General features: G+C 35.5%; 5 protein-coding genes across 6 annotated transcripts in view; 1 reads left to right on the top strand and 4 right to left on the bottom strand.

Annotated features, from left to right (window-relative positions):
- Positions 1–2,709, bottom strand: part of LOC21391076 (zinc finger CCCH domain-containing protein 29) — a 2,868-nt gene extending 159 nt beyond the window's left edge. Inside the window, exons 1-2 of the mRNA XM_010103125.2 lie at positions 2,571–2,709; positions 1–2,216 (exon numbers count right to left, since the gene is read on the bottom strand). The exon at positions 1–2,216 is cut by the window's left edge and continues 159 nt beyond it. Coding sequence (XP_010101427.2) covers positions 198–2,204 — 2,007 coding nt within the window. The 5' untranslated portion in view covers positions 2,205–2,216; positions 2,571–2,709 and the 3' untranslated portion in view covers positions 1–197. The remainder of the gene's footprint in view (positions 2,217–2,570) is intronic.
- Positions 2,710–27,231: 24,522 nt separating this feature from the next.
- Positions 27,232–31,453, top strand: LOC21391075 (probable 2-oxoglutarate-dependent dioxygenase At5g05600). The gene is made up of 3 exons (XM_010103124.2): positions 27,232–28,229; positions 28,682–29,012; positions 30,842–31,453. The coding sequence occupies exons 1-3, from the start codon at positions 27,727–27,729 to the stop codon at positions 31,088–31,090; spliced, it is 1,083 nt and encodes a 360-aa protein (XP_010101426.1). The 5' UTR covers positions 27,232–27,726; the 3' UTR covers positions 31,091–31,453.
- A 7,458-nt stretch (positions 31,454–38,911) lies between these two features.
- On the bottom strand, positions 38,912–39,433 carry LOC112092511. The gene has a single exon (XM_024168909.1). The coding sequence runs from the start codon at positions 39,431–39,433 to the stop codon at positions 38,912–38,914; it is 522 nt and encodes a 173-aa protein (XP_024024677.1).
- Positions 39,434–49,282: 9,849 nt separating this feature from the next.
- On the bottom strand, positions 49,283–62,233 carry LOC21391073 (PHD finger protein ALFIN-LIKE 2). The gene is made up of 5 exons (XM_010103122.2): positions 61,943–62,233; positions 61,830–61,862; positions 61,150–61,372; positions 50,045–50,165; positions 49,283–49,951 (listed from the first exon to the last, which is right to left on the bottom strand). Exons 1-5 carry the CDS (start codon positions 62,037–62,039, stop codon positions 49,700–49,702), a joined length of 726 nt encoding a protein of 241 aa, XP_010101424.2. The 5' UTR covers positions 62,040–62,233; the 3' UTR covers positions 49,283–49,699.
- Positions 62,234–63,436: 1,203 nt separating this feature from the next.
- Positions 63,437–68,430, bottom strand: LOC21391072 (protein SMAX1-LIKE 7). Of its 2 annotated transcripts, none has more exons than XM_010103121.2 (3): positions 67,167–68,430; positions 65,798–66,047; positions 63,437–65,599 (listed from the first exon to the last, which is right to left on the bottom strand). In XM_010103121.2, the coding sequence occupies exons 1-3, from the start codon at positions 68,324–68,326 to the stop codon at positions 63,716–63,718; spliced, it is 3,294 nt and encodes a 1,097-aa protein (XP_010101423.1). In that variant the 5' UTR covers positions 68,327–68,430; the 3' UTR covers positions 63,437–63,715. The 2 variants fall into 2 exon arrangements, with proteins under 2 accessions (XP_010101423.1, XP_024024683.1); XM_024168915.1 differs by having other exon boundaries at positions 67,173–68,430.
- Between the last annotated feature and the right edge of the window lie 3,659 nt (positions 68,431–72,089).

The following is a 72,089-nucleotide window of genomic DNA, read 5'->3' as shown; positions in this document are numbered from 1 at the left end:
AAACAAATATAATAATATAATAAAAAAATACACGATCTGAATCTTTCTTCTGATTTTAACCTAGCAGTAACTTCAATTTGATTCCTGTTCATTTCCCCTTCTCTTGGACCTAAAATTGAACTTTCTCAAATATCAAATACGAGTGAGTTTGTAAAAATATTCAACTTTTTGTCAGGAGAAATGAGAAGCAGCACTTCTTATGCCACCATCTGCTCCTGCTCTATGTACAGTTGCTCCACCCATGGTGGAAGCACTTCATGAACTCCCTTGTTGAGTTGATAATGCTGCTTCTCTGAAGGGACATCCTTAACCAAGGAATGAACCCAAGAGACATCAGGCTCATCAATTGCCGATGGCCTCACGGCTTGTGGTGTAGCCCCAGCATTGCTGTTGTTTCTGAACCCAAAAGAGGCAGACTTCCTCAATTTGTTCAACTCATCTCCTTGAACTGCCCAGTCCAATTTCCCATCTGGCGAGCTCCAATCGGAAAAACCAGACGACACCATCATCGGCGCAGAATTAGCAGCTGCAGTTAGCCCCAGGTGGGTGGTTGCTGCTCCGCGGTCTATGAAGCTCTGGCTCCGCTTTGCAAAGGTGGAGGACCTCAAGTTCATAACTGCCGCTGCCACAGAACCGGCTGAGGACTCGAGCCCATAAGCAGAGGGCTTCCTCACCGGAGATGATGATGACAAGCTAGCTGGGTAGCTAGCGCGAAGTTGGTTCATGTTTTGGCGAAACTGAAGCCCGGATGGAGACTGCAACTGCGTTGGTGTTGAGGCCTTTAGTGAGAGCCCCTGCAATTGCGAAAACATAGAAGGATCGAGTGATCCAAACACATCGTCAAGGTTAGTCGGCTTTAAGTCTCCAATCCTACCAAAGAAGGATGGAGATGAGAGACGAGATATCTCATCCAACAATTGCTGTTGCTGTTGTTGTTGCTGTTGACTAGACTGACTTTGAAGTCCAAGCAATTCCATCTCCAAATTCAAATCTCTGGCGCAAGAGGCAGTCTTTAGCCTGCTGCCAGGAAGCTGCAAAGCAGGTGGTGTGAGGCTAACTTTGCTCTGCCACAACCCTGCATTCTTCGGCGAAGAAGCAGCTGCCAATGGCGACATTGGTGGTGTCGAAGTTGCGGGCAACGATGGACCAAGAGCCAAGGGGCTCAAAGCAGCCATATCTGCCGGATTGGCAACAAGAGACCTCGGAGATGGCATGGCCGAGCCTGTGGAGGCATAGACCGGGCGCAATTCTTCTGGTTTGTGCGCAAAGAAGCAGACTTTCCTCCCGCAGCCAGTCTCATCCTTGCAAAGCCGGGTTCGGTACTGAGCAGGGTGAAGCCACGACTCGAAAACCCCATGAGCATATTCACAAGCATCACCCTTTTGGCAGGTCCCTTTGCGGAATTCCGGGCAAGGAACACAGGTGTAAGGGTACTTCCTCGGGTCTCTTCTTCTGGCGTTCTCACCAGGATGAACAAACGGGCATTCAGTCCAGTCATGCGAGTAAGCCCTTGAGCAAGGCTTGATCTTGAAACTATACATTCTGAAATCGTCAGTGCCGTATATCCCATTGTTGATATCCGGCAAAGACACATCAATAGGATATTCCTTCTTCTCAGGTGTCGCAGCCCTTTGTTGTTCCACTTCCTCATTGCCTCCTACCACCAAGCTCTCCCCTTTCAGCAGCATTTCCACCACCTTCCTCCTCGAATTCAAAGGCGAATTCGAAACCGCGGCGAGAAAATCAACGGGCTTATTTCCGTAAGAATTGACACAATCAGCGTCAGCTGAGGCCTCAAGCAAAAGCTTAACAGCCTCAAGTGAAGAACTCGACCCTCCGGCGGCAGCGCAGTGAAGGGCAGTGACCTTATCCGAACCGCAAGATCTGTTGACATCGACTTTGCCAGACTCAAATATGTATTTCAAGACCTTGGTGCTTCCGAACATCGCGGCCATCATGAGAGGCGTTCTCTCTTCAAAACCCATCTTACTGGACCCAAGTCTTCTTCCGTACCAGAAGCTAGCTTCGTCGACGCCGAAACCCTTCTCTTCCAATGCGCTCTTGAAGGCGTCAAGATCGTCGGAGGCGGCGAACTCGAGCAATTCGGAGGATTCACTGAGGAAGCCATCGTTCCGCTTCTGGAATTCGCTTTCCATGGCGAACTTGGAGGGACTATTAAGTTTTTTCTTTGAACCACTGCACATGCCCTAATTTCCCTGCAAAATTGTAACAACAAAAGTTCAAAACCCTAATTCATCACACACAAAAGAAAAAACCCAAAAAAATCGCAACTTTAATAAAATTCATAGCCTGATTAACGAAAAAAATAAGAATTACACCCTGAAAAAGTTCTACAAACGTAAAAAATCCAAAAAAAAAAAAAAAAAACACCAAGTACCCAATTTTATACAAGTTTGACCTATATTACTTAAAACCAACGAAGAATTCTTCATAAATCATACAGAAATGAACGAAATAGAATCAGAAATCCGTTGCAGAAAGGGAAAGTGTCGAGATTTAAGGCTAAAAAGCAAAATTAAACCAAGTAACAGATGAAATTTCTTCGGTACCTTTGAGTGAATCGTTGTTGAGAAGAAGAAAGATGTGGAATTTGTTCGCAGAGCAGAATCAAGAAGACGCCAATTGAAGAAGAAGAAGAGGAATGATAATATGAGATGAGGATTGAGCAAGATATGGAGGAGGCTTTATATGGGGTGGTCTTGAGGTTGAAAGAAGAAGAAGAGAGGAAAGTGTGACTTTTCTTCTCACCCCCTTCTTTTTATTTATTTATTTTTGTTTTTTTGGGTTCAGTCAAAGTCAAATGTGGGGTCCACTTGCAAGGATTTTGAAATCGCTATGAGCTGAGAAAGAGCTGCTTCAAATTTCTTTTTTTTATTATTATTGTTTTTTTTTTTTTAATTTTCTTCTCTGCTTGTTGAAATTACTTGAAATGAAACCCAAATGTGTCTGAAATCCAAATTCACCCACAGCTCACTCACTCTCCCTCTGTGGCGTCATCGTCAACCGCCTCAACGGGTTGCAACTTCACGTGTGGATTGGGACTTGACTCACTTTTCTAACTCGCTGACTAGCGCGTGTCGTCAAACCGCTACTATTCTTTTTTCTCTTCTTTTTATTTTCAGAATATAGATATATAACAGCATGATCTTTACTAATCATGTTGAAATATAGTAAGAATTTAGAATATTTTACAACGTAATTATGTAACAATGTAAGATGACAATCATTATAATAATTAATATCTAATTGTGTTATTTTTAAAATATTTTTAAAAAAATATTGCATTTCAATTATCTCTTATAAATATGCCATTTAATCTAATTTTTACTTTTTTTTTTATGAAACTCTTTTCTTGTCCTTTGAAGTTGTATAGTATTAGCAAATATTATTCTCGAAGAAAATGTTATTTTTAATTTTACTTTATGAGGAGCATTGATAAGGTAACAAATTATCAATAATCATGCATAATAATTAAACACTATCGAAATCAAATCAAACAACATTTTAATTTAATAAGATTTTACGAAAATTATCAGTAACTTTTGACGTTCACTTTTGGTTAATAATTTCTTTTTTTGCTTACTTCATAATTCTCCAAAGAAAGAAAGCTGAAAGTAGCTAAAAAATGATTGAGCCAAATAAAAATGTTTCAAGTATCTCATTCGGAGTACAAGTGTTGAATGTGATTTTTTTTTTTTTTTTTTTTGAAAAAAAACACATGGCTCTTATTTTTCTAACCGTTGCTTACAAAAGCAAGTAACCCAATCACTAAGGAGACGTTTGGTTCATGGATTAGAATCATGTGATTAGAATTATTTTTGATTTACGTGTATTTTTTGTGAGAGAAAATATTATAGCGAACTATGAACCATGATTCAAATCATGGTTTGAATCATCCAATCAAACATCTCCTAATTCTCACGATCCTACACATGGTCATGCATAAAAATGTCCAGATAGACCCACACTTCTTATATATATATATATATATATATATATATAAAGAACTAGATTGGAAAAGAAAAAAAAAGTATATATATTTATATATAAACAACTAGATTGAAAAAGAAAAAAAGTATGGATAGAACGGGCCAAAGTGCGCGCGTAGGAGAGAAGTGGAAAATCAAAGGAAATTGGACCAAATTGTGACTGGCTAAATGAAATTCCAACCTGTCACGTTTAACGCGTTCTTGGTCTCTTTAGGTGGGTGACAGGATATGCCTGACTCACCCTTCCACTATCAACCTTGTTTATTCTTTTCCTCCCTCTCTCTCCTTTTTTTTTTAACCGACTTATGCTTTTTCAATAATTTTCCTTCTCTTATTTTAAAAAAATAAAATAAATATCTTTTCTCCTCTTAAAAAAAAGTCTTTCCTGGTGAAGGCTCCGTCATATTAAAAATAAAATGCAAGATAGATTATATTAAACAAATTTAACTATTAAAAATATTTTTTTATAATTTATTTTTTTAGAATTTACTAAAAATATCTCCCGTAAAAAAATTCTGTGTAATCTTTTATTTCTTTTTTGTTTCCCGACAATAAAAAGCTCATCATGAGCTAAAACATTATGTGGACGTTTAGTGCATGAATTTAGAATTATGGTTCAGAATTATTTTTAATTTATGTGTATTTTTTATGAAAAAAAATATTATAGTGAATCACGAACCATGATTCAAATCATGGTACGAATACATCAACCAAATGCATAATAAAAAGGAGTTCTAGTTCCCAACTTTTCCTCGTTCATTGACTTTAATAATAATAAACTTATGTGCATTAAAACTCAAAAGCTTGGAATATGCATGTATTGTTGGCCCTAATTCTTAAACCTGCGTACCGAATCATCACACTAAATTATTAAAAAAATAGGTTATAATAAATACTTGTCTTTTATGGTGCAGTCTTCATCTACAGCAGAAAATCTCTTTAATAACATGTTCTTAGGGTTATCACATTCCTCAATCAAATTACCAGATTCTTGAATGAGTTAAGAGTGAAAACATACCGTATGATTTGACGTATTAAGAACTATAACCATAAGCTCATTGATATATTGTCTCATTAGGCACCCATTAAATCAAATTAGGTCAATATTTGGTATCCACTCATTTGGTCCATATCTAGTTAAAAAACTTATTGGACTTTCCTAAATTGTCCACTTAATTTAAACAATCAATTTAAATAGCGGTAATATAATTGTCAATTAATATGTTGCCCACAATAGATAATAGGAAATAAAATTTCCTAATAATCTCTCACTTGGGCTACATATAATTCCTGAAAATATTATATCATATATTTCTTAAGTGCACAACTGTATGCTATTTATCATTTGTCTCCACTCTAGGTATAATCTAGTTCATCTCCTACATTAACATGAGATCATGATGGCTTTCATCACTTTCAAAACATAAAACTAAACCTTCTATGGTCATCACACCAACATATTCAATAACATATAAATGGTCATGCTTTAGTCCTTATGAGAAATTGATGGTCTAATTATGGTACTTGGAATGGTAAATGTAGAAGGAAAATTGTAAAAATCCCACATTGGCTAGGAGTGAAGCCAATGTGGTGTTTATAAGTGATTGCACTTTGAAGCCTAGGTAAGTATGTATACCAGAGACGCCCTCTCACGCGCAGGGGGGTGCGAATCACGATCCCGACGGGTTGGGGGCCAATGTGTGCTCCCGCAACCTGCGGACACGAATGCCAGACCGGAAAACCCGCTCGTGCGAGCTTACTTTTGCAATTTTTATTTTTGTTTCAGCCAAGTATTTCCAGCTTCCAGCCGTTTGGCTGAGCATAAAGTTGTGCTTAATGGCTGGTAAATGAGCATAATAGGGGCTTAATGGTGATCAATGGAGGTAAACCGTTTTTGCCATGGTTAATAAGCTTAATACCATCAGTTTCCTTCATAAAGGTCCGAACCTTGGTGTACAAAGGTGGCCGGATTCATCTTGAGGGAAATGAATGGTTTTTTGGCTGTAATAATGTGAGATTAAGCCTAATAATTGCTTAATTCTGAAACCCTTTTTCTCAAGAGCCTATATAAAGGGTTCTCCCCATGAAGGAAAGACACATTTTTTCATAAATCTCTCCCTCTCTCTCGGATTCTCTCTTACTTCTGAAGTTGTGTGTCTTTCTTTGTCTTGTTAGTTCGGTTTTGGTGATAGAGGAAAGATCCAGTTCTAGTTCGCCGGACGGTTCTGAAAGTGCATCGAGCTACCATCGTTGTCGTTGTATCCTAGGAGACGGACGTCCAACGTAACCTCAAGCATACGCCAGAGGGGACGAATCTGTTTTAAGAAAAACGTGGTTCACGTGCCTCGACTTTCTTCTAATTCCGTTTTTCTGAGTTTGGTAGGAAAGTTGAATTACTTTGTAACAATTTCATTATTCTATTTTTCCATTAATTATTCTTGTTCTTCTTTGTATTGTCCATATTTTCTAACACCTAACATTTGTCAATTTCTTCACAACTCTATCAAACATCTTCACCTTCACAATACCTATTCCAACAGCTTTAACACTAAAATCATTAGCCATCAACAGAGTACCAGCATCACATGACTTTTAAGAATTAAACCACTCCTTATGTGGTCACCTATGAAACGGATATCTAGAATCTAAAATCTAAGAGTCGGACATATTTTCATCAGTAATAATAGAATAAACATCATCTTCACTGTCATACCTGTCACCAACAACATTTACAGAATCTAAAGTCTCTTGGGTTTCTTGTTTTCTCTTTTCTTCAAGGTGATTCGTCAGTTCTTCATAGTTTTTCTTAATATACCCATTCTTATGACAATAGTAGCACACAATATCCTTCTTTGGACGAAATTGAGAATGATCATCTCTCTTATCATAACATCTACATCGTGACTTTCTCCTACCCTTATTCGAATCTGACTGTGCCACTAAAACTTGTTCAGTATGAGACGTAACACTAGGCTTTTTTATATTTACAATCTCTAACAAAGTAGTCGACACATCATCTACAGCCAACGTTGTCTTTCCAACAAAGAGTGTAGTCACCAAAGTCTCATTTAATTTGGGTAAGGAGGCCAACAAAATTACCGGTTTATCTTCCTCATCAATTTTAACCTCTACACTTAACAATTGAGTTATGCACTTATTAAAATTATTTATATGATCCCTAACATCAATTTCATCATCCATCTTCAACTCATACAATTGCTTCTTCAAATATAATCTATTTGTTAAGGATTTTGACATATAAACTTTTTTTAATTTTTTGCATAACTCAGAAGGAGATGTTTCATTCATAACACTATATTTCAGTTCATGAGCTAAACTTAAACGAATAACGCTTACCGCTTTCGCTTCTAATTCTTCCCAATCTTCATCTTTCATATTTTCTAGTTTCTTTCATTGCAACGCATTCAGTAATCCTTGTTGAATCAAAACATCTTTCATTGTACTCATCAAATGCTGAAATTACTTTTTCCGTCAAACCGCTCAATTGCTCAAACTTTATCCCAGATATCATCTTGACTTTTTTTTTAATCTTCACCACAGCACTGATACCAGTTATTGGGAAAAACACACCCATATACCCACATAGCAGAAAAATAAACTAAAACAAAATAACAGAAAAATAGAGAAGACAAAGATTTTAAGTGGTTCAGAAAAATTTCCTATGTCCACGGAAGAGAGATAAAAAATTCACTAATAGTTTTAGAATTATACATTAATACAACTTTCTCACCTCCTCTCTACCTAAAACCCCTTACACTATTGTCTTTCTTTCTCCTCACTTTTCTCTTTCTTTTAAAAAAGAGACACTATTTCTCTGAACACATAAAGTCTTACACAAAGTACTTATTTATCGACTCCCAATAAGCTATAAAATAACTCTTGCCCAAAAACTAAAAATAGTAACTTACTTAAAAACACAAAATAGTAATTTTCTCAAAACTAATTGAATCACTTACCTAACACTTAGATGACTTTAGGTAGACACATCCTCGTATGATTTATATATAAAAGAGAGAATTACTAAATCTATCAGGATAAAAGTTAATGGATCTTAATTTTTATCCTTACTATTGATAAATATCATTTTAACTAATATAGTTATTTGACTAAAAATATATTAATTAAAAGTAACGGATACAAATTTAGACTTATACACTCTAAAACAGTATTTGTCTCTTTTGTCCTTTATAAAATTCTCACGAGGTGGAATTTCGCACACTATACCACATTATTTTGAATTCTCAATAGAGATCACTGATCATCTCGGACACCGGTCGCCAGTAAGTAATCTATTAGATTATCAACATTAGCCTACCGTATTATTTTGCTTTCTCAACATAGATCACAAATCATCTTCAACACGAGTCCATAGATAGTAATTTACAGAGATTATCATCAGTAATCTACTGGATTATTTTTCCTTCTCAACACAGATGACCGGTCATGTTTACCTCTCGGGCATCAGTCACTGACGTCGGTCGAAGGAGAGTAATCTACAATATTATGACCAGGAATCTACTAAGATTAATACTTAAAAACAACACATATCATCGGTCTTCACAATCGCCATTTGCTGGAATAATTTGGTAGATAACCACTAGTAATATACTGAACTAATTCCTAAAAGCAATACATAGAACTATTATAGTATTCTTCTACGATAACTTACTTCTTACCATATTAATTTCCAGAATCCACGTAAAAAAAAAAAAAAGAAAATCAAATCGACTTACCATAAAATTACACCAACAAAAGGATAAAAAAATATATACACAGAAAAAATTGCAAAATTTAGGAAAAAAAACACATGAAAAAATATCATAATACAACACATCACCGTATTATGTATAGCAAAAAAACTTGAAACAACCGTAACAATTGTGACTCATTTACGCCACGCACCGCCGCTATCTCCACCATACGCCACAACCACAGAGATTTGCACAAAATCACCATATCAACGAGATGAGATTCAAGATCACCATGTTCGTCACAACTCACAATAGGTGGCTACATTAGTCTGTTTTACGTGAGCCTGAGCATCAAATATTACTTTTAACGTTTCATGTTCAAGCTTTGTTTTCGGCTACTGTTTATGAGTGAGATAGAGAGATAACACAACCTATTAGTTTATGGGCCTTTTCATGATTGTTATAGCAATTTTTCTCTCTGTTTGTCCTTTTTTTTTTTGTGGTTAGGAGAAAATAAAAGGGGAGGTCGTTAAATATTGAAGCATAACTCAAAATGTGGATTAAAGTAATAGGCTACAATCATCGTATTGTCTTTGGTCATTAACATATGGTAGTGAAATAGCTTAATTTGGTTTGCTTATTATGTAGCTTTGATACGTTAATAGGACTAATTAGAAGGCGAACACTTTTGCGTTGGATCTAATATTGGGAAGGAAATACCACTCGCGCGCTGAGCTATTTTCAAACTAAAATTTACTCATTTTCTAACCTTTATTCAATTATAGACTTGTATAGTTTCTGTTAGTGTTTTTTTTTTTTTTTTTTTTGTGTTGGTTTATTTTTAGCAAATTAGTTGTAATGCATTCTAAAATAGGCATCTGCTGGTTGACTTTCAATGGAGCATTATAGCTGGTTTACCTAAGGAAAGAATCGTGAGAAATATTGGGATAAATTTATCCAATCATAGGCTTTAGATCTTATTCAATAAGATAGATTTAGTTGAATGAAAACATTGTTGTATAGAAATAGGAGGTCGTTCAGCAAGCAAAGACAAACAAAGCTTTAGAGGAGGAGGAGGAGGAGGAGGTTCAATAAGATAGATTTAGTTGAATGAAAACATTGTTGTACAGAAATAGGAGGTCGTTCAGCAAGCAAAGACAAACAAAGCTTTAGAGGAGGAGGAGGAGGAGACAAACAAAGCTTTAGAGGAGGAGGAGGAGAGTTTGGAGGCTCATAATATTTCGTATCGCAATCCTACTGGCTTTTTTAAAAGCTCGCAATCACTTCTAAAATTGACCCATATTATCTTACAAAGTGGCATATCTCATAATATTTCGTATCGCAATTCTACTGGCTTTTTTAAAAGCTCACAATCACTTCTAAAACTGACTCATATTATCTTACAAAGTGGTATATTTCATATTTACCTAGTAAAAAAGGAGGGAAATAGAAGAAAAAAATAGGAAATATGCCTCTAAGTCTTAACTCACCTCTTTAGTTTTGTGTGTGTATTAGAGTTTTTTCCCATTGAGGAGGAGGAGGAGGAGGAGAGTTTGGAGGCTCATAATATTTCATATCGCAATCCTACTGGTTTTCTTAAAAGCTCGCAATCACTTCTAAAAGTGACCCATATTATCTTATAAAGTGGCATATTTCATATTTACCTAGTAAAAAAGGAGGGAAATAGAAGAAAAAATAGGAAATATGCCTCTAAGTCTTAACTCACCTCTTTAGTTTTGTGTGTGTGTATTAGAGTTTTTTCCCATTGAATTTAATATATAAAGAGAGAGAATTAAGGGCAAAAATCTTATAATGTTAAGAAATGGCAAAAATCTATATGCTCCCTCACTAGAGGGCATAATTCTAGATTTTTCAAAAGATTTATTGATCAGTCATTTGATTGTAAGCAAGTAACTATAATGATTTATAGAAAGTTGGCTTCAAAAGAAGTATCACATGGGATTTAGGTTTGATTAAATGGGTGTTTGGAACGCGATAATCTGAGTATGAAAATCAGAATCTTTTAGGACCTGTTCTTTTAGAGTGTGACTTGAGTGTAGTTTTTGAGTTGAATTTGAGTTATAACTTGAGTTGAAGTTGTAACTTGAGTTTGTGTTTAGTTGTGTACATTTGAGTTATGGTTTGAGATAAGAATCTTTTTTTGAGTTTGTGTTTGAGTGAGTCAAAACTTAAATTTATATTTATATAGTATTTAAAAAAAAAAAACTCAATGGTGATGAAAAATTTTAATAGGGTATATGAGTGGGGTTTTATTATTCTTTTCATTGTCAGCGCATAGAAAAGAAAATTATCTCAATCAGGATTAAAACGAAAAAGTTATAGCATTTTTAAGAATAGAAAAAATATTGTTCATTAATTTGAGTTCGAGTTTCTGAACTCGAGTTGAAGGGGACACTTGAACTCGAGTTTTAGTCTCAAACTCAAGTTCAAACTCGAGTTCAAACTTAAAAGAACATGAATTTGAATAAAGTTGGAACTCGAGTTGCATTTTTTAAAATTTTTTGGGCAGCCGAACACACCCTTAATTTCTCACAATTTTTTACAATTATTGCAAAGCTAGAAAAGTGAAATACATCATAATCACATTCCTTCATTATGAGGCAATTTCAAACTAACCAAGAGGGTAAGTCTCAAAAAAATGGGAATGTAAAACACGTAAGAATCACCTTGTCTTACCCTACTAAAACAAAAGCAAGTTACTTTTTGTTGTTGGACAAATCTACTATGAGGGCACACCATTATACCCACTAATAGATTATTTTACCACAATTATTTGATTATAATCAATCAATTGTAGTTAATTGGTAATTGTTGTTAGTGTCCCGTTGAATCGATAGGTATGCCGTGGTTGGGGTTACGGACGTAGCAACCTCTAGTTGGCTAGTCGCATGAACGAAGGGCGGTGACTAGGGCTCGTGGCAGAGAATCGCGCAGGACGGTGGTGTTGGGAAAATTCGGATTTGGGAGGATGAAAAGAATAGAGAATTCAGAAAGAAGGGTTTGAGGCGTATAGGAATACTTTCTTTTAAGGTTTTATTTGCCATCACTTCTCAAAGTTTGCTAACGAGTTCTAAATGGCAAATTACCCCCAAGATACAACAAACCCTTGAACACAATATCCAGCAAAAATATTGAGTTCCAGAACAATGTATGTAATCTGTATTTTCTGTAGTCCATCATATAAAGACAGGGATGCATGCATCCTCTTTAAGTGTTACAACCTTTCACATAAAGATACCTTTTCAATTTGATGGTTATCTTTTATATGCTGATGCACTTATAACAATAGTTATTTCTATTGTTAATAAGTGCTCAGATATGTGAGAAAACATATCACAAATAGATACAATGGTTCGAGACCTTTTCAGATCACTAAAACACACGAATACATTTTCTGACGAAGATTTGCGCTGCAGCGCTCAAACGCGCGTTGCAGCGCTCCCGTATGCTGTAGCGCACGCTGCAGCGCGCGTGCCTAGCAAAACAGACCCGAGGGTCTGTTTTGCGCAGGCTGCAGCGCCCAAACGCGCGCTGCAGCGCGCACTCTTTCGCGCTGCAGCGCTCAAACGCGCGTTGCAGCGCTCCCGTATGCTGTAGCGCACGCTGCTGTGCGCTGCAGCGCGCGTGCCTAGCAAAACAGAGCCGAGGGTCTGTTTTGCGCAGGCTGCAGCGCCCAAACGCGCGCTGCAGCGCGCGTGCCTAGCAAAACAGAACCGAGGGTCTGTTTTGCGCAGGCTGCAGCGCCCAAACGCGCGCTGCAGCGCGCACTCTTTCGCGCTGCAGCGCGTGCTTGCGTCAGCCTATTCTTTCTGAATGTGTTTTAATCCAATTTTGTAATATCAAGATTGAGAGATATATTTCAATCTCTCTAACAGGTGGTTCGGTTCCTAGTGAGGAGACACGATAAGCCATATCTATTGCCCTCAGATGTGCTAGACCAGATGCTTGGAAGGCGCGGCAATCTTTCCGCCGCCGAAAGTGCCAGCCGCCAACGAGGACCTGGTTACTAAACTTTCTCTCCCAAAAGCTTGTACATCTTGGCCTTCAATATATAACAAGGAATGCGAAGTCCAAACTTTTGATTTTGAGAATGACGATGATGAGAAATGTGGTCATGGGTCTTCTTCTTGTTTTGATTCAATTGGGTTTTTAGTTTTTGCATATTGATTATTTGTCGTTTTGAACAAAACCCTGTTTTTAGATTTGGTTTGTTTATTGATTTAGTTTTTTATATTGATTCTTGTTTTGGTTATTCGATTGGGTACACAATTATTATTTTTATTTTTATTAAGTTTTATATTTTATTTGATTTTTATCTCATTTCATATAAGGCTAATTGGGATTTTATTAATAAAATAGGCTTATATGTGGAAATACAGATTAAAACTCCTTAATGACATGTCACATATGTAATTTCCGTGTCCGATGCACGAAAATAGACAGAAGGGCTTATTTGATACATTTTTTTTATATATTAAAGGGTGTTTTGAATTATTTTAAAAAATTAAGAAGTATTTTGAAATAAAGTACATAATTTAAGGATATTTATAAAAATAATTCAAACAATTATCAACAATCATAAAGTTGGCTTAAAAAGAAAAAGATGACATGTGTCAAGTCATTACATTATGGAGGCATGGGAATAGAAATCTTTCAAATTCCATGCTTGCTAAAATTATTGGTATTCTTTAAGTGAAAGTCATGGGATCACTTTTTCTTATTTTTTGTGTTATTTGAAACCCAAAATGTGAAACGCATGAAAATAACCTGGACTTACCCAACCAGAATAAAAGAAAAAAAAAAGTAGGAGTACTTTTTGTTGGTGAATATTACTATGGGGGAACCCACCATACCCACTTGCCACTTCAAGGTTATTATTGATCACAACTTTTACGTCATATGCCAATGTGCAAGAAAGCAAAACAGAGTCGCCAGCTTATGCAAAAAGAAGAGAAAAGTAAAGAAATGAGGAAAACGAAGAAAAATTTTGGCATGAAAATAGAACGAAGATTCAAACTGAGACCGTAGAAAATTTGATTTTTGATATAGAAATTTTTGTAAATCTTTAATTATGCCCCAATTTAATAAAAAAAATAGTTCTACCCCACTCAATAACAGAAAATTTTAACTATATATCTTTCGTCAGTAAAAATTATCTTCTATCTAATTTGTATTCTGCTCTCTTGAAATTTTTTTGGCTTCACCACTTAGAGTAATTACCTCTCGTCCAATTATCGGAGTTTAAGCCTCAACAAAAAATGTCTCTAAATTTTTTGAATTTGAAAGTTTAGTGTACTCTATTATTTTAAAGTTAGAATTAAAATTAATTAAAGTTCAGCTATATTAATTTTTTTTCATATGAGCTATGTTACAATTAAGTTCATAAGTCTTTTAAGATTCAAATTTAAAATCTATATCGGCTTAACTATAAGCTTGTTCAGTTTATAGACAAATAAAATATACAAAAATAGATTTAAAAAAAATTAAAAGAGAGAGAGATAAAAGAGTAAAAGAGAAAATAAGGTGAGTATTGTACACTTGCTCAAGCCTTTTCGCCATTCTAAACGTATAGGGTTCCGCAAGTATTTTATAAGGGTGCACAAAAAACTGCCAACCCGCCCCACCCAACCACGCTACAAAGACCTGCTTGGCATGGTTGAAGTCATGCCATCAACCCGCCAACCCACGGATTCAATGACCCGACTGCCGAACCTTTTTTTTTTTTTGTGTGTGTGTGTGTGTAAAATTAGGCTAATAAATGGAAATGCTCGTAATAGGTATACTACACACGCTCATGATATTAGTTTTCATTTGTTAAATCTAATATAGTATGTTCTATTGTTGAAATACCTTTATTACCAGTAAATATGTTCTCCTCGGAAAAAACAAAAAAAAATATGTTATTTTTGATTTATCATTGTTGGCATAAGGTACAGTGACTAAAACTATTAACCTTGATGCAGCAATTTTAATATAAAATCTTCTCTATACCCTCAGAAAGAAAATAATACAAATGCCCATGAGGCATGAACTGCCCAAAAAGCATTAAAAGAAAAAATATATATATAATAAAAAAAAAACTAATGTAAAATTTTGCACTCAATTAAAGGAAACCATCAATGAAAAAGAAACACTTTGAAATATGGAATTGGTGTGTTAAACTTTGAAATGCATGTAAATATGCATGTATAGGATGTCAAAAAAGAAAATGCATGTAGAGGGATAGAGTTGATAGACTATTCATCTAATTCTAATGTATAGCATGTATAGGGATTAAGTGTTTTTAATTCTTACTTTTAACAAGTAGTATGAGGTGCGAATTATATGTTATAGGCTCTTATTAAATTTGGGCTTTTTTTAAATTTAAAAAAAAAAAAAAAAAAAAAAAAACAGAAAAAAACACTTAATTTATTTTTTTTGTGGACTTTTTTTTTTATTTTGTTGTCTAATAGTCCATTGGGCCAAACAACAAGCCCAACCCGCCCATAACCACCCGCCTCCTTGCAAACCCGCCCATCACCTGCCCGCAATTTAACGGGCAATTTGCAGTTTAGCTCATCTCCTACTCGATCTTGAAAAAATTCGAACTGAACCCCTAGTATTTTCCATGAATACGGTTTAATTCTCATGCCACTTTTTTATTAACTAGTTGGAAGCATGCACATAGTGACGGATTAAAGAGTAAATCATTTATGGGTTACATATGATGTAACATAAATGACGGATTAAATGATGCAAATAAAAAATAAGAGAAGACCAAAAGAAAGAAAATAAAAAAAAAGGGAAAAATTGGAAACAAAAAATATTTGTGGGAAAAAATATTTTAATGGGCTAATTATAAAAAATATGTATAAGAGTAACTTTTGATATAAGAGGAATTATATAGAAAATAATTAAATAGGTGTACATTTGAAGAAAATAATTTTAATCATTAACGAAAATAAGAGAGAAAAAATTATACAAAAACACCTATCAGAGAAATTATTTTCTAAATAAGAAAAGATATTTAAAAAAAAAACACACCGTAAAAAAATGAACTTTAAAGCAACATGCACAAAATTTTTTGATATAAGAGGAATTATATAGAAAATAATTAAATAGGTGTACATTTGAAGAAAATAATTTTAATCATTAACGAAAATAAGAGAGAAAAAATTATACAAAAACACCTATCAGAGAAATTATTTTCTAAATAAGAAAAGATATTTAAAAAAAAAACACACCGTAAAAAAATGAACTTTAAAGCAACATGCACAAAATTAAAAAAAAAAAAACATTTAAAAAATCAAAAGGTAGGAAAAAAAATAAAAAATAAAAAGAAAAAAGACTGCCACATGACGGTGTGGGACTGGGAAGCAATGACATCTCTTTTTGTTATATATATGAGATATGAGAGAATCAAAAAAAGAAAATAAATAGAAAAGAATAAATAACTGGAAACAAAAAATACTTGTGGGAAAAATGTTTTAATGGGCTAATTATAATAAATATGTATAAGGGTAACTTTAGATATAAGATGGATTACATAGAAAATTATTAAGTAGAGGGATATTTGAAGAAAATTATTTTAGCTATTGAGAAAAATAAGAGAGAGAAAAATTATATAAGCACACTTATGAAATAAATAATTTTCTAAAAGTAAAGATAAGAAAGATATTTTTAAAAAGCACACCATAAAAAAATTGAACTATAAAGCAATATGCACATAATTAAAAAATAAATAAAAATACCATGAGAAATAAAAAAGTGGGAAAAAAAAAACTGTCACATGGTAGTCTGAGAAGCAATGGAGAAGTACCTACCTCTTTTTTGTAGATGTTAGATTAAAAAAACAAAAAAACTTACTGCCACGTGGCAGGGCAACCCCTTGTTAATGAACATTATTACATTAACAAGGGGTTGCCTCTTTTATTAGCACTTACATTAGATTATATTAGAAAAATCATACAAGTGATTTCCCTCTATTCTAGTATCTGAAATTTAACTACATTTTTAATTTTAATAAATTAAATTTTCCTTCTTATTCACATACAACACGAAAATATTCAATCTTACAACTCGAAAAAAAAAAAAATTTTGTACCAGATGTTAAATTACTTGAAGGCATGGATTTTGCAAACAACTTATTAGGATGCACTTTTTTTCTATTAAAAAAAAACTAATTTTCTTCTATATTGCTATGTGGCCTATGAAAGAGAAGTTATATAAATCCAAAGAAGTCCGGTAATCACCTACCAAACTTCAAATCAGATGGGCTTTCATAAAAATAACAATAATAATAAAAATAAGATTCACATGAGCTTTCAATAAATGAAAGTATTTATTTCCAAAAGTACACTAATACGTAGAGGCGTATGCGAGTTGTCAATACCTTTTGCTTTTAATTTGTGGTACTCGATTAAAGCGATTGCTCAAGATATTCAACACTACTGAAGACTGTCTGTTAGTATTAAGAATAAAAATGTTCAATAACAAAAATCTGGGATCATAACGACAACAAAAATCTGGGATCATATGGACCACAAAAACCATGTTCTTAACTTGAACAAGTTGATAGTTCAGAAAATTATAAAATAACTTAAACAAGTTGATTGGTCATTTTTCAATTGTCAGGCATTTATAGCACAAGTTGGGCAGTCTCAATCATGGATTGGAGCTCTCAAGAGACGGCACGAAGGCAAAAAACTTCAGTTAGAGAGAGAGAGAGATAAAATAACTTAATTAAAAAAGCATCGAAAGTTCTGTATTATAGACAATAGAAGTATTTAACATATTCATGTATATATATAACATATAAATATATATATATATATATATGTTTCAAGGGTCAAGGGTCAAGATGAGATCAATTGTACTTTCATAATTATTGCTTACGGGTTTGAATATTGATCACATGATTCATGCATGCACAATCTGATATGGTCCCAATTACGGCTTATGAATACTTAATGGGTGGTTTGGATAATGATTCATGTGTTTACTGTTTCACAGTAAAGACTGGATAAATGGATGTTGGATAAATTAACAAACTTGATTAAATAATAAAATCTTTTGGTTTTGATTTGGGTTAATATATTAAATTTATACTTTCGTTAAATACATAAGATAATAATTTGAAATTTTTGGAATCGCTTAGGACCGAATGAAAATATAAATTAATAATTAATCAAATACAAAAAAAAAAATAACATACAAAAATCATCATATTATAGAGTTTTTTTTTCTAAGTATTGAATTTGAAAAATGCATACATCAATTTTATGTCTATGTATGTATTTGTTGACATTTTATTTACGATATGCTTACATTAATTTTTAGACTTCAATGAACATGTATATAACACACTTGTTATATACATGATAACTTTTGAAATTCTATATGTAAACATATTAATTTTGACTACATGATCCACTATTTATTTTTTATTTATAGCTCATAAAATAATAATACATGTACTAATTAGATGGCACACATTATTAAAATATAAAACTCTCTTTTTAAACTAATAAATATTAATTCTTTAATGATATATTAATAAATTATTTATTTATTGGTAAATAAATAACCTCGTTAAAATAATATTTTTTTCTTAGTCCAAACAATATTATCTTATAGAGATTTTACTGTATGAAAAATAAATTTCCAACCCTTTCAGAGATGATGAAATAAAAAACACTGATTTATTGATGATACTCTCACTCGGTAAGTTTCTTGTGTTACTTTGTCTTCAAAAAAATCGAATTCTCTCTTTCTAAAAAGTTTCCAAACAACCTATTAGCACAAGTAAAACCTTTTCTTCCCTCTAATTATTTGATATAACATTTTCTATTATAGCAATTCTTATATCTTGTGAAGTTTGAGTGAGAAAACTTTTGTGAGCATCAAAGGCCTGGCTTTCCTTTTGATTTTCTGCAGCCTCAAGTTAAAACCTGATCTTTATTAGAAGTATGCGACGAAAAACTCCCACGTATTTTGATAGATATGAATTGGATAAAAGATTTGAAAAGGTATGGGCTACTCCACCTAAATCCTAGTAATTTATTAACTCTTTTGAAGATATAAATCCCAAAAGCCCTAACATCGTGCAGTTAGAGTGATCAGATTTCAAATTTAACCACGTGTACATACAAGATCCAACTAAAGTTTTTTTTTTTTTTTTTTTTTTTTGTGAAAGATGAAAAATTTTAGTGGGCAAAAAACAAATTCTTGATAAAAGCTTCATGGTAATGCGAGTGCTTTAACGTTGTGAAAATCAAAATGCAGTTGTGATTTTCTTGGTTTGCAGAAAATGATAATGACTTTAAGAGACCAAACCTTTTGCTATCAAAAAAATTTTGGTAGCATAAATACATTTTTTGCTACCAAACTTTGGTAGCTGAAAGTATCAAAGCTTTAATTACCAAATTTGGTAGCAAAAACAATGAAATCTTAAGGTTCTCTTGTGATGTGGTTGGACAGAGAGATCTTCTGTCTCAGAGTTCACTCTACCCTCAATCTGTCCAAATTTGTTGACTTTTTGGTGGATTTCGCTATTTTATAAGTATGGGTTAGTTAGATTTTGCCAATATTTATTTATTGGGTTTTGATTAGGACCTATGTTTGCATGGAATCAACTTATTTGGGTTTTATGAGCTGGGGATAGTCTGCTTATTTTAATTTTGGTAACTTCAAGTTGTTGGGATTTTCTGACAGTGATTGGGGTGGATCTGTGGATGACATGAAGACTACATTTGGGTACTGTTTCAGTCTAGGATTAGGAGTTTTCTAATGGTGTTCCAAGAAAAAGAGATTGTAGCACAGTCTACTGCAGAGGCTGAATTTGTTGTTGCTACAGCAGTAGTGAATCAAGCATTGTGGCTGAGGAAGCTGTTATGTGATTTACACTTGAAGCAACTGAATGATACAGAGGTATTTGTGGACAATCAGGCAGCAATTGCAATCAAGCATTGTGGCTGAGGAAGTTATGTGATTAAGATTTTACTAGTACAATATTTGTATAAATGTTTGGGTTTGTTTAAGTATGACTATTTTAGTATTTTGTTTGGATTATAATATGTAATGAAATATTTATAGATTTTTAAATTAATATTTAGTATTTTATTTATATATATTTTTTCAAAAAATACATGTATATAAATCTGTCTCAGGTTTGGTGACCAAAAAGCTCACACTTTTTGCTACCAAGTATATTTTGCTACCAAAATTTTGGTAGCAGAAAACTCACATTTTTTGCTATCAAATATATTTTGTTACTAAAATTTTGGTAGCAGAAAGTTCACATTTTTTGCTACTAAGTATATTTTGCTATCAAAATTTTGGTAGCAGAAAGCTCACGCTTTTTGTTGCCAAATATATTTTGCTACCAAAATTTTGGTAGCAAAAAACTAACGCTTTTTGCTATCAAATATATTTTGCTACTAAAATTTTGGTAGCAGAAAGCTCACACTTTTTGCTATCAAATATATTTTGGTATGAAAATTTTAGTAGCAGAAAGCTCACACCTTTTGCTATTGAAACTTTTGGTCTCTGAATATCATACATTTTGTTACCAAAAAATTTTTTGGTAGCAAAAATTATTTGCTACTAAAATTTTAGTAACTAATACTTTTTGTTATCCACTTTCTGCTATCAAAATTTTTTGGTAACAAAAACATTTTGCTACAAAAAAAACAGGGCTTTTAGTTATCAAATTTTTGGTAACAAAAAATTCAAATTCTTGTAGTGTGAGTGGATAAATCATTATTGAGGGGGGAATATAGGGCCTGTTTGTTTTTATTTCCATTTCTATTTTTCACGTTTTTCGAAGCAAAAAATTGAAAATGGGTGTTAAAAACACGTTTGGTGCAAGTTTTTTTAAAAAATAAAAACAAAAACGTTTTTGTCCTTTTATGGAAATCAGAAAACGAAAAAAACGTGTTTTCTCCATTTTCGTTTTCTTTTCCTTTTCTCTCCCGTTTTCTACTTTAGCCTCCCCCGTCTGAGTTTTTTTTTCTACTTCAGCCATTCTTAAGCCCAAATTCTTCAGCCTTCTTGCCGGCCGAGCTCCTCCGTTCTTCTCACCGGATTCGTTTTCTCCAGTTTCCTTCTCGCCTGACTTGCGCCGTTGGGGCTCCTCCGTTCTTCCCGTTCTCGTCTCGGCCTCTTCTCACCAAGGTATGGCTTTTCTCACCGAGTTATTCGTTTTCTGATTTGGTTTCCTTCCCGCCTGAGTTGGTTGAGTTTTTTTAGCTGATTTTGGAGTTGTTTTAGCTGATTTGGTTATTTTTTTATGGGTTTTTTTGATAATGATTTTGACTTGATATACTCAACGAAATCGGTTGATTTCCGTTTGATTTGGTTAGTATTTTGTCTAATTTTTTTATTATCTGAATTGCTGAATTTTTTTCCATTTTTTTTCCTGGGAGCCTCCCATTAGGGCTGAATCAGCCCCTAATAGGGGCTGATAACCAATGGGGGCTGATAATCAGACCCAATGAGGGCTGAATCAGCCCCTGGGAGGCCCCCGTTGGGGCTGAATCAGCCCTTGGGGGCCTCCCATTAGGGCTGACCTGGGAGGCCCCAATGGGGGCTGATTATCAGCCCCCATCAACCCCAATGAGGGTTGATTTCAGCCCTGATGGGGGCTGATAATCAGTCCCCATGAGCCCCAATGGGGGCTGATTATCAGCTCCCATGGGGCTGACAATCAGCCCCCATCAGCCCTAATGGGGGCTAATTTCAGCCTTGATGGGGGCTGATAATCAGCCCCCATGAGCCCCAATGGGGGCTGATTACCAGTCCTGATGGGGGCTGATAATCAGCCTCCATCACCCCCAATGAGGGCTGATTTCAGCCTTTTTAGCCCCCATCAGCCCCAATGGGGGGTGATTATCAGTCCTCATCAGCCCCAATGGGGGCTGATTACAGCCCTGATAGGGGCTGAAAATCAGGCCCCATCAGCTCCAATGGGGGCTGATAATCAGCCCTAATGGGGGCTGATTGTCAGCCCCCATCAGACCCTGCGCGTGTGTTATTTTAGATGTGTGATAAGGACGATAATACGAAATGGCCGGCCGCAATTGAGGATTTTTTTTGTAGAACTGATATAGGAAGAGTCAAAGACTGGGATGCAAACATCCACTCTGGACAAAAAAACGTGGATGAAAATTGCTAATGAAATAACACTTAAGTTTGGTAAGCATTTCACATCAGACCAGCTTAAAGTAAAGTGGAATAGACTTAGACGTAGCACGAGGGAGTTTAAGGCATTAATTGAAACAATAGGGTTTGGTTGGGATTCTGAGGCTAACACTGTCACAGCTGAAAAAGAAGTATGGGATTCATATGTGGCGGTAAGTTTTGAGCATTAACATCTTATGTTATATGAAAGAGTTGAATTGGTGTTTGGATTGCACATGAGTATTTACTCTTGTTTTCTTTATAATGTTAGAAACATCCTGAGGCTAAGAAATTCAAGAAAGGGGGTTTGCAGAACTTTGCCCAACTTTCACAGATTTTTTTTGGGACTATTGCTACTGGACAGGGGTCAATGAATGCACATACTGCTGTTAATGTTTTGAATGCGGCGAAAAGGGCGGCCACACAACCGGAAGAGGTGGAGGAGGGTACATGGGACTCGGATGAAGTCCGGGGTGCAGAAGACAATAGAAACAGACGGTCTCAGGGTCCTACTACTCGATTCAAGAAGAAGGGCAAGAACAACAGTGCAGTTGCCGCGGCTATACAGGCTTTGGCAAAGAGTGCTACCCTACGTAGTGAGACATCTGTTCAAAAGGTTGATTTGTTTCAGCAATATTTAGCTGATAGGCAAGCTCGTACTATGGCATTAGCCGAGGCTCAGAAAGAGGATCCAACTACAAGTATTGAAACCTGTATGGATTTGCTGAATGAGTATGGGGAGTATTTAGACGACAATACGTATACTAAGGCAGCGCACCAGTTGGCGGTTGACATTTCCCTTAGGAGGATGTTTGTGAAAATGCCCACTTGTCGTCATCTTTCATGGATTCGAAGCCTGTAGTTTAAATGATTATTGTGTTGTTTTCTTTATTTGTTTCCTCTCGAACGTATGTTTTTTTTTAAGTATTGTTGAGCATGTACAACAGATTTTTCTCTTGGACTTGTGTTTGTTAGACTTTGTTATTTGTTTTTAGTCGGATTGAATTACATTAGAGTTCTTCGTTTGATTAGTTAATGTTATATGGATGTTTGATTAGTTCCGGTCTTAGTTCATTTTTTAGGTTAATATGGATTCAGATGGTGAGAATGATGCCAGAGCTGTTGACTTTCTCCAGTCATCAGATGATGATGAACAACCACAACATTATATCCAATTATTGATGTCGATTGGAAACAGACGAACTAGGCACCATTTCATGGTCAGAGGTACCATATTCAACAGTTTAGAAATGGTGGTCAACCAACGGGACCACAAGAGTTATTCAATTATTATCACTCTTCATTGCGTAATTGCATAGAGAGGTGCTTTGGGGTCTTGAAAGCAAGGTTTAAAATTCTTAGGCATATGACCAATTATTGGATGCCAAGACAAAATGTTATACCAATAGCTTGTTGTGTGATCCACAATTTAATTAAGATGCATGCGCGAGATAAACCTCTATTTAGACAATATGAGGTCGATTTGCCCGTAGAAGATATTGAGGGAGAACAAGAAGGGCAACAGGAACAACAACATGGTATGGATGCACCAGAAGCAGAAACATCTGAAATGGGTGGTCGGCAACAACGGAATTACATGGTTAATTTTAGGGATCATCTAGCTAATCAAATGTGGGATTCATATATGCGACAATAATTTAAGCTAATATTGTAATTTGCATATTTTATTAATTATTAGTGTTTTATTTATGATTCAATTATTATTTATTTAATATATTAAATACTATTACATGTTTTCAAAAATGAAACCACCAAACGCAGTTTCAGTTTTTTTTTTTTAAAACTGAAATCAATCTCTAAATAAAACTACCAAACGCATTTTCAGAAATAATTCAAAAATGAAATGAAAACGTTTTCATTTTCATTTTCGTACAGAAAATAAAAACGTTTTGGAATCAATTCCAAACGCACTCATAATGATCGTAGACTTCCTTTTGAGTGAGGATTGCTCGGGATGTACGGCCAGAATTCGTATTGAGCTTAGAAGAACTTAAGCTACTCCTATATGTTAATCTTAGGACGTAATCTGAATACCAAACACTCCTAGCTACTTATTATCACTCATCTAATGATTATATCTATTTTCCTTCTCTCTCTATATATGTCAATGCGTTTATGGAGTTCTAAAAAAGTCTTTTCTTTTTCTAAGATAATGTTAAAGATATCAACTCAAATTTTAATTTTTGTGTACTAACAAATGTAGTAAGTTGTCGTTTCTTATATTAGTAATGCAGTTCTTTTTATTAATTGACGTGATAATATTTTTAAATACCCACTAATATAAAAATAACAATTCACATGCAGTGACAGAGTTAGCTTCTCACTTCAGTGAAGGGCGTACACTAATTTTTTTTTTTAACAAATTAATAACATAAAAAATATGAAAAGTTAGGATAAATAAAAAATTAAAAAAAGTATGGGGGCATATTAAGAATTATAGTATATCTTAATGGAGGCTTAATATATTTTAGTGGAGGCTTAAGTGTAAAATCTTAAAATTTTAAGGTGTAATATTTTTTTCAAAAAAATCCGCCCCCACTAAACTATATATACATCCGCTATTGCTCAGATGTCACATTAATTAATACACAAGAGTTGATATTTGAGTTGGTATCTCTATGTGGTTGATGATCAACAAAGATTAAGATATTTTCACGTAACTATCGTGAGCTCTCTTTAAAGCCAAGCACATGTATTTAAGCTAGCAAATTAATCATTTCTCTTTAAATGATACACGTCTTTCACATGGAGTTATTCCTTTTTCAACTACTTTTATATATTTTCTTAGTCTCGAAGTTTTTAGATTCAAAAGTCTTACAATCGTTTATAGAAAACTAAAAACAAGCTATCACAATGTAAACTACCATATAGTTCCTATATTGTTTTTCCTTTGTTTTGTTGGTGATACATACACCTTTCACACAGATTACTTCTGTTTTCTTCCAATATTTATTGAATGCCCACAAAAAACAAAAGAATTGGATTAAGGAATACGTCAAATGCATATCTTGCAGGATTATATATGATAAAAACATGATATATATTACCGACATAAATCGAGCTGAGCAGTGAGCATATATATATATATATATATATGATATAGTATACCAACAACAAATTTTGCTTAAAAACTGGTCCAATTTGTACTTTAAATATTGTCGTTTAATTTCCCGGACGAGGTCATTCTCATCGTCGTTTGACTGTATTCGTAGTATTCACATAGAATCATAATGTAACGAAGCAAATATAATTAAGGGTCATTTACATCCAATATTCTTTCGTGTGCAGTAATTATATATCTATATATATTGTGTAGACATGTGTGTACGGTTTTTTTTTCATTTTTTTCTTTCAGCACTTAAGCACTAATCCATCGGGAGGTTAGGGCCGGAAGTATCCAACGTTTCTCAACCCTGTAATCGAACTAGTTCATATATATATATATATATATATGTATATATTTACATATATACTTCAAGAAAAAACATGATTAAAATTTTTCTATCTCTGATATTTAAACCTAAACTTATATTAATATATTAAAAAGAACTAATACATATCCACTAAACACCAATGGAACTGGCCGCAAATGTTGGCTTAAGGAAAAAGGTAATTAATTCTTAAGGCCCATCCAAGGTGGAACAGGTCACACTATCTAGCTGCTTCTTTTATTGTCATTATGAGATTACTTGTTTTTGGCTTTTTAAGGAGAAAAATATTTTGAAAAAGGGAAAAAAAAATAGTGGAATAGAAATATATTTATTTAATTATTTTGTAATTTGATGCATACGATATTAACAAAACATGACCAACATGTTTCCGATTTACACTACTCAAACAAATTTAATATGTATGTGCACATGTGTTTATATTGAAGATTAATTAACGTCACAAAATGAATAACGGGTGATTTTTAACATTTTAAATGACTTTTTTTTTTGGCTGAAAATATGTTAAATGACTTATTCTTATCGAATTATAGACTAAAGATCTCAATGCCGTTTTTATTATATTTTATTGTTTTCCTACCTTGAAGATATTCTCTCACTCTGATTGAATAATGGAATTTAATTTGAGCCGGCAGAGAAAAAGAGAGTAATTTCTAATTTATCTCTTTTTATAATAGAATAGTATTTTGATTGCTAGATTGAGATCATCAACCAGTATATTATGCCTACTTTTGTACTTTGTTTTGCCGACTGATTTTCGTGTACTAGGTCGCTACCCAATACAATTTTATTTCCAAAAAAAAAAATCCATTTAGTTAATCTAATTCAAAAATAAACACCTTCGAACTGTCAATCATTCCTACAAAACAAATTAGAACTAAAGTCAGCCTAATCACAAGTATTTATCTTAAATAGCTTGCTACGTTTGCTTGCACAATTGAAACATCACGGATCGCTAATAAATTAATTAATACAAGGCGAAAAAAATAACATTATTCTTTTATTATTATTATTATCATTATTATTAAAGAATTTAGAGGCAATTAATTAAATTAATGAAGGGTGGTAGCTAGTAAATGACCAAGTTGATCACGGCGCCGAAATGGCCTGGGGACCAACCTAAGATTGATCTTCCAAAGGCTAAAGACACACGAGTTATACATGGCCCAATTGGTTCATCTAAGTTGTAGAGTATGTTTCTGTTCTTTGTCTTTTTTCTTCTCTGTCGGCCTGTCGTTTTGTGAACCTCATCAAGTTAAAGATAGCGTTGGCGGGTAGCGATACGACGATATGACTCAAAACTCACATGAAATTAACGGGTGTAAGTTTACTATAAATGAGTTTAGATCATAATCGAATTGACATGATTAATACGATTAATAAATGAGTTGAGTTAGGGTTGACATCCTAACATGAATTGACATAATTAACTATATGTGTCATCTATAATTTAAGTTTACATGAGATATTAAATACAAATAATGTAAATTTTAATATTTATAGGTAAAATTCATTTATAATTTTTTATAAGAAAAGATAAATTAACCAATAAACATGTTAAACATGTCTTCACTGTATTAAATAAGTCATTATTATATTAGTTATTTATTCAATATATTAATTTAAACGGGTTATACAAATTGACACGATTAACACAATTAATAAATGAGTTAGATTTAGATTAACATTTTTAACACGTTTAATAAACATATCGTGTTTAATTTAATATTTTTTAACACGATTAATAAACGAGTTAATACGAACACAATCTACTAACACAAATTGTCACCTTTAGGTAAAGACACCATCCTCTACCACACGACCGCAGTACTATATACTCAACAAAGTACTCCACAAAACCACACAACCAAACATCTCTCTCTCTTCTCTTCTCTTTCTCTCTCTTCTCATCGCTTTCTCTCTCTCTCTTATCTATCAAATGCATAAAAGTCAGTTATTCCCACACATTTATTTCTTCATTATATAAAAAAATATCCCCACATATTTCACGTTTTCTCTTTCATGTCCACCTCACTCAGCCATTCCTCACCCCTTCAAACTACCACTCCCCTCACTCTTCCCCACTTCCCTCTCTTTCTCTCTCAACCACACACGAACATAGATAGATACACTCATACACAATTCACTTTTCCTTTTTTTTTTTTTTTTTTTTTCTTTTTTGGGGGATGGGTTTTCAGGGAAAAGAATCTTATAATCCAAGAATAAGTAGCTATATCGTTACTATCTAGCAAGTAGGTTTTTTTAGTTTCATCGTACATGTCAATAAATTCCATATCTACCTTGGAATTGCAAACTGTCTGAAAAACAAAACCCAAAATTCAAAACAAAAAAACCATGAAGAACTGCAATAACAGCCTACAAGAATGGCCAGAGCCAATCGTCCGAGTCCAATCCCTGTCGGAGAGCGGCCTACCTTCCATCCCCGACCGTTATGTGAAACCCGACACCGAACGACCGTCGTTTGACTCGTCAAACGACGCCAACATCCCCGTCGTTGACATGAGCGGCCTCTACGGCCACGACGACGTCGTTCGGACCGCGACGCTGCGGATAGTGTTGGAGGCATGCCGCGAGTGGGGATTCTTCCAAGTCGTCAACCACGGCGTCAGCCCCGAGTTAATGGACGCGGCTCTCGGAGTTTGGCGCGATTTTTTTTATTTGCCGATCGAAACCAAGCAACTCTACGCCAACTCGCCGAGGACTTACGAAGGCTACGGCAGCCGTTTGGGAGTTCAGAAAGGCGCCATTCTTGACTGGAGTGATTACTACTTTCTTCACTATCTTCCCTCCTGTTTGAAAGATTACAAGAAGTGGCCTCACCTTCCTCCTAATTGCAGGTACTTATTTATATATTCTCTATTATTGGAGTCATACGTGAATTTACCGCTAAATAATACATGTAACTATGACGTATTACGTATTATTTGAGTTAGTACTTTTTGCTACGTTTTGTTATTTATTTATTTATTTTTTGGACGGGAAGATCTATAAGTTTCGTCCGAATTAAAAGTTGAAGAAAACGTGACAAAATGTAGCGAAATGTGTAAACTGTGACGAAATATCTCAATTTGCGTGGGTGATATGCTACAATGAAATAAGTGGAAAATGACCCTTTTTTTTTTTTCCCTTTTTCTCTGTTGTGGTGGAGATTTAGTGGACGTTTAATTAAATGGATCTAAAATCATAATTCAGAATTATTTTTAAATTATGCATATTTTTTATAAGAAAAAATACTATAAAAAGCTATGAATAATAATTTACTGAAATAGTTTGATAATTAATGAAACAGAGAAGTAATTGATGAGTACGGAAGGGAAGTGGTGAAGCTGTGTGGGAGACTCCTACGGGTATTATCGGTAAACCTTGGACTAAAAGAGCACTTTCTTCAAAATGCCTTTGGCGGGGAGGACATAGGAGCATGTCTAAGGGTGAACTATTACCCAAAATGCCCTCAACCAGAGCTGACCCTAGGACTGTCGTCTCACTCGGACCCTGGAGGGATGACCCTGTTACTACCGGATAACCAAGTCACGGGCCTTCAAGTCCGAAAAGACACTTCTTGGATCACAGTCAAACCTGCTCCACACGCTTTCATTGTCAATATTGGTGATCAAATTCAGGTGACAATCAATTTTCCGCTTTTTCCCCTTTTTTTCCTTTTTTAGTTCTTTTTTTTTTCTCATTTTTTGGGATATACGGGTTTCTTTTATTTTTATGGATTATTATCCTTAGAGTGAAAGATCGATGTTTGGCTGTGAATGTTCATGCACCTTATATAAGCACATGGAGGGGTCATGTTTTGGTGGGATAGCTATTGTTGTGTGGGAAACGAAATTTCACCGTCAACAGCTATTATTAATAATTAACAGTTATTCAATTTTGGTGTTCAAAACCTTGAATTCACATTTGGCTATATATATGTGTGTGTATATTTTTCCCATTTATTAGTTGTGGTATTGTTTGTCTTCTGTTTCTTGACAAAGCCCAAAAACAGTTGAGTGCATGAACAATTTTTTTTTTTTTTTTTGGTCTCTTGAATTATCCATATATCATGCTTCTTAGCACATGCATTACGGGGAGTGGGAAAAATTATTATTTCTCATTAATTTACTCACTTTTTTCACCTCTCTTTTTCGGTGGTGGTGAAAGGAAAAAAGAAAAGAAAAACAAGTTCAATATTAATTACTTTGTGTCTTTTTCCATCCATTAAATTTGTCTATGGGAGGGGCCAACTTCCCTTGACTGCTTTCAAGTTTAATTTAATTCAGTTTGCAAACTAATGCTTAAGCGCCAATTGCCAAGTTGATCTTTCTTGAGTTGGCACATATGGCCTCTTTGGCTGTTTGACGATAGACCCTTTAATGTAAAGAATTTTTTAGGTTCTTTTTAAATGCAAGCTGATAGAAACAGGATAAACATGTATTGCTAATTCATACTTGGAATCGGATAGGATCTTATTTTTAGTCTACATACATACATACATACATATATATAAATATATATATATATATATGGAAAAATAGGAACAAGAGGATAAGGTCCTTCATGTTCATAACCATATAATTCCTGACCATATATCCTTTTTTTTCTTATTTTTGCTTTCAGTTTTTCCGAAAATCAACCTTTCCAATTTCCAAACGTGCTTGAAATGCATTAAAATAGCAACTATATGTCCTTTTTCCAATTTCATTTGTGACTTTTCTGGCGCTAGCTCTTAAAATCACTGCAATATGTTGTTTCCATGTGAATAAGAAAGGGAAAGGAGACAAATAATTCTTAGAGTGCATGGATTTAAATTTTTACATTTTACTCTTGATTAATATATTTTTTTAGTCAAATAACTATATTAATAAAAAATAAGAAGTAAAAATTCATATCTATACACTCTAAAAATAAGTTCAATAATTTTCTCACATAAGAATAGTATAATTCTTGAAAGGGATGCTTTCCCAAGTACAATTCTGCATTTGAATAATAATAATAATAATAATAATAATAATGATAATAAAGCCTATAACCTAGCCGATAGTTTCTATCCTTGCCCATCCAAAAATAATCTAACCCCACGCAACCAAATTAAGTATTTCTTATTTATCCCCCGTTCACACCTACCATGCACAATTAGTACATATACCCAAGAGGGCAATTTATATACTAGGTCATTATTATTTTTTTTAACCAAAACTTGTTTATCAACTCACACATACAATAGTAGTATGGAGATGCTTTATTCTTTTTTTTTTCTTTTTTATATATCTAAGTTAGGGGAGGGGGACACAATACAATAAAATATCAAGATTTCAATACTGAATCATCAGTTGACGCATTCACGCACCCAACCAGTTGTGTTAGTTTTAAATGGCAAGAGATGCTTTGTTCAGTTTTTAAACAAAATTTGCTAAGCAAACAATTTAACTAATCATATAATATTGTGCATGGAATTTTGTAGGTATTGAGCAATGCAATATACAAGAGCGTTGAGCACAGAGTGCTGGTAAATTCAGGCAAAGAGAGGGTATCACTTGCCTTCTTTTACAATCCAAAAAGTGACATTCCTATAGAGCCAGCCAAGGAGCTCGTGACGCCAGATAAACCAGCACTATACACACCCATGACATTCGATGAGTACAGGCTTTTCATCAGATTGAGAGGTCCCCGTGGCAAATCCCAAGTGGAGTCACTAAAATCTCCTCGGTGATAGTGACAAATCATTTGAATATAATATTATGATGATTATTTTTTTTTTCTGGGAAATCATTTGAATATAATAATATGATGATTATTTTTTTTTCTGGGGAAATATATTTATATATTGATTTATATAATTGACAACGATTTTATTCGCTGTAAATGTAAATAAAAAAAGCCCCTTTTAGTGGCCGTCATTGGGTTAATTGTACATCATGTAATCGTAAAAGGGTAATCGTGAAAGGGGATTCACATGGCCTAAAATTTAGATGAGGGTCAATGTGAAAACATAGTGTAGAAAGAGATATTAAGAATATTGAATGAGTACTCCTTGTTCGTGATTTGTCAATTATGAATGTTTGGAATTGGTGGGTGATGAGAAGGTTATTTACCGATAAATTAAGTATTTTTAAGTTTATATATTTATAAGTCTTTAAACATTTTTGTTAGTTTAATGTGCTTTTGGTGTTCTTTTATATGAAAATAATAAAATGAGACTTAATGGTATTTTGGAGTAAAATATTGGAGCAAAAAGCACTCAAGGCCACACAAGGGCCCTCTTGGGCAGAACCACCTGCGCGGGCGCACCACCTGAGGCGCGCGCCCGCACCACAGTGCGCTTGCGAGCGCCACTAGCCGTGTGGCCGCGCCACCGAGGCGCGCGGATGCACCCTCCTACGTGCTGTTGATGAACTTTGGGCTATTTTTCAACCCTTGATCAATATGGATGGCTAATTTTGGACCCTTGGATGAGTTTGGCTAAGATTTTCTCCATGTTTGAGCATACTTAAACAAAAAAAAAAACAAAAAAAGCTTAGTTCCCAACTTTGAGAGGATGAGAGGCACAAAAATTTCTAGAGAGAAGAGCTTGGAGTTGGATATTCATGAAAAATGCTTGGGAGAGATTCTTGAAGAGTTGAAGGCTTGAAGCTCATCTCTACAAGAGTTTTCTCTTCATTCTCCCTTTTTCCTTTTCTTTGTAGTTTTTTTAGTTTTTATTCTTAAATTTGTGATTTTGGTTGCTAGACTTCGTATTCTAGGGCTTGATGTGGCTTTATTTGAACAATGTTTGATTATCTTGTCAATTGTTATTTTAAATTTCATTTTAATTTATTTATGTTTCTCTATGCTTGATGTTTCTAATTTATGTGGCCTATGAGTTAGATAATTTTAGATTGTGATTTTGATGCTCGAGAGAGATTGATTTCATAGTCCGGAATTGGGAAAGATAGTTTAGGTTGTTGTGAGTCTGGGAGGAGATCAACACTTAGATAATCTCGTTGAGAGTCTATGATATTGTGAGACCGGAAGGTGATCAAGACCTTGATTATCAACTAGGATTTTGAATGTTGTGAGGTTGGGAGGCGATCGACATTTGAATTCTAATTTAAAGGCTAAACTTAATGAGTGTATGAGTAAACGGGTTAGATAGAAATATTGATTTGGGTATTCATGCATATGATTTCGTTTGATGCTCACGAGAGGTAGCGAGGTTAGATTCGAACCTTTGATTTATGAATTGAGTGGAATTGGCTAGCAATGGTTTGATAGGATGAACATAGGAATGATAAGGTGAAGTTAAGTAATTAGTACATTTGTGCATAAAAGTTTTCATAGTTATTTTGTTTTTGTATTTATATTTGTTCTAGTTCTATTTTTATTTCACTAAGTTCAGTTGCCTAGATAAAGTTGAGTTACAATAATCGCAGTATTTAGCGGTAAGTTAACACCCAATCCCTGTGAAGACGATGCTCACTCACATTATACTATCAAAACTTGATACTATACGTTTACAGGTGAATAGTGAGGTTCATGTGCCCCACTTAGAATCCATTGATCGCGGCTGTAAGTGTATTAATTTGTATTCATATAGGCCATTGGAGGTGACAATATATTTAATGTTAATTATTTTCGCAACTAGATGAATAGATAAGTATACTTAAAGTATCTACTAATTATATACATACTAGAGTAGTAGTTCGAAAGTTTACATTTTATACGTACTAATTTTTAGATGTATAAAGGCTTAAAGTTGCTTCAAATTTTAACAATATATGTAATGTGTTAAATATCTAGATAATTTTTTAACTTCCTATATTATTTATAATTTAAAAATCCTTCTAATTATATCCTTTTTTAATTCTCTAAGAAACCAATCTACTATATATAGAACCCAATTGAAATAAGTTTGATGGATGAAGTTTGTAATATTTCTACTCTAAATATATGCGTGCTTGTTAAAATGCTTCTTCACACGAAAGGGATATGTTAAAAAAAAAATAGTTTTTGAATTTAAGACTAAAGAACGTTTCATAATTAACACCAGTTATATGCAATATTGTTTCTTGAAGTAGGTCAATGACGTTAAATGAAGGGGAAAAAAAGGTCAGGAAAGAAAAGTCGCAAGTGGAGACTTTTTAAAAAAAAATTGTGTAGTTTGAAACTGAAATTTCAATTTACATATGTGTGAATAAACGTATTCACACAACTGATAGATAGACATATTTCTATTAGTTCTACATCAGTAATCATAGTCATAACGTAGTGAGTCATGTTCCACAATGGCTTATTCATATAATATTGCATATAAGGGACAGGTCGCATCTTTCTAGTCTAAAAGAAATTAATTTAAAAGGGTAAAATTATTTGATTATAATTATATAAAGTAAGTATATCGTCTGAAGCACGTCATCTAACAAGACTCTTTCTTCTTTTGTTTTTAATTTCTTAATGTAAAAGATTGTTCTAGTTTCTTAACTCATAAAAGCATCGTCATTTAATTATCTAATAATAATATGTATATATATCTAATTATATATAGATATGTCACTTTTATACAACCGCTTTCACTGAACCCTATTCACGTCTTTAATTAATTTAGAGCTTTATCTATTCTACCACTAAGATATATTAAAAAAAAAAAACACAAGAGCTAAATGCGTGATTATCTTTTTCTCTGTTTCTTTACTTGCTTTTTAATTAGTGATGGAGTATATGTTGATTTTTATATGCATCAATAATGGTTAGAAGTCAATGTCAACTGTTAAGGTTCCTTTCGAAATGATAAACAACTAAAATAAGTCACATGTTTTATTTGTGTAGGACTTTTTTGAAAAACAAATTCCCGTGTAATCAAAATCCAAGAATCTAATGATTTTGTCTAGCAAAGAAATAGTCTGAACGAATCCAAACCTATCAACTGATCGAGAAAATAAAATATATATTAGTTTTATGTATAATTGATTGTTGGTTGGATAACCTAATGTGGTTTTACATCATGCATGGCTGTAGTAATTAATTTAGTTTAGTAGGGTTTTTTTTTTTTTTTTGTGAATATAGTTAATTAGTTGGTATTTTTGAAAGTCCGAACATTATTTCTTTACCAGTCTCACTTATGTTGTGTGTGTGCATATACGTATGGTTGTGTGTGTGTGTGTGTGTATCATATATGAGTGGTATATTTGTGTGTGTGTGTATATATATATATATATATATATATATATATATATATCCTGAGCAGCTCATCAATGATGTACGTATAGTAGTTATATATCCTATAGAAAACAAGTAAAAGATATTTTATTAAAACTTTTGGTTGTACCTGTAAATATTTTGATTTCTCCATTATGCGGCTGAGGTGTCCTCTGCTGACGACATTATAAGGAGGGAGAGAAAAGATAGAAGATCTGATTTGGTATATGTACTACTTGGAATAAGTCTAAGAGAATGAAAGAGAGCAAAACTGGACAGAAAGAGATATATATTTTTTTCTTTTTCTTGCTATGATAATATGATATATCTAAATCCGAACCCTAATATAAGTATATAATTAAGAACAGCACCCAGATCCTTTTTTTTTTTTTTTTTTTACTTTGTAGGTTTCTGTCTTTTTCGAATCCTCGTAAGGAGCAACTTGGATGGGTGGTTGGTTAGTTACATTTTAGTTTTAGGACTTTTGACTCTTATAAAACATGTGTCTAATTTCTATTTCATAAAATTTTATGTTAGATCTCATATCTTAATATGCACACACATACACATTTGTGTTATTATTTTTCAAGTAATAATTATGTGTATAGTGTACCATGATTAATTAGGGCATTGTTACTCTGCAAAAAAATAAAAATAAAAATAAAAAATAGAAGTTTTTAGTTTGTTTTCAAAACTCTCCACAAGTACTAATTAATTTCCATGTCTAACTAACAATTAATGGTTGAAATTTTGTTCACAGAATTTTTAATATTGAACAAGCAATCACAAATCATTATTCCATTTTTTTTTCTTTTTCATGTTCATTTTTGGCTGCTTAATTTGTTTTCTTATACTGTGTACTTTTCGACAATATAAACACAATCCTCATACGTATAAAACAAAGATAGAAGGGATCTTACCTAATACAAATAATATGCGCGCGCATATATATATATATATATATATATATAAGCTTGGCTTTATCCACGACTTGTTAGTTTGATTTATTATTCAATCGATCAGCTCACGTTGCTTGACTCTGCAGCACCTACCTTTCACTATCGACAAGTATTTGGCCACTACTAATTACGATAAAATGATAGTGAGGCAAGCAACAGAAACAAACAAGTGTCAATAATCATTATCATAAACACAACAAAAATAGTACTATATGATCAATTATATGATTTATCGATTCGAATTATTCACCTATATTTACAAATAATATGACTTGATCATAATCAGTGTACTTTACTAATATCACCTTTAAATGTCGTTTTATTTTGTAACTAATAGATCATCGTGTAATCTTCTTATGTAGCCCCGTTGTTGCTATCGTCAATATTTCCTTGATACATATGCAGGCTAGGATATGTAAAAATTAGAAATTAACTCGATTAATATGATAAATATTCTATATGATATTTTTGGGGCTATGATATTATTTTATATATATTCAATATTCATCTTTAGTCGATAATCCGCTTACGTTCAAGAAAGTAGGGATTAATTACTTATGGATTATTTAGTATATATACTAAAAACTTAAACTATAATTCTCTTACAGTATTTTTCTCTCATAAAAAATTTGAATTAAAAAAATTTTCACCAATAGTTCTCTCATAAAAAATTTGAATCAAAACCCAAATCATAATAATTTAAATACACGTCTCAAACAGACTCTTATTGTCCAAAAAAGAATTAGAACTTTTACACGCATATAATATATATTTTATATTTACCCTAACGATCATTGGGGTATAGATTAAGCAATTATATATTGGGAATCGATTATGTTCGCTACTTTATGGAATTATCAAAGACCGAATAATCAGGCAAGGTTCATGCCTTTACTTCAGCCATATCAGGGATTTCTCTTCTTCTTTTCTTTTCTCTTTTCTTTTCTTTTTCTTTTTTTTTTTTAATTTTAAATGGTTTTAACTTCCAATGGGCATGCAGAGAGAGATGTGTTCTGGCGAGGGCGAATGAATGGATCAACAGTATGCTGAATGATATGCATATGCTTTGACTAGTTAACAAAGAAAAACAAAATCGCTTTCAGACAATAAATAAAGAAATAAACAAAAAAATGAAAGCAAAAGCCAATTTTATCTTTGATTATGAGAATTAACCTCACAAACCAAAAAGTTTGGCAGTTACCAACATTGTCAATAAGATAATAACAAAAGATTAGAGCATGTTATAATTCCCAAATCAGTAACTTTCTTAATTAGCAAGCGATATATATATATATATATATATATATATATATATACACACACACACACACACACACATACATATTCTTAATTAGAGTTTCTATCCCGATCGGAATGACAGATTTTTTAAAAGAAAATCATAACAAATAACAATAAGGTAATTCCGTAATTGATTCATCAAACGAGAAAAAAAAAAAGTTAATTATTCAATTATTATTGTCTTTTAAAGGAGTAATTAACTAAGTAGTGGGATGAGAGGGACCACGGCACCTGTTTGGAATAAAGTGTAATATGTCAGCCTTCAGAAATAAGATAAACCAGATATATTATTTTGGTCAAAAGAACAAACGTGCACAGTGAACTAACTAAACTCGGCAAATATAGCACGTTTTATTTCTGCTCTCTATTGAGGTCGGAAAGAAGTAGGACCATATGTCGAATCTCTCTTTTTTTTTTTTTTTTTTTTTTTTTTTTTTTTTTTTTTTCAGATGAGTGGATTATAAAAGCTTTGTATTCTTCAGTATTGAAATCTCACCTGATCATGACTCAGTACTCACTCTTTCTTTCTTTGTTGTGTTTTTGCTTTTAGCTCAGTCTAGTGTCTCGCTTACAAGCGAAAACAAAATAATTGTGTAATTATCATAGTGGGTATCTAAGAAAAAAGAGACAAATACTACTTAAAATGTATGAGTCTTAGATTTTTTAACTTTTCACTTAATTAATACTTTAATTAAAGAAGTATTAAATTGGTTAAAAGAGTATTAATTAAGAGTTAAATGTAAAAATCTTAGAACAATATGTTTAAATGGTGAGGTCACCAATTTTCTCTATAATGATATGGCTCTCTTATCTATTAGAAGTTCGACACACTATTTTTTCGAAATAAAAAGACAGATTTACGAGAATAATTGACTAGCACTTTTAGTTCATATATGGACTGTGATTCAAGTAAATGTGAGTGATGATAGATAAGAATGTAAGGACATCTAAGGACGGAGCTAACTAACGCCCCAAACATGGGATGTAAGCCCCGGGCTCAATTAGCTCCTTTTGGCCCTTCTATTCATTTTTTTAAAAAATTTATAATTTTACCTTATTTTTTCTTGTTTTGTCCCCATAATTTCTAATTCCAAATTTTATTTTGAACGTTCTAAAATATTTCATTTATACTCTTAAATTGATGTAGAATTTATTACTTTGTCCCCTTAAAATTTTAATTCTAACTTCTATGCCAAATTTTTAAAATTTATATTTATATCCTTAACTTTCACTTCTAATTATAATTTATTCAAAATTAATTTAGTTTAAAAGTTTTATTTAACTCATGCTCCCCAAAAAAATTGAGCTAAGGAGGATGATGGTAGAAAAGCATGGCCAATGAAAACAATTGAAGAACAAAAGTGGCAAATGTGTTTGTTGTACCAATTGCCGTTGTCAAACACTCAGGGGTTGTTCTTTTGCAACAAAACTCAGAAAAAATCTAAACTCAAGTTACAACTTTATTCAAGTTCACGTTATTTTAAGTTCCAACTTTATTCAACTTTACTCAACTTTATTCAAGTTACAACTTCAACTCAAGTTATAACTCAAATTCAACTCAAAAACTACACTCAAGTCACACTCCAAAAGAATAGGCATAATGCAAAGCTTTCTTGAGAGGTTAATCAGTTTGGGACTCAAATCACTCGCTAATTTTGGTGTTTAAAAATAGTGTGTAACTAAACATATTTTAACACGTTTTCTAAAAAATGAAATGTCTTTTAACCAACTTTGTCATGGTTTATTATTTGAGTCAATTAAGGGTGCGTTCGTTTCAGCGATTTAAAATTCAAGATTAGAGTTAAAAAAATGAGTTTAATTGGAATTGTATTTGAAATTTGAGTTGTGTGTTCACTTGGATAGTTTGTGAATGTTGAACTTGAGTTTTGTGTTCACTTTGACAAAAACATAACTCTAATTTTAGCAAGTATTGACATGGATTTTTTTAAAGAAAGAAACCATAAACGCCTACATTCATAAATAAAAAAAGAACGTCCATAAGTTTAGCATTACAAACTATTAATGGTGTAAAATTGGGTAAGCAAATACATAACAAACCCATATTAATAAGGTCGTTGAAAATGCGAAACAAATATATGTAACTACCGATTACGATATGCTTCCAATGCCCCCCACATGCTAGCAGTCATCTCTTCCCTCAAAATATTCATTGCTCTACGATTTGCAGAGTTGTGATTTTGTTCAGTTGCCCGATCAGGATTGTGATTCTGATTAACATCTTGATCCGCATTCTCTAGATCAATTTCAGTAACTAGTACTCCGTCTCGTGTGTATTGGTTTAGTAGATCGCCGTTACGGTTGTACATGTGTATGAAATTGTGAAGCACGACACAAGCAATAGGAATTTGTATATGTTTCTCTATTGGGTAATTATTTATGCACTTCAATATGCGGAACCTTGCTTTCCAAACACCGAAAGTGCGCTCAATAGCATTTCTTAGGGACGAATGCGTATAATTGAACAACTCACGCTGAGTTTGAGGATGGCCACGTCTTGCCCTATACTCTTGAAGGTGATATGTGCTCCCCCGGTACGGCGCCAAGAAACAATTGTTGTTCGCGTAGGTAGAGTGTACAAGGTAGTATTTCCTTATATTATCCATTACAAATCAATAATTAAGTACGGACAAATCTTTAGTGCTATCAAACATTGTATTGGAAGCAATTGTCATAGTTAATAGAGGATCCCTAAACTGACGATATTGCTTCTATATCGAAATGTATAGCAGGGATCATTGTTCACATACCGGGCGGTGAATTTGGAAAATTTTTATCCGATGTCGCTGTTGCGTCCACAAGAACGCGCGCATCATGTGCAGAGCCCTCCCATCCAGCTAAGATGTAAGTAAACTTCAGGTCAAATGAACATACCCCTAACACATTTTGAGAGTAAAAACCCTTCATGTTCCTTCATACTTCGGGGTTACCGGGTGGTGGAACACAAGGGACGTGAGTCCCGTCAAGAGCTCCAACGCAATTCTGTAATCAATTAACAACAACTATTAGCAATTACGTCAAGTAAGTCGATAAGCATATGACTCCGTCCAATGACATACCTGAAACCATGGTAAATACTTGCTTCCATTCACCGCAATGACTAGATCAGTAATGTTAAAATTCGGGGGTGTTATGAAATCATGGCACATGTTATATATTGCAGCCAATACTGCCTCGAAGTATTTGGAAATGGTGGATCCAGAATGCTGCCATTAGTCCTGTGATTCCCTATTGCTTTGGCTTTGGGACACAATTTATAGGAAGATAAAAAGCTGCTCGTCCACATTCATATTCCTAGTGGGTCTCAAATATCCTCTAACTTCTAATAGTTCACTAAGACACTTAAAACAGTCACTGCTCATCCTAATCTTATTCTGAATTATGTCATCGTGGCCATCAAGCAAGTAATCAACACACATAATACCTGTCAACGCAGAGGTGTGCTTAGGTCGAGGTGGTTGTCTTTCCATGTATGTGTGGTAATGCCAGAGGACAGCCGCGACGACAGCTGTCTCAATTTCATCATCAGAGTCATCGCTCAATGTGTTGTTAGGCGACGCATTCGAAGGCCCTCCATTCCACATTATGACCTGTTTGCCAAATATGTTATACTATAAGTTACCTGTACAACAAAAAGGTAGAAATTGGGCAATAACATTCTTGCAAAGTATTGAAAAGTCGCTGAGGGGCAGGTGCCCATTTCAGAACAAGTGAAGTCTTTAATGCAAATTGCAACATGTCATCATGACATAAATTGAAAGAAAACGTAAATGAAGCAATAGTTCGGAAGTACATCGACTCAATAATATCAATACAACATAGTTAAAAAGCACGTAAAGAAAAATTGATAAAGGACCGATAACTCGTAGCTAGTCGTCATTGGTTTCTCCACCAAAAGGACCGGAGTTAGGTGGAAAACTAGGCACGTAATAGGGTGGTTGACATTGAAAGTTAGGGGTTTGGAGAATAACATTTGCCGGCATGTTTTGGAATGGTGGATGTTGTGGCTGCACGTTAGGAGGCCGTTGAGAAAAACTAGGTACTTGTGGTTGTTGGCTAAAGAAGGGTGGTTGTTGGAAAAAGTTGGTAAAGGGCATGTAGTTTGGAAACGGGGGTTGCATGAAGTTGGAGGCCATGGCTGGATTAGGCATCGAGAGAGGCTGGCTTGTTTGATTCATTTTAGAGTTAATAGTCCTCGTCACGAAGAAAACCCTTTGCGTCTCTGTCATATCCACGAATAGTTATTGCATGTGCGGATACCACACAATGGCCTCTAAAAATGTTACAACACTCTCATCATCAAGATCCATCCCCTTGACAAGCACTTGACACTGCTGCAAAACAGAAGGTGTTCTAGGAGTCTGATTCCCGTTGAAACTTGTTGCTTTGCTACTATTTCTACTTTCTATAGATGCCACAAGCCGTCCAATGAGTGTCTTAGCCTCTGGATCGCCAACCGGACATTTGTGACTGCGTACAGACTTCTTTCCAATTGCCTTAGAAGAGGACACAACGTTCAAGCCTTTCCTGGCATTGTTCAAACCATCTTGCATCATAGTGACAAAATCGTCGTCGCTGCCTAACGACTGCGATGTCGCCCCCCTTCACCTTCTTCATCTGGGATGGGGATGGTGGCCACATGCTCGGTGGTAGGTTTTTCCAAACCCTTCGCAAGACCCCCACTTGCCCGGGTATTGCCAAAGGCCTCGTAGTACAGGTCAAAATTTTTTAGGGGCTGCTTCTTTGCAGCATTGGCCCACTTCTTGTTCTGTGTGACAAAGAACAACGACATAAGCAAGGAAATGTTTAACACATGTCCTAAGTGATGCTAATAACTGGAAAAAAGGAAAATTGAACGTCTGCAATTTTCCTTAGCAAAATCATCCTAATATTTGTTCGTACATGTCACAGCGCCCGTTACAGGATCCCAACCAAGGCATGTGTTTGTGTGTAGCATAACCTCCTTATCGAACTTGGCTTTTAGATGCACTTTCATCTGTTGAACCTTGGGCGCCGTAACCGGATCCGTAAAATGTTTTTGTAGTTCAGTAGCCCACTCTTCCCAAGTTTTTTGGGCTGGTTTCCTACCGTGGTATTTACAGTTATACTCTGCGAGGCGGTGCAACAACTCTTCCTTCTGCATTTGATTCCAATGAAGAGCCACTTCCTCATCCTCTCCCCCTCTCGGCATCTACCACCACACACCAACGACTATTAATGAAATTCAAATATGTGACACTTGACATTATTGGTTCAAAACCTTGTTTTTGGGCCCTTGTTAATGCTAACCGTGTTGTGAACAACCTATATGATTCAGATATATGAACGAACCCTTAAAATAAACATCCCATAGTAATTATGCATTTCAAAAGTTAAAATCTCACTCCAAAGGACAATCATGAAAGCGGAATATTGCAAGGGCTGGGTCACTGTTAGTTCATGAGTCGGAGTTTGCAAATGAATAAGAAAATGGGGTTGCGAGAGACCGTATATATTACCACACCAACCCAATATATAAACACAACTGTATACCTTAATTAGCTTTAGTCGAAAAAAATTTAAAACACAAGCACTCTACACAGTGAAGAAACAAAAGAGATTATCTGAAACAACCATAAAAAAGAACCAAACGGATCAGTTAAAATTTCAGTTTCTAAAAAGACAGAGAGCACAAGTTCATACATGTCTAACTGAGAATTTCCACAACCGGACGTTGGAGAATAAGTTTAATGAAAGATGTTGGAAATAACCATATCAAAATCACTCAAAAATCATGTACCATTCTTACCTTTCTAGATTCAACTCATTGCTATGTTGTCAAATTCAAGTTTTAAGTAATTTTTTTTGTCACACCCTTTCTAATTCTAAGCATGTTTATTGCCACATTAACAGGTTTTCTTTTTCTGACCAAAAAATAAATACTTGGAATCAGTAGACCATACTTTCTTGTCTCTCTTATATATTATTTGCTGATTATGCACAGGTTTGGGTACTCTTATGTACAAAGCACGAGATAGAAGCAAGAAATCCAGAGAGTCAAAAAAACACTTCCATCATACTTGTCAACACAGCCTATATCGAAGGCCCTGTTATCTATCCAACAGATTGTATCCAATAGGGGCCAAGACATATTCGTAACAATGTCAAAAATCAAATGGCAAGCAAACCAACACATACAATTCTATCTCATAATCTATTCTATCAAATGGCAAGCAAACCAACACATACAATTCTATCTCATAATCTATTCTGATTGTCCTATATGCAACTTCATAGTAATAAGTGGGAGAGTGCTTACTGTGTTTGATCCTGTAGATGACAGCAGATGCTCTGCTTTGATAACCCCCAAACACGAGTACGACGGAGCTGCTAAAGAAGTTTGCCAACGGCAACGACAACGGAAACACCTGTACCGGGGACAACAGCTACGCACTCAGAAACGACGTCCCACACTACATCGACTCAATATTACGGCCAATTGAAGACGCCGCTTCACTCTCTTCTTTCCAATTGTCTCCGTTTTGAAAATTGAAGAAGACAGGGAACACGAAGGAACGGATCTAGGGTTTGCTCTTTCTTACAGAATCAGGAAAAGGGGTGGTCTTTGAGGAATTTATAGGTGAACGATGAAGGAAAAAATCTCAGAGGCACCCTCGATTTGGACAAACCCAACGAATCAAAACTGCATCTGCGACTGCTGGACTCTCACCTTTCTCAGAGATTCCGACTGTAGCATATGGGAGATGGTGAGAGAAGAGAAGCTTTTCCCGAGCCAAGCAGTAATCAGCTTTGGAAACGAAGGAGGGGCCTCTCGTGAGCCAAGCAGTAACCAACACGAAGGAGGGATGACACTGTACGCGCATGTGAAAGCATGGTATGCAAAGAATATGCACTATAGCATACAGATTTGAGTTATTGAAAATCAGTGGGTAGCTGATGTTTCATAACTCTAATTCTATCTCGAGTATTGACTTTGAGTTTGGGTTACCAAACGGTAGACTAAGCCCAAAACTCAATCTGAGTTGGGCTAACTCCAGTTTAATCAACCAAACGAACGCACCCTAAATATGTGATTAATGGGAACGATGCTAAAATTAAACATGTGATCTAAATCAATCGATTAGATGCTCTGTATATACGAACATTATGGTCACTAATCGACACTCACTATTGATGCTATTGCACTAAACAACACCTTTGGGTCCCAGGTAAGACTTTACGGTCAGACTTTACAAGAGCTCGGTTTTAAGTTCTAGTTGTCACAGTACTGTTAATGATGTTACACTAATTCATCACAGTAGACTTTATGATTGGGTTGCCAACGTTTTAAGAATTAGGCACTCCAATATTTTATTCACGAAGAGCAGCAAAATCACAAAAGAAAACCAAGCAAATAATAACAAATAAAATTTATAGTGATTCGTCTTTAATATTAAGACTTAAATCCACTTTTAACTTCCGCAATACTTCATTATATGCTTGATCCACGTATGCATCAGAACATTAATTAGTTAGATTCCACACTTAAAACGATAGAGATTTGGCAGTGAGTTGCTCGCGCAATGGTGAGCTCCAAAGGTGGAGAACTAGCGCCGGCAGATCTCGTTCTGAGAGATTGACAATCCCATGTGTTTCTGATGGGTTTCTAATCTCCCACAAATAAAGGTTTGTTTTTTGGTCAATTGTTAAGATATTCAGTCAAAGTTTGTCACCAAATATAGAATTAGATAAATAATCCTAATCTCAGTACCAATCCGAACGCCTTCAAATATTTCCTTTATTACAAGAAAGGGGAAAAAAAGGGAAAAAAAAAAAAAGTTGCTTTGTACTAGTAGTACTAAATTGGACCTGTGGGCATATTGGCTTGAGTTTTTCAATCAGCTTGCGTTCATCTCTAGCACTAGAGACGTCATGTTCATGTGTTCTTGTAATTACAGGTATGGAAGAAGGTTTACTAAAAAGAATATACGCTGTTTATTATGGAACCCACATATTGATGCAAAAACTCTAGCAAATGAACGAAAACATTTCTGAACTTTAGGGATCATGTTACTGTAATTGATGTACAACTTTTCAACCATATATTAAAAAACGCTTTCGCATTTTGATCAAGTTCTGGTGGAAATTGGTCCTTTACTACGCGTATCCCATGGTTTTGTTATATATATATATATATATATGGCTGCTTGGTGGAAAAGTTGACTCGCTTTTAGCCCTTGTATTCATAGTGAGCTTCTTTGTCTTATATATTTGAGCAAGTGATAATTGGTATTCCACTCTCTTGATGCATCATTGCTAATTTGTTATTCAAGTCTTCACCCTTTGTGTCATGTACCAAATATCTTTTACTGTTGGACGTGTAATTAGTTTCTTAATAATCATATTTTTGATGTTGCTCAACTCCTAATTTAGGCTTAATAATGAACTTCTTTAGAAAATTCCTCCACCAATCGTATTTGCTGTATCAAACAAAAAAAAAAAAAAAAAAATAGAAGCCCTTTGTGCAGTATCTTATGAGATGAGGAGGGATTTTGAACCCGAAAAGACAAAAGAAGCTTTTAAAAAACTATGCCAAACATCACTATTAAAGTATGTTACTCCTTGGTTGGAAGCAAACTTTTACAAGTGCGCTATACGCCAATTCCAAGTCATTCTACTAATGAAAGTCTAGCTTTTCATAACATCATACGAAATTAAAGCATACGAGGATTCCATTAATGACTTTTTTTTTTATGACATTGTACAAAGACTGTTCATTTGACAGTAGGTAGGAAACACAACCTAAAATTTAAACCCAATTATGACAAATTTTTTCTCTAATCATATTCCAAAAGGTTAACCCAACTATAACACAGGAGATTCTCTTATACGCTTGGTGTATAGGCTAAGTTTTTCTAACTGTTGAATCTGCGTACTTTTTGACTTTTACGTAATTTTATTAGATTTGACAGACAAAAAACCTGACCTACCGGTATGTTAGTGTACCGGAGAATGTCCTCTATAACATATTAGTTGAAAGTTTACCCTATTATAACTTGTATATGTCATGCTATATCAATCAACCAGGCCTTTCGGCAGTGCCGGAGCTACATACTAAACAGAACAAAAATAAAGCAAAAAAAAGATAGAGAGAATTACTAACTTACTCTTAAGAGTGCATAAGTCTTGATTTTTATCATTTACTCTTAATTAATACCCTTTTAACTAGTATAATTATTTGACTAAAAGGATATTAATCAGTAAGGAATAAAAATCTAGACTTATGCACTCTAAGAGAATATTGTCTCCTTTTCCCAACGAAATATGGCCCCATTCAAATTTTAAAATTTTTATTTTTATTTTTAAATTGTTTTAGAATTTCATTTGTGCCTCTAATTCATATATAAAAGAAATTTTAATGGTATTCCTATTCAATATTGAAAGCATATACCACGTTTACAACAAAAACAACAAGCCTTAATCCCAACTTAATTGGGGTCGGCTATAGGAATTTCACTTTTTTACGCAGCTCTATTCGAAATTAGACTTTTCTGAAGGCCTAGATTTAGAATGTCTTTCCTAACTACTTCGGTCCACGTAATTCTTGGTCTACCCCTTCCTCTCCTAGTATTAGCTATAAGAATGTGATCCCAAGCACGAACTGGTGCTTCTAGAGGTCTACGTTGGACATGCCCGCACCACCTCAAACGGCCTTCGCGCACCTTATCTTCTATTGGTGCTACACCTACTTTACTACGAATAACTTCATTCCTTATGCGATCCATTCTCATATGGCCACTCATCCATCTTAACATACGTATTTCTGCGACACTCATCTTACATATATATTGTCTTTTAATGGCCCAACATTCACAACCATATAATATAACTGGCAGATTGCAGTCCTAAAGAACTTTCCTTTCAACTTAATAGGCATCTTGCTATCACATAAAACTCTCGTAGCATTCTTCCACTTAACTCACCCTGCCTTGATCCTATGTTGAATATCCTCTTCTCTATCTCCTCCGTACTGCACTATAGACCCAAGGTACCTAAACTTCCTAGAAGCCCCAATCTCCACACCATCTAAAGATATTTCATCACTCTGATTACTTTAGTTACTAAACCTACAATGCATGTATTCAATTTTCGTCCTACTTAACTTAAACCCCTTCGTCTTGAGAGCTTGTCTCCATAGTTCTAACTTACAATTAACTCCTTCCCTATGTTCATCAACTAAAACTATATCGTCCACAAAAAGCATACACTAAGGAACTTTATCTTGGATTTCTCTTGTCAGCTCATCCATCATAATGGTTAAAAGATAAAGACTAAGAGCAGATCCTTAATAAAGGCCGATCCGTATGGGGAACTCTGCCATGTAGCCTCCAGTAATTCTCACACTTGTGACCACCCCATCGTACATGTCCTTAATTACCTTTATATACCTCACATGCACTCCTCTTTTTTCTAGCACCCACCATAAAACTTCCCTCAGTACCCTATCATATGTCGTTTCTAAATCTATAAAGGCCATATGTAGGCCCATCTTGGCTTCTCTGTACCTTTCCATCAGCATCCTAAGAAGAAAAACGGCTTTCGTAGTTGATCTGCCTGGCATGAAGCCAAATTGGTTACCTGAGATGGTAGTTGTGGCCCTTACTCTCCTTTCAATAACTCTCTCCCAAAGTTTCATAGTGCGGCTTATTAACTTTATGCCACTATAATTGTTACAATTCAGCACATCTTCTTTATTCTTGAAGATGGGGACAAGAATACTTTTCCTCTACGCATCAGGCATATGCTTCTTCTTTAGTATCTCATTAAAAAGCTTAGTGAGCCACACAATTCTAACATTTCCTAATGCCATCCAAACCTCTATTGGAATATCATCTGGCCCACATGCCTTCCCCTTTTTCATTTTCCGTAGTGAACTTTTGATTTAGATCCCGATACTTTCTTTCTCTTATCCTAGCTAGTTTATATATATCCTTCTCTCCTTCTTTAGTCCCAAGTTTCCTATATACCTCATCTAAGTAAGTAGAACGAGCCTTACCAACTGCTCGCTTAGCTTCTTTATTCGTTTCTTTATACTTATTAAAAGTTTCAACATCCTTACACTTTGGTAAATCTCTATATAAATCCCTCTTGGTCCTAATAGCTTTTTGAACTTCCTCACTGCACCACCGGGTTTCTTTTCCTAGGGGGCCTTTACCTCTAGGTTCCCCTAGTACCTCATTTGCCAGTTTTCTAATGCAGTTGGCCATGACATCCCACATAGTATTTGCATCACATATATATGACCAAGTAGCCTCCTCTAACAACTTCTCTTTAAAGGCCAATTGTTTTATTCCCTTCAAATGCCACCAACGAGTTCGTGGGAGGTGGTTTATCTTAGTCCTTCTATAGCAAAGCTTAATGCTCACATCTAAGATCACTAACCTATGTTGGGTGGCTAATACTTCTCCAGGAATTACTTTACAATCCTTACATAGAGAACGTTCTCTATACCTGGGGAGAAAATAATTTATTTGGCTCCAGTTCCTCTCATTCTTAAAAGTGATCAAGTGAGAATCTCTTTTCTTGAAAAATGTTTTTGTTATGATAAAATCATGTCCCAACGTGAATTCCTAAATAGATTTTCCTTCATCGTCTCGAGCTCCAAAACCAAAACCACCGTGGATCCTTTTGAAGTTTTCCCTATCCTTACCAACATGTCCATTGAAATCTCCTCCAATGAAAATGCTATCCTCATTGCCTATACGCCATACTAAGTCATCCATGTCTTCCCAGAACTTGACTTTAGTTTCTACATCCAATCCTATTTGTGGAGCGTAAGCACTAATTACATAGATGAACTTATTTTCTAGTACCAATTTGATTATAATAATTCTATCCCCTATTCGCTTAATCTCAACTACGTCATACTTCACAGTTTTGTCCACTAGAATACCAACTTCATTGTGATTCCTTCCCTAACCAGTATACCATAACTTGTGTCTTAAATTTCCAATCTCCTTGACTTTCTCTCCTATCCACTTCGTTTCCAGTAAGCTAAAATATTAATTCTTCTCCTTACTATAACATTTACTAACTCCATAAATCTACCAATTAAAGAACCTACATTCTAACTATCAAAACGAATTTTCTTATCATGGGTTAATTCTATCCCTTGCACACGTCCATATACCACGTTTACATTGAATTAAAAAAGTTCTCTAAATTCTTTTCATAGGGCCTTCACTAAGAAAGTTTTTTTTTTTTTTTTAAATAATAATAATTGACTGCCATTGTCTTTTAGTTAAGCTAGCGTTATATACTCATCCAAAACTTTTGAAGCCGAACGGTTTCTGATACCACAAAGTGCGCTTTTGAACATAATTTTAAATACAAGGAGAATATTATAAGATATATATATACACACCCATGTATATATATATATATATATAATAAAAAAAATTACCGTTCCATTTACAAAATCCCAACTATAGAAGCCCCTACGTAGTTCCAATGCCCTTATACAGGGAACAAACACGAAATATATCTAATTTCTAGGGGAGTAATATAATTGTGAAATGTCAACAGCAGTTCCTTAATTAAGAAACGAACTTTAACGTGAAAATATTTAAATTAGAAAGCAACATGTAGTGGAAAAGGCATCCTGAGTGGTTAGACAGCAATATATAGTGGAAAATGCGTCCCGACTGTGAACCATCTTCAACTTGTGCAGAGGAAGCATGTCATGGATAAGTAGAATATTACATACCAAAAAAAAAAAAGAACTAATTATTTAAAAAATAAAATGAAATAGAATGAACCTAGATTACTATCACTGATTTACAATGATATCATGGACCGGTACGAGGAGGTTAACTGTCTCAAGTCATTATCCTCTACTGTCTGCCTCTCTTCGCGCTGCAGTAAGGGCATTTGTACTCCTTAATACTTTCGGCCTTGGCTGGTGTAATCTTCACACACTTTCCGTGGAACCACCTCTCGCAGATGTCGCAGCCGATCCAAAACTCGTCGGCGCTGTAATTTGTCCCACAGCTTCCACACAGAGTGTCACTGTGTTCATCTTCATCATCCCCATAACTTTCATCGACTAACTTCGTGTTGCTCTTGATTTGTCTATCATTTGATCTCTGAAGAGCATATGTAGGGTATGAGAAGAAAAATTTGGGACAAGGGCAAGTGAAAAGAAAAATCAAAGAGAACAATAGAGTAAACAGTTTCACCTTTGCGCTGTTTCTGGACTTGCTTCCACTATCCAAACTAGGTTTATCTTTCGCTGGCTTCCTTCCAGTTACAACTTCAAACAGTGTCGGCAGATCATTTATCAAGCTAAATAGACGCTTCCTGTGGAGAGCAAGACCAAAAATCTCTTGTTCACCATCCCCAAACACAAACACAATATCGTCCGAAAAACTTAAAGCAAAGACACAGCACAAACAGAGCCATCCAGTTGTGGCATTTTTGTTTTTTCTCAAGACAGAATCAAATCAGCAACCTCCCCCTAAAGCCCCATCCCGCCCCACCCTAGTGCCACTAGAACAAACAGTCAGGCAAATTGTGGCTCAAATTTGAGGAAAACTGAAAATAACTTGCAAGAACAAATTTAGATGCAATACTATTTGAACTTTCCTAGTTGAAGTAAGGTACAATAGACTAAGTGGACGTTTGGTTGATGGATTCAGAACCATTCTCGATTTCCGTGTTTTTTGTGAGAGAAAATACTGTAACAAACTACAAACCATGATTCAAATCATAACATGAATCTAGTGTCGACATATTCAGGGTAGAATGGTCTAAATCGGGTTTGATTAGGATAAATCAGTTTGGAGGATTTAGGATATTCAAATCTTTCCTTATCTTCTCCTAGTGATTATCCGGGATTGTTTAGGATTAGGAATTAGTCAATAAAATCTGATTTGAATATTAAAATCAAATCAGTCACTTAGTAGGAGATTATCTTTCCTTTTATTCGGATAAGCCAACTAAACTTGGCTGCTTATTTATTTGTTTTTTCCGCACTATTCAATAAGATAGTAGAGTATTTCTCTTTCAAATCTGTCTTCATGGTATCAGAGCCACTCTCTGAAATCTAATTTTTTCTGCCAACCGGAATGACAAAATACGGGATAGCCGGCGGGAAAGAAACCTCATCTTCCGAGGTTACCTCTGCCTCTTCAGGGGCTGTCAATCCGATCCAAATCAATGGATTCGAACCCTCCTTTCAGCAAATCACAAGTCATAAATTCAATGGACAAAATTTTGTCCAATGGTCACATTCCGTAATGATGTTCATCGAAGGAAAGGGAAAAGAAGACTACCTCACCGGCAATGCTGCACAACCGGATGAAAAGGATCCTAAGTTTAAAACTTGGAAGACAGAAAATAGCATGGTTCGGTCATGGCTGATCAACTCCATGAACACCGAACACCGAGATGGGAGAAAACTTCATGTATTACAAAACAGCAAGAGAGATGTGGGATGCAGTGAAGCGGAGTTACTCCAACGGGAAAAACACGTCAGAGATTTTCAGGCTAAAGGGAATTCTGAATGATCTTCGTCAAGGAGAATTAAGCGTAACAAAATACTTTAATACTCTATCACGCCATTGGCAACAACTGGACATCCTTGACGAATCAGCTTGGCATTGTGCCGAGGATCATAAGCAATACAAGGAAATCCTGGAAAGAGACAGAGTTCACAAGTTTTTGCTTAGTCTCAATAAAACCTTAGATGATGTTTGTGGAAGGATCTTAAGTACGAAGCCTTTGCCAAATGTTCGTGTGGTTTTTTCAGAAGTGAAGCAGGAAGAGAGCCGAAAGAAATTAATGCTAGGAACCTCCAATGGTGGTGTTATCTCGACGCCTAATGATGCTGGAAACTCAACCACGGATGCCTCTGCCTTAGCCGCACGAGGACCACAATTCCACAGCGAAAACCAACAAAGAAGAAACCGGCCTTGGTGTGATCATTGCAAACGAACTGGACACACCAAAGACACTTGCTGAAAAATCCATGGAAAACCAACAAACTGGACTCCTCGGAAGCAGAATGAAGGAAGAGGTTTTTAGGCCTCTCAAGATAAGAATGGAATGGATGCTCCCACACAACAACAATCCGCAGAATCTTCAATTTCACTAAGCAAGGAACAGTTAGAGCAACTCTATCGTCTTCTCACACCACCGTCTAATCCAATTTCTAATGTAGGATTGTGCACCACGACACATAATGGTAACCCTTCAGCCTTAATCTCATCACTTCATGCCCAGGAACCGCGGATCATTGATTCCGGTGCCTCTGACCACATGACAGGTTGTTCCAAACACTTTTCCTCCTATACTCAATATTCTAATACTGCTAAAATTAAGATTGCCGATGGGTCTCTAGCTACTATTGCTGGAATACGTTCAATCCAAATCTCAAAAAACCTTATTCTTCATTCCGTCCTACATGGTCCAACCTTAAAGTGTAACTTGCTGTCCATTAGCAAACTCACTCGTGACAATAACTGTATAGTTAATTTTTCCCCTTCTATGTGTCAATTTCAGGACCTATCATCGGGGAAGACGATTGGCAGTGCTAGAGCCTATGAAGGACTTTATTTCCTTGAGAATTCAGAATCTGAGAGTCGACAAGCACATGTGTCAGGAGTGTTGATAACTCGATGAAATGGAATTATTTAGCATACTTTTAGGCTTAGTAGTTGTTTATTTTCTCAAGGTAAAATGCCTTAGTGTTAGTATTTTGTATAACATTTGTTAGTTTTTGTTTAGTTGATAGAAGGTTGATATTTGTGGAGCAATCTCGTTATAACATGAATTTAGTCCTCATGTTCAATATAGGTGTGTTGACTTTGGGTAATTAGTGCAAGAAAACAACAGGGCAGTGTTGGTAAAAGCAATTTGAAAGAAAAGCACGGTAAAGGAAGTGAAGGCAGGAACGAACCCGTTGCTGCAGCAAAGCTATAACAACGCAGATGCAACCAAAAGGTGCAAGCTGGTGCAGTTTGTTTTCATGTACAGCTGGCAGTGGTCCAAATTGCCGACTCTGACATGAGGGGACAGCTGTAAGAGCACTAAAGCGGGGACCATCAGTTTTGGCTCTGAGGCGGACACATGTAATTAAGGTACCTCATCCTGCCCCTAGTATAAAATGAAAAAGAAGAGTACTGGACAGGGCAGCCAGAGACAGAGAAGGAGGCGCACAGAATTCTTGGTACGAGCTGAGAAGAGAAAAAAGAATAGAGTACAGGAGAAATGGTGGGCGCAGGTTTCTGGAGCTAGAAAGGGGATAGCACGGATACACACCTGTTTTGGCCTCAGATTTTAGCTTAGCCATTTTCTTTCTCTTTCTGTATTTTACTCTCTGTGAACGAATGGAGCTGTTTTTTGTTATTATTTCTGATTTTGTTGAACTAAACATGAGCTAAATTCTTTAGCTAGGATTATTGATTGAACCAAAGTTGCAATGAAGATTTATTTGTTATTCTAATTGCTTGCGTAATCTTCATCCTATTTATTCAAGTATAATATTGTCTAATTTATGTTAAGTGACAGGCCATCATTTAGTGAAAAATATAAACTTAACTAATTCTAAAAAGGTTAATTTAGTTAGATCTAGCTTGGATAATATAAGGGAATAGTATAGGAATATATTATTGTCTTGTACAACCTATTAAAATTGGTGCTTAACTTCAAGTTTGGTAAACTAAAGTGCATAGGAATATGTTGGTTTTGGTTTAAGGAACTATAAGCATAGATCTGTCGGAAGATGATTATGCAGAATTTTAGGTTGACTGGATGAACTTTGCTACAGTAATCCTATAGCAAAACGTGGTAAGAGTTGCAACCGAGGGGAAATCAATAATCCTAGCCCTTACCCATCATTGATTCGCAGCTTAGAGCCTAGAACTTGTTGAGTTTTACCACTTGTTTGCATTTCAATCACATCCGTTTATTTTACTCGTTTATTTTATTTAATCAATATCAATTTGGCATTCGAATCATTCTCAGTCAGTTTAGCACAACTGGTTTTTGTAATCAATTCCTTATTAACTCAGTCCCTGTGGAGACGATACTTTTATTCATTACTGTATTACTTGTGCGATTGCGTGCACTTGCGTAGAGCTATTTTCATACATAGGATCTTATCGCAACAAGTGTCTTTTATTTCAGTTTCTAGTAATAAAGAAATAATGTTGTGGCATCATAGACTTGGCCACCCTAATTTTTCCTATTTAAAATTTTTGTTACCAAACCTATTTAAGAATAAAGATACTTTTTCATTTACTTGTGATATTTGTCAATTTGCGAAGCATACACGTGTACCTTTCTCACCAAAACCATATGCACCCTCTATGCCTTTCTCCTTGATTCACAGTGATATATGGGGCCCTTCTAGGGTAACAACCTTAAATGGCAAACGATGGTTTATCACGTTTATTGATGACTATACACGGATGACTTGGGTTTACTTGCTTAGGGAAAAATCTGAAACCAGCCAAATCTTTCAAACCTTCCATAAAATGGTTCAAACTCAATTTCAGAGAAAGATTTCGGTTCTAAGAACTGATAATGGCGGTGAATACTTCCAATCCACTTTGGGTACTTATCTTGATCAAAATGGAATCATTCACCAGAGTTCTTGTACGGAAACACCACAACAAAATGGAACTTCAGAAAGAAAGAATCGGCACCTGTTGGAAGTGGCCCGTGCCCTTATGTTCACTATGAACGTACCCAAACATCTATTGGGTGATGCCATCTTAACCGCAGCCTTTCTCATCAACAGACTACCCAGCCGCCCCCTAAAATTTCAAACCCCATTATCTGTCCTTACAACTCAAGTCCCACACTCTAACATCCTCACAAACAACCTTTCCCTTAAAACCTTTTGTTGTACTGCGTTTGTCCACGTCTATTCCCAACATCGCTCCAAACTCGACCCCCGAGCCATAAAAACCATCTTCCTCGAATATTCTCCAACAAAAAAGGGTTATCGGTGTTTCTGCCCACAAACGAAAAAAAACCTGTCACCCGAGATGTCACCTTTTTTGAAGAAATACCCTTTTATTCCCACACTTTGCTTCAGGGGAGAGTACTGATACTGAAGCTTATGTGTGGGAATGGGATGTCACAGCCACAGCCACAGTTGAAGAAGCCTTGACCCCACAGTCAGCCCCCAGTATCGACATTCTAGTTCCAGTCCAAACCAAAACTGAATTGGAAGATTCACAACCGCTATCACAGTTGTCTTTATAGCCAGAGCAGCTATCCCAGCCTGGTTCACAGCCAGTTCCGCAACCACCTCCAAAACTGCAAGTCTACTCACAGAGAAAAAATTTTCAAGGAAATAAACAAGTCACAAGCATTGTGGACTGCCCTGAATCCGAACCTATGGTGAGTCCTAATCCTTCATCCTCAGGTAATCCCGAAACTCTCCATGATAGACTAGATGACCCCATTGCTCTAAGAAAAGGTGTTCGGACATGTACAAAACACCTAATTTCTAAATTTGTGTAATCTATCACCCTCGTTTCGTGGTTTCACAACAAACTTTTCTAGACTTTATGTTCCCAGGACAATTGAAGAAGCTCTAGTTGTTCCAGAATGGAAGACTGCGGTGCTAGAAGAGATGCATGCCCTTAAGAGAAACGAGACTTGGAGCATAGTAGAACTACCACAAGACAAGAAAGTGGTAGGGTGCAAGTGGGTGTTCACAGTTAAGGTAAAGCCAGATGGTTCAGTAGAGCAGTACAAAGCCCGATTGGTAGCAAAGGGTTTCACTCAAACCTACGGAATAGACTGCACAAAAACGTTTGCTCCTTAGCAGCATATATGGATTGGCCTCTTTATCAACTTGATGTGAAGAATACATTTCTGAATGGAGAGCTAGAAGAAGTATATATGAGTTTCCCACCTGGTTTCTATAAGGACAAACGGGACAATATAGTGTGTAAGATAAAGAAATCTTTATACGGTTTGAAGCAGTCACCTAGGGCTTGGTTTGAAAGATTCTCCAAAGTAATCAAAGGCCACGGATACTCACAAGGACAAATAGATCATACTCTCTTCGTCAAGCCCTCTGCAAACAACAAGGTTACAATTTTGATCGTGTATGTGGACGACATAATTTTGACTGGAGATGACGCCCAAGAGATGGAGGAAATCAAGAAGAATATGGCTAGGGAATTCGAGATCAAGGACCTAGGATTCATGAAATACTTCCTAGGGATGGAGGTTGCAAGGAGTAAGAAGGGGATCTCCATATCACAAAGGAAGTACACGATGGACTTATTAGAAGAGACAGGAATGCTCGGTTGCAAGCCCATAGACTCTCCCATTGAACCAAGAGGAAGGACGAATTCAGGTGAAGGAGACCTGGTAGACACAGGTAGATATCAAAGACTTGTGGGAAGATTGATATATCTCTCACACACAAGACCAGACATAGCCTCTGCAGTCAGCGTGGTCAGCCAATACATGCATACACCACGTCCAAAACATCTTGATATAGTCTACCGCATATTACGATATCTCAAGAAGAATCCAGGGAGAGGACTGTTCTTCTGGAAGAACGAGGACAGGAAGGTGAAAATCTACACGGATGCAGATTGGGCAGGTTCTGAAGAAGATAGGAGGTCGACATCCGGGTATTGTACTCAGGTTTGGCGAAACCTGGTGACTTGGCGTAGCAAAAAACAAGCTGTAGTTGCAAGAAGTAGTGTTGAAGCTGAATATAGGGCTATGGCTCATGACATTTGTGAGGCAATTTGGATAAAACGACTACTAGAAGAATTAAAGATTAAGTGTGAGTTTCCTATGCAGCTCTATTGCGACAACAAGGCTACGATTAGCATAGCATACAATCCAGTCCATCATGACCGAACTAAACATGTGGAGGTTGACAGACATTTTATTACAGAAAAAATTGAGAGTGGGATAATCAGTGCTAAATATGTTCCTACGAAGCAACAAGTGGCTGATATTCTAACTAAAGGACTACACGGTCCAGCGTTTGAAGAATTAGCAAGCAAGCTCGGACTCATAGACATTTACGTCCAAGCTTGAGGGGGAGTGTCGACTTATTAAGGATAGAATGGTCTAAATCGGGTTTGATTAGGATAAATCAATTTGGAGGATTTAGGATATTCAAATCTTTCCTTATCTTCTCCTAGTGATTATCCGGGATTGTTTAGGATTAGGAATTAGTCAATAAAATCTGATTTGAATATTAAATTCAAATCAGTCACTTATTAGGAGATTATCTTTCCTTTTATTCGGATAAGCCAACTAAACTTGGCTGCCTATTTATTTGTTTTTTCCGCAATATTCAATAAGATAGTAGAGTATTTCTCTTTCAAATCTGTCTTCATCTAGCAACCAAACAGCCCATAAAGATTCGATTCTAGTACTGAAATCTGGTGGTATGAATTTTCTATTTTATTATATAATTAGATATTACATTCTACATTCTTTCACGAAAAGATGCTATGAGAATAAAACAAGGTTCACCAAAACCTTAAGCAATTAAATTATACAAGCTAACCAAGCACATATTTTCACATCATTAATTACACAGGGGCCAGATGATTCTAGCATATAGCACACTATCAGAATCCCAAATTCTAGTCTCTTCCTAAAAAAAATACGAAGTTTACATTCATACATCCTCAGAACAAAAGCTTAGGAAGATCAAAACAATGTTATAACATAACATAACTTTCAACATAAACAAGCAGATTAGAACGTTCGAAAATAGGATAACAGGATTACAAAAGAAGAGACAACAGTAATTTGAATCCTTTCTTTTTCTTTTTGATAACCGTGGTGTCTGAAACTTTGCCCCGACTAATCCACAGATTCATGCAAAGCGCCCCCTCCACATGGAGCAGGTAAATCTCAGGCCTTTGGCGCGCTGGCGTGGCCCCAAGAAATTGATAGCACCCAATGGGAATTGAACCTTAGACCTAATGCTTCTAGAGACACTAAGTTCAAGTGATTCACCACAGAACCAATCCCTCGAGGTAAATGGGAAGTTTTTCACGGAAACATTTAAATATAACTCCACCTATGCATTTGTATAGCCGGTCTCAAGCCCGGGTAAAGGAGGAGGATTGCGGTAGGTTGATGGCCAGCGTAAAAATAAATCACTTATGGATTTCACTCACATAGAATCTGTTGGGGCGTTCCCTACGTGCGACGTGCTATGCCGGGCCCCGGGTATAGTGTTAAATAGGCAAGGGGGGTCTTCGCACATTCATGGACGTGTGCGGGGGAAAAGCGAGCCCATGCTCCATGTCGGGCCCCGGATATGGTGAAAAATATGCAAGGGGGGTGCTTGCATATTCATGGACGTGTGCAAGGGGCAGAACTAGCCCATGATAGAAAAATTCGTTTAGGTAGTTGGAATGTAGGTTCTTTAACTGGTAAATCTATGGAGTTAGTAGATGTTATAATAAGAAGAAGAATTAACATTTTATGCTCACAGGAAACGAAGTGGACAGGAGAGAAAGCAAAGAAGATTGAAAATTTAGGACACAAGTTATGGTATACAAGTTGGGAAATGAATCGCAATGGAGTTGGTATTCTAGTGGACAAAACTATGAAAGATGACGTAGTTGAGATTAAGCGAATAGGGGATAGAATTATTATGCTCAAATTGGTACTAGGAAATAAGTTCGTCTATGTAATTAGTGCTTACGCTCCACAAATAGAATTGGATGCGGAAACTAAAGTCAAGTTCTAGGAAGACATGGATGACTTAGTGTGTCGTATAAGCAATGGGGATAGCATTTTCATTGGAGGAGATTTCAATGGGCATGTTGGTAAGGATAGGGAAAACTTCGAAAGGATTCATGGTGGTTTTGGCTTTGGAGCTCGAAACAAAGAAGGGAAATCTATTTTGGAATTTGCGTTGGGACATGATTTTATCATAACAAAAACATTTTTCAAGAAAAGAGATTCTCACTTGATAACTTTTAAGAATTGAATGAACTTAAGCCAGATAGATTATTTTCTCACCAGGTATAAAGATCGTTCTCTATGTAAGAATTGTAAAGTAATTCCCGAAAAAGTACTAGCCACCTAACATAGATTAGTGATCTTAAATGTGAGCATTAAGCTTTGCTATAGAAGGATTAAGATAAACCACCTCCCACGAACTCGTTGGTGGCATTTTAAGGAAATAAAGCAATTGGCCTTTAAAGATAAGTTGTTAGATGAGGCTACTTGGTCATATGTAGGTGATGTAAATACTATGTGGGATGCCATGGCCAGTAGCTGCATTAGAAAGTGGCAAAGGAGGTACTAGGAGGAATCTAGAGGTAAAGGCCCCCCCAGGAAAGAATCCTGGTGGTGGAGTGAGGAAGTTCAAAAGGCTATTAGGACCGAGAGGGATTTATATAGAGATGTACCAAAGCGTAAGGATGTTGAAACTTTTAATAAGTACAAAGAAGCGAAGAAAGAAGCTAAGCAAGCAGTTGATAAGGCTCGTTCTACTTATTTAGATGAGATATGTAGGAAACTTGGGACTAGAGAATGAGAGAATGATATATATAAACTAGCTAAGATAAGAAAAATGAAGTGTCAGGACCTACATCAAGTGAGGTGTGTTAAGGATGATACGGATCAGGTTCTGACAATAGATAAAGACATTAGGGAAAGGTGGAGGAGTTACTTTGAGAAACTTTATAATGATGATCATGCGATAGAGTTTGACATTCTTAGATCACACGGAGAACCTAATGTGATGTATACAAGAGGAATCAGAGTTCCGGAAGTTAAAACTGCACTACGGAAGATGAAAAAGAGGAAGACATGTGGGCCAGATGATATTCAATAGAGGTTTGGATGGCGTTAGTAGATGTTGAAATTGTGTGGCTCACTAAGCTTTTTAATGAGATACTAAAGAAGAAGTATATGCCTAATGCATGAAGGAAAAGTATTCTTGTCCTCATCTTCAAGAATAAAGGAGATGTGCTGAATTGTAATAATTATAAGGGCATAAAGTTAATAAGCCACAGTATGAAACTTTAGGAGAGAGTTATCGAAAGGAGATTAAGGGCCACAACTACCATCTCAAGTAACCAATTTGGCTTCATGCCAGGCAGATCAACCACGGAAGCCATTTTTTTTCTTAGGATGCTGATGGAAAGGTACAGAGAAGCCAAGACGGACCTACGTGTAGTCTTTATAGATTTAGAAAATGCATGTGATAGGGTGCCAATGAAAGTTTTATGGTGGGTGTTAGAAAAGAGTACGATGGGGTGGCCACAAGTGTAAGAACTGCTGGAGGCTACACGACAGAGTTCCCCATTCGGATCGGCCTTCATCAAGGATCTGCTCTTAGTCCTCTTATCTTTTCACCATCGTGATGGATGAGCTGACAATAGAAATTCAAGATAGTATATGCTTTTTGCGGATGATATAGTTTTAGTGGATGAACATAGGGAAGGAGTTAATCATATGTTAAAACTATGGAGACAGACTCTCAAGACGAAGGGATTTAAGTCAAGTAGGACGAAAACTGAATACATGCATTGTAGGTTTAGTAACTCAAGTATTCAGAGTGATAAAATTTCTTTAGATGAGGTGGAGATTGAAGCTTCTAGAAAGTTTAGGTACCTTGAGTCTATAGTGCAATACGAAGAAGATATAGAAGAGGATATTCAACATAGGATTAAGGCAAGGTGGGTTAAGTGGAAGAATGCTACGGGAATTTTATATGATGACAAGATGCCTATTAAGTTGAAAGAAAAATTCTATAAGACTGTAATCCGCCCAGCTATGTTATATGGTAATGAGTGTTGGGCCATTAAGAGACAACATATATCTAAAATGAGTGTGACAGAAATGCGTATGTTAAGATGGATGAGTGACCATACGATGATGGATCACATAAGGAATGAAGTTATTCGTAGTAAAGTAGGTGTAGCACCAATAGAAGATAAGATGCGCGAATGCCGCTTGAAGTGGTACGGGCATCTCCAACATAGACCGCTAGAAGCACCAGTTCGTACTTGGGAGGACATTCTTACACCTAATACTAAGAGAGGGATGGGTAGACCAAGAATTACGTAGACCGAAATCGTTAGGAAAGACATTCTAGATCTAAGCATTCAAGAAAGTTTAATTTCGAACAGAGTTGTGTGAAAAAATGAAATACATATAGTCGACTCCAATTAAGTTAGGATTAAGGCTTGTTGTTATTGTAAGGAAACATTTAAATATCATTCATTCAGCATTGCCCAAAAAAAAAAAACAACAACAACAACAAATCAATTAAAAATCTCAAATTGATACGACAGTTGAATTGCAGCGAATACTATACCTCTCGTTGCGATTAAGCCGAGCGCCGAAGTAGAAAGCCACAGAAAGCAACCAAGAATCGGTGTGCACCGCCACCAGTGAAAGCCAGTCTTTGCGTTTCATCCCATCTCTTGCAAAATTTATGCCCAGTGCCGGCTCGGGAAGCTCCGGCGGAACTTCCTCCGCCGGCAAACCCACTTCCCACGTCTCATCCGGGTGTCCGTAAAAGCACAAATTCTCCTTCTCTGAAGGACGCACCAAAAACAAACACAATTTCCTAATTCATTCTCTCCAATTCATGTTATCAAATCACGGCTCTCAACTCAAGCCCTAGAACTAGAATCAGAAAGAAAATAAGCCTTCTTTTTTGGTTTGTGAGAAAATGCAGGAAAAGAAACCAATCATCGGAATAAATCTAATAAACAAAAAAAAAAGCCAAAAACAAACTCGTGGTCGTGAATCTCTCAAGTCTCGTTCAGTTGACGGTTCAGTTTGCAGATTTAAGTTTTCAATTTATATATAATTTTATGTAAAAAATTTTTAAATTAGAAGTGATTTTTACGAGAGTTTTTAACTTTTAATAAAATTAAAATTTAAAAATCGAATTGATAAAATAAATGAGACATGTATCATCATAATGCGCCAAAAAAAAAAGAAAAAAAAAAAGAAGAAGCAAAATAAGAAAGAATACGATAAACAGACCTGGATCGCATTGGGCATAGAATTCATCGACATCTGCGAAAGATTGAAACATATTCAACGTCATACATTATTCATCGTAGATTCCATTAAAATTTTTCAGAGAGAGAAAGTACCGTAGGTGAGGGCGCGAATGAGAGCAGAGCGACGAGCGGTGAAGTCCTTGAAGATCTCCTCGACGGTGCGAGGCCTTGGAGAAACGGAGGACGCCATTTGAATTTGAATATTTAAGAAGAATGGCAAGGAAGGAAGAAAAATAGAATTGAGAGAATCAATCAGTTTCAGAAGGCCATTAGTGATAAATAAATAGTCTGGGCTGGGTAAAGAGTGGGACTGGAAGTTTCAGTTTAGAATTAAGAATTGCAGATCAGATCCGATTTGATTGATGGCGGAAGGGAAACGCTCTGGCTGAGACGGTTGCTGTGTGAGTTCTATGGAGGGAGCCCTATATTAATTTCCTCTGCTATTAATTAGGCCCCCAATTTCGCTGTCTTGGGTTATTTGGGCCCCCATGAATCTTTTTTGCTTGTACCTGGGCCCATAAGTTTAACTTGGTATGTCTCAAGTGTAAATGTTTACTGATATTGGTATTTCTAAAGTTCTTGGTAATTTTGTTAGTAAAAATGTAACACTAACATCAGGATTTGCTTTCAATGATAGTAATTTCATTACGAGTTTCATCCGATTCTTCTCTTGTTTTCTTCTTTTTTTTTCAATCATTATATGTGTTTATCATATTACGGTTGGATCTTGTGAAGTGTACATCTAGGTATTTTTAATTTTTATAGTGAACGTGAATTTTTGGACCCTGTGAATTTCAAACATAAAGTCGTATAAGTTACTATATATATTGGATATTTGATAGTTAGTTGGTGGTTAGTAGTCTTTTAGTAGTATAAATAGGAGTTTAAGTGGTTAATGAGCAGATTTGTGAGAAGTTTTTAGATGTTGCACACTGTTTTAGAGGTCGGCGGGTCTTCAAAACCACCCACTCTATTATGTTATTTTTCATTTTCAATCTCATTAATGAAGTTTAGATTTATGGGTTCCTAACAATATATTTATAAATTTTAAAGAGATTTCATTTACTTACACATTTAAACGATATATCTGAAAACTTCCAATATTGTAGTTACAAACATTAAGAAGAATCAAACCGACTCTTTTTTCCATGAGATATTTCTTCTATTAATCTCAGTCATCTTATTTTTCTTATTTCTTTTCGTACAACATTCGACAGTTGCACGAATTTCCCACATGACATTATTGTAAACTGAAAAATTTATGGGTTCAAGCCAAATCTAGAAAACCCTTCTCTTTTGATTCTTACTTCACATTTCCTGAGAAATCTTTGTCGCAAAGCTTTCTCCTAGTTCAAGTGGAATACAAGAAAGATCAGTGTGGAGCAAGCATTTTATTATTTGCCTCTAAAATCATGTGATATGGCCATGAAAATCCCAATGTTATGTTTTATTGCATATCCTTTATTGTCTAATGTCCATATAGACAAGGATAGGACAAGAGCAAGATAGAGGTGGCAGTAGGGTCATGAGCCAACTATGACTAGCGAGAAAGTTTTTCACTAAACTATTTCATTCCTGGTAGAGAAATTCCATAACCTTCACAAAATTTCATAGAATTTATACATCAAAAAAAAAAAAGGTAAAACCAAAAAGACTAACAAAAGGATAACAGTTTCAGCTTATTTAGTACATAGAAGATAAATCACACTGACACGAGCCCAGAATTACATTTCATACAACAAAGCATAAACTGATAAAAACCGAATCGAATTACGGGATTAACAGAGCCTAAGAGGGTTGGCTATAGGCTAAAGCTAAGGGCTACATTGTACTGTAATTACAAAAAATGAAGCCTTTTCTACTGCGTCAATTGAGGATAATTCTAGATGGAAGGTAAACTGTTGGTGGTTGATCCTCCAAGCTGAGGCCTTCACAAGTGATTAGTTTCACCACAGAATGAGCAGTGAGGTTGTGCCTTTTCTGGATTTCAGAAAATCCCTTGCTGAGAACTTGCTCCACCCAATCCTCCACCACTTTGTGCCCGTCTGAAAAATACACGGCTGCGAGTAACTGTTCCATGACTTTGGAGTCGATCTCTAGCAAACACTTTGAGTGAACAGATTTGTGGAAGCCATTTTTTATCTCCTTAAAAATTTTCCCAGCAAGTGCATCAAAGTCGACCGATTTGAAAACCACTGTTTCATCCACCTGATCGAGGAAATCTTGCAACCAAGGCTCGGAGTTATCCGAGAAAGAGTCATCTTCGGGGCTTCCCTCAATTGTATGTTGCACTTCATTATCTGCAGCCGGAAGGTTGAGATCCAAATTTGTGGATGATTTCTTCTGAGCTCGTTTGGCCATGTCCAAGCTGTTATATTGTTCTAGAGGTTCACTGACACCAATCAACTTTCTTTTATTCACAAACGCAGGGTTTGAAATGCCTTCACACACTATCCTGCTTTGGCTTACGCCTCCATTGTCTCTTGTAGCAAACTCAATCATAAACCTCAGTGGCCGACCTTTTGTTTTCGAGATTCTTTCTTCAGAGTAGTTGGATGATTCCATCCTGGAATTTGGAATGTTATGGTTCTTTGTGGATGTTGAAGTTGTCACAAATATTCTGTTATTTGTGCTAACTTCTCTCCCATAAGAATCTGAAAATTTACCAGTTGAGATAGCCTGGGACAAACTATTTCTAACCACCACATCAGACTTGTCCACATTTTCAAGGAAGACAACGGCCAAGGGCTTCTTGCACATTTCCCCAGCAATATAATCACAAACAGTCTTACCCCTAAACTTCACATCATAACCACTTGTTTCTGAATGGATCATTCCATTTTGAGAGTTTAGATCCACACAGATGAGATTTTCCCGGTTCCCATATAGTACCTCAGCGAGGGCAGAAGCAATTTTCTTCTTGCCAGACCTATCAGGTCCAACGAAATTCAACCATATGTCTCCTCTATGAATTGCCCCATGGCATTTTTCTCTTGTTCGATGGCAGACTATTGTTTGACTAATAGCACTTATGGCTTCCCATTGCCAACCAACTCTCTCCAAGAGCGCTCCAAAAAGCATCTTGACATCTCTTGGATCGAACTGCCTGTGATTATTGTCAGGACTAGACAACGAGGGTGATTGAGCCGTATGGTAAAAGACATGTCCATTGACTAAATCCACATTTTCCGAGAATGAAACTGAGATGTCTCGCTGAAGCTCTGCATGATTTTGATTTTGAGGTTTCTTCAGCTTCTTACAACCACTGGAAAAGCATGTCCCCAAACCCAAATCTGTGGTCACTGAAGTTGCAGATGCAGGAGATCTAATTTGATTTCCATCACCCATGCTTGAACTGGACATACTGCAAGGAGAAGACCTGGCGCCACCTGACTCGAGATCTTCATCTTTCGAAGGCTTTTCCCACAAGCTAGATGAAAAACTCTCATTCCTGTCTTTGGAAACCACAGGACGAGGATTGTTTGTCAGTGAAGCAGACATCTTTTCCTCCTCTTCAGGCACACATGAATTCAGATCCATGCACTTGTTAGTTTCATCCGAAGATACATGCACATTGATGCTGCTCTGATTAGCATCATCACCTTTGACTTCAGCAGACTTAAACCCGATAATAGTTGGAAATGAATTTACTTTAGGCAATGGCCGTCTATCATGAAGATTATGCAACATGTTATCCCATTTCTTCGGCAATACCGGAACTTTTGCGTTCAATAAATCTCCATCTTTGGTCTGCACTGAAGAGGCACAAACTGGTTTTCACACAAATATTGTAAAGCATTATGTAACTCTACTAGTCTACTTAAGCAAAGGACAACTATTTTATGACCCTTTGCTCTTTCAAATATATGTTGAAATCGAAATTGAAGATGGGCTAAAATCTAAAGGTGAAACCAAACTAATTAAGTAAACTTTGAAAGTGAGACACACCTTTACATCCAATCCCCCCTTGTTGGCACTAAGTGCAGCCATCTGCAGCCAAGAGGGTAAGCTAGATTGGCACTGCTCTGTAACTGAAGAAGTAAATCCTCCTTTGGAAACATCGGATACTTGATCTTGTTCGCAATTATCACTGCACTGAAGAGAGCGAGGCGGGCATTGAAAAGTACCGCTTAAAGGAAACTTTAGATCAGATGGTGCTGAAAAGAACCCACCAAACGGAACAAATGACTCCATCAAGCTGTAGGGGTAATAAAAAACATGGAAACGTGAGATTTAATGGAGATAATATGATCAAGAGGCAAAACAAATATATAGTTCCAAATTATATCAAAGAAATAAGCTCACAAAAGCTGGTCAAAAGATACATACATCACAAAGAGAGAAGATTATTTTGTTATTTATGTTACAAGACGTGTTTGAGAAATAGACTACAATACGTAACATGGGTTTAAAGTGAAAATCTATCACTGCTCATTTTGAGTAGTTGGGGAAAACGTGTCCAGCTCAAAAAAAAAAAAAATATAGAGAGAAGCCTAAAAGGGGAAAATTTAAGGATATCAACAGTCATAAGATATTGCTAAAGCTTCGTAGAAGTTATTAAACTTGCCAACAAAAGCATGATGATTTTGAAGACTGAAATGAGCAAAACATGGAAGAATAATAGTATTGTATTGCGCACGAATAAGAAAAATAGTATTTTTAAATTTACATCAAATATCAAAAAACAAAACAGAGAAAAACATTTCTGAAGAAAGTACTTTTATTATTTCAAATCAATTCTTATAAAAAATCTATAGAAATTTAAATTAGCAAAAGCAAACACTTTGACCAAAAAAAAAAAAAAAAAAACCTTTCATAAACAAAATGGTAAGCATTAATCAGCGTTTGGATATTAATCAGCCATGCAAAAAAAAAAAAAAAAAAAAAAAAGTTTAAAAAAAATCTTTGGAAGTAAAACATTCTATGAACTAAGCCTAAGAATTTAATATGACGTGTACAAATTAACATCAAGAAATTTCAAGTCAAATGTTACAATATTTTATTATCAGACTTCGCAAACAAACAAAATCTCCTAAGCGAATCCTTTCAGAAATCGCAATATGTGACAGACGAAAAAGAGACCCGAAAACAAAATTGCTAGCAAAGCAAGAACAAGACAATAATTAAATACTTTTATATATAACAATTCAGAAGCAAACAAAATACCTTTTTGTTTCTGCACTCAATCAATGTAAAGATGTTATTTTAATACAATTAATTGAGAGGTCCATCAACAAACCTTTCGTGCAAATCGGAGAAGACAGAAAATTATACGTAAAAATTAAAAGAAAAATTTATATCGCAGAATAGAACTTACCTAGACCTGGGATACGGTTCGGCGATGGAAGAAGATGATCTGAGAGAAGTGATTGGAAGAAGCTGCAAGTCCCAGTCCTTCTCAATCGACGGAAATCTGCTCACGAACTTCAAGTAACTCTCGTAGCTCGCCGTCGCGCCGATCAACCACACTTTTCCGACGTGAATCCCCAACAGTTTCGTGATTTTTCCGACGGCATTCATCACTCTGTCGTCTCTGGAATCGTCGTCGACGAAGCTCTTCAAGTCTCCGAAGTTCACGACCCAGCCAGGTCCCGAAACAGCTCGGTCCAATACCTGATTAACCTCTCCAAAGCCATTATCGTCGCAATCTTCGGCCAGAATCTTCGAAACATCTTTCTCGATTGATATTAAGTTTATGCCGGACAATCCGACGGGCAAAACGCCGTCGTTTCGCTTCTGAATCGCCTCCGCGAAGCTGTGGAGCGCATCGTACGCGCATACTCCGACGAGCAGGGGATTTCTCCCCTTGCTCCTCCCGAGGATTTCCCCTATTCGGCGGCAGTTCCCATCGCCGTCAGAGAAGAATCCGGGAAAGGCGAATCCGGAGCTCCGGTTAGGGTATTCAGTTAGGTTGCAGAGGAAAACCGGCGGGCCTCTGTAGCGAGAGTAACGGAGGAGCTGAGAGAAGGGGCGTAGAATAGCGAGCTTGATTTCGGAGCTCCGGAAACCCGCTTCGCCGAAAACCCGGCTCACGACCGGGTCATCGAGGATTGATAGCGTCAGGTGCTGGAGCTCGACTTTGACGCAAGCAATGGAGGATTGCTGGGGAATCTGGTGGTAGAGATGGTAGTTCTCGGGCTGTCTTCTCTGGTTAGCCTGGGAGCGCTTAATGGCTGCCATGAGCGAGTTCGAAACGGGCGGGTCGTCGGCGAGTTGGGTCGAGGAGACCCGATCCAGAGACACGCCGAGGCAGAGCTCGAGGGCCTTGAACTGGAGGCGGGGCGAGTAGGCAGAGTTCCTCGCACGCGCGCACGCGTCGCGTAGAGGCGACGACGGGAGGGAAAGGAGCGCCGACACCGCGTGGAGCGACGTCGTCTGGGCGTGGCCGCGGCGGCGCGCCACTGCCACCGCCTCGTCCAGCGCGTGGCCCGCCTCCGGCGTCAAACATTGCCTCGCCACGCTTACCGGCGTAGGCATCGCCGGCGAACATACACGGTACACCCCCACACAAAACTGAACTCAAAGGAAAAAAAAAATTTAAAAACACGATTTTTTATTTGACAGATTACTAACTGAAAAATAAAAAGGAAGAAAAGATTAAAATTAAAGGGGTTTGTTCCGTTGTAATAATATTATATAAAGATTTTGTAGAGCTTGAGGGGTTTAAATTATTTATTGGGTGAAGAGGGGAATGACTAATGAGAGTGTCTTCTGAGAGAGAGAGTATAGAATGTTGCGGTTGCTTCTTGGGTGATGGTGATATGAGCGTGGGGTCCACCGTGAAGGTGGTGGCGGGGGCCCACAGGAGAGAAGTGCATTTGGAAAGGAAACAACAGGTGGTGACTAGTGAGCATAGATTCTATTTTTATTATTATATTATATTAGATTAAACTAATAAGGATAAGGTTAAGGCGTCCTTTATTTAATCAATTTAAGTTTTTAATTTTAATTTTATTATAATTAAAAATTTGTATAAGAAGTTGTATTTTAATTTTTTCTGTTATAGTAAAAAATTTTATATAAAATTACATTTCAATTCAAATTGAAAATTTAAATACGCGAATTGAATGAGACTTAAATTTAAAAAAAAAATGTAATTGACACCATTAGTCCTTAACATTTTTAACAGATGACAATTTGATCCTTCTTTTTTTAATTTTGGTGAAAATGTCTTTAAACTCTACATATGTTGACTAAGCCCTTTCCGTCTATTTTTCGTTAATTTATAACATAATCTTGCATGTGACTATCACATGTCCCTTTTCCCATGAAAAGATAAAAATACCCTCTAACCTCACCAAAAAAAAAAAAAATCTCAGGTGGCGTTTGGTTGGAAGGAATCAACATGGGAATGGAATGTCTAGACCCATGATCTCACACTACCCAGAATATTGAGAATAAATCTAAACATACCCACATAAAAAATCTTCAAGAAAATGCATCAAAGCTCTTTCTTTTGAACAAGTTGAAAAATTACCTTTTTTTCACCAAAAATAGAAAAATTTTCTTCCCTAAAGTAGAGAAAAGCTTCAAAGCTCATTTTGATACACTTTTTTATCAAGCTTTTTAGAGTTGAAAATTTGTAATTCTGATTATTTAAATAATGAACTCATTGGCCGTTTAGTTTATTGATTCGAATTTTTAATTTGAGTTGAGATGTGACTTTATGTGAGAACTTTTTATTGTAATAAAAAAATTAAATGTGATTATTTTTTAAAGTTTTTTTCTATAACAAAACTCAAATTTTATACTCAAATTGACGAAATGAACAAGGCTATAGCTTGCTTTCTTGTTGATCAAAGCAACAAAGCACGAATCTCAATGAAGAAACCCATTAATAAATCTATTCTTATTGCCCAAACCCAGGATCGCCTCCGCCCCTCTCTTTCTCCTCAGCTTAGCTATTCATCGCCAGCAAAGATCAATTTTTGTTCCCCCGCCGTTGTCACCTTTCCCAGACTCACGATCGCCAACTGCCCACACCCACGCTCGCATAGTGCCACCATTGCCCAACGTCCTCACCTCCAACGCCATCCTCTTCCCCGGAGCCCTCCTCGCTCGCAGCACCGTTATCGCCCCCGCCCCGTCCTCACATGTCGATGTCTTTCTCCGATCAGATACATTCGCCTCTGCTTAGCTAGTCATCGCCGACAAAGATCAATTTTTTTCTATTAATATATGTTAATGAACGTTTTGAGATGAGTATTTAACTTTTTAATTCTGGGTTTCTTTAAGTTTCTTAGACCTGCAGAATTTTCTTTCAATTAAACTATAAATTAAAAATTATTTTACCAATACCCATCTAAATTAGAGCACATGTTGTGCACGGGTTCTGTCAAAAATTTAATAAAAGTAGATAAAAAAGACTTAATTGTCAATATTTATCGAGTTTAAGGACATTTTTGTTAAAATTAAAAAAAATCAAATGTCGTGTTTAGAATTGATTCTGTTTTTATTTTTCACGTTTTTTAAGAAAAAAATAAAAAGGTTTTTAAAACGGTGTTTGACATAATAAAAATAAAAATAAAAAATGAAAATAATTTTTTAATTTAGTATAAAATGAGTGTTTTTATTTTCTCATCTTTAATTTTTTATACTAAAAATAATATCTTAATAAAATTATCAAACATATTTTTAAAAATAATTTTTTATCTAAAATTAAAAATATTTTTATTTTTATTTTTATATAAAAAATAAAATTATTTTAAAATGAGTGCAAAACGCGCCTAAAATGTCACCTATTAAAAAAAGTTAAAACGTCAGTTACCCTTTAAAGAAAGATCTTTTTCTTCTTTGCCCGAGTTTTGGGCACTCTTGACTCTTGGGTCATGAGCTGTTGAGTATCAATGTGTGATCATCGTGCTTTTTCTTTTTAGAGAGAGATGCTGTGTCCACTCACTTTGAGTGCGCCAAAAGTGACAGTCAGCGTTACTGTACGCTTACGTGTAATTTGCTCTTTTCTTTTCCTTTTTCTAATTTCGTTTTCGCATGGTTAATAATAATACAATATATGACTTGTGAAATATATATGTGTGTATATATATATATATATATATTTTTTTTTTTTTAAAGAAAAAAAAAAGATAGGGAGAGTTGACTCAAACGAGTTGTCATGGCTCAGTTGAACTTAGCTTCCGAGGTAGTTTTTTTATTTATTTTATTTTTTCATTTTTTAAGAATTAGATAAGCTTTAGCTCAACTGAACTGAGTATAGTAGTTGTGTTGGGGGGAGTTGCTCGATCACATCTCTGTCTTGTAGATTCGTGCCACGTCAGTTGCTTCTTCTGCATGCCAAAGCAAATAACAATCAATCCTGTCATTAAAAAAAAAAAAAAAAAGTTCCAATAATGCGTGTAATTTAATTATGTTACTCCAAATCCTTTCCAATCAAACATAAAATGCTGCCCTAAATGGTTAGGAAGTAGAATTTAGAAAAGTTAGAAGTTCCCTTAAGAAGAAAAAAGTGGCTTTTTAACGAAGCTTTGACACTTTGAAGAAAGTGTTTGATTCCTAATTACTATTATGTTTAAGTTAACTAGCTAGCAGCAGAAAACATAGAATGAAAAAAATACGAAAAATTAGGTGTTATTTAATGTATAGGTTCAAACCAAAAAATTTAAATTTTTATAAAAAAATATATTATAACAAAAGTTTTAAGCAACGAAACAAAAATCACTAAGGTCTCGTTCATTTCGCTGATTCGAGTTTAGAATTCGAGTTTTACTACAGTAAAAAGCTCTCATAAATTATAACATCTAACTTTTTTGCTACAGTAAAAAGCTCTCACATACAATCACATCTCAACTCGAATTCTAAACTCGAATCAGTGAAACGAACGAGACCTAAGAGGACGTTTAGTTTATGTATTCAGAATTATTCTCATTTTACGTATATTTTTTATAAAAAAAAATACTATAAAATATTATAAATCATAATTTAAAATAAAAAATGAATATAAAAAAAAAAACGTCCACTAAAACTTTTATACTAGCTTTGACTGTCAGTGGACAACAAAAGGCCAAACTTTTTTTTTTTCCAACAATTGGCTGGGCACCAAAGAATATCGAGCCAGGACGAGTTACACGGAAAACTGAGTCAATGACTCGGTTGTCCGAGCCGTTGATTTTCACAGGCCATCTCACTTTCAGTATGAAAAGGTAGAAAGCGATGGGGAGATAAAATCAATCTTACAAAGACAACAACCTCACATATTGCCGGACCCTCTATGTTTTTTTTTTTC

This window comes from Morus notabilis, unplaced genomic scaffold (assembly GCF_000414095.1).
Source record: "Morus notabilis unplaced genomic scaffold, ASM41409v2 Scaffold997, whole genome shotgun sequence".
NCBI lineage: Eukaryota > Viridiplantae > Streptophyta > Magnoliopsida > Rosales > Moraceae > Morus > Morus notabilis.
Note: the sequence above shows the minus strand (reverse complement) of the source record. Positions and strands in the feature narration are given on the sequence as shown.

Excerpts from the sequence above, each read along its gene's own strand:
- LOC21391075 (XM_010103124.2), top strand. The coding sequence starts at position 27,727 with ATGAAGAACTGCAATAACAGCCTACAAGAATGGCCAGAGCCAATCGTC. Across the intron at positions 28,230-28,681 it reads CACCTTCCTCCTAATTGCAG|AGAAGTAATTGATGAGTACG; the intron begins GTACTTATTTAT and ends TTAATGAAACAG. Across the intron at positions 29,013-30,841 it reads ATATTGGTGATCAAATTCAG|GTATTGAGCAATGCAATATA; the intron begins GTGACAATCAAT and ends GGAATTTTGTAG.
- LOC21391073 (XM_010103122.2), bottom strand. The coding sequence starts at position 62,039 with ATGGCGTCCTCCGTTTCTCCAAGGCCTCGCACCGTCGAGGAGATCTTC. Across the intron at positions 61,863-61,942 it reads CATTCGCGCCCTCACCTACG|ATGTCGATGAATTCTATGCC; the intron begins GTACTTTCTCTC and ends AATCTTTCGCAG. Across the intron at positions 61,373-61,829 it reads CTATGCCCAATGCGATCCAG|AGAAGGAGAATTTGTGCTTT; the intron begins GTCTGTTTATCG and ends TGCGTCCTTCAG.
- LOC112092511 (XM_024168909.1), bottom strand. The coding sequence starts at position 39,433 with ATGGATAATATAAGGAAATACTACCTTGTACACTCTACCTACGCGAAC.
- LOC21391072 (XM_010103121.2), bottom strand. The coding sequence starts at position 68,326 with ATGCCTACGCCGGTAAGCGTGGCGAGGCAATGTTTGACGCCGGAGGCG. Across the intron at positions 66,048-67,166 it reads GAACCGTATCCCAGGTCTAG|CTTGATGGAGTCATTTGTTC; the intron begins GTAAGTTCTATT and ends TTACCCCTACAG. Across the intron at positions 65,600-65,797 it reads AGGGGGGATTGGATGTAAAG|ACCAAAGATGGAGATTTATT; the intron begins GTGTGTCTCACT and ends TCTTCAGTGCAG.